The 60,948-nt window shown below is 29.5% G+C and overlaps 1 protein-coding gene across 3 annotated transcripts; it reads right to left on the bottom strand.

Annotated features, from left to right (window-relative positions):
* Nucleotides 1–502: 502 nt before the first annotated feature.
* LOC129917944 (zinc finger protein Elbow) lies at nucleotides 503–58,035 on the bottom strand. 3 transcript variants are annotated; one of them, XM_055998192.1, is made up of 4 exons: nucleotides 57,862–58,035; nucleotides 57,018–57,379; nucleotides 38,906–39,010; nucleotides 505–2,153 (listed from the first exon to the last, which is right to left on the bottom strand). In XM_055998192.1, the coding sequence occupies exons 2-4, from the start codon at nucleotides 57,069–57,071 to the stop codon at nucleotides 729–731; spliced, it is 1,584 nt and encodes a 527-aa protein (XP_055854167.1). In that variant the 5' UTR covers nucleotides 57,072–57,379; nucleotides 57,862–58,035; the 3' UTR covers nucleotides 505–728. The 3 variants fall into 3 exon arrangements, with proteins under 3 accessions (XP_055854169.1, XP_055854168.1, XP_055854167.1); XM_055998194.1 differs by lacking the exon at nucleotides 38,906–39,010 and having other exon boundaries at nucleotides 503–2,153; XM_055998193.1 differs by lacking the exons at nucleotides 57,018–57,379; nucleotides 57,862–58,035 and adding an exon at nucleotides 41,380–41,398 and having other exon boundaries at nucleotides 504–2,153.
* Between the last annotated feature and the right edge of the window lie 2,913 nt (nucleotides 58,036–60,948).

Below are 60,948 nucleotides of genomic sequence, written 5' to 3'. Positions count from 1 at the left end.
CATATTGACAGTTTTTTTTTTTTACTGATTCAACATTGTTTTTTAAAATTGCGAATACTTTTCAAAGTCTTGAAGATATTTGGCAATTATGTATGATATTCAATCAACTTTTACAGTTTTACAGAGTTTTTAGGTCTAATAGTTCAAATATACCTGTAATTTATCGATAATTTGTATAGAAAACATTGAAAAATTAAGTAGGTACGGTTAAATTTAACGATATATATTTTAAACTTTTAGAAATATTGGAAGACCTTGACTGTGTCTTATAAAATGTCTACAAAAAAAAAAAGAAGAGACAACACTATATTTTACGTAAATGAATTTTTAAAATTTATTTCATTACAATCGTTATTTTTTTGTTTTTATTTATTTTTATATTATTTTTTTTTTTTTGTTTTTTAAATTTTACTTTAAACTATATTTTTATTTTACAATTTTACAAGTGGGTTTTTTTTATTTTGTTTTTTTATTTATAATTTACTTTAAGGTTTTCTTTTTAATAATTCATTCTTATATCACTTGTTTAAATTTTTTACAACATAAATATTGAAAATAATAAAATAACAAATTTTTTTAAAAAACAATTTATCTTTGTTTTATTAAAAATAAAAAAGTAAATTTACTGCAAACAAAAAACAAATGAATGAAAATTTAATGCAACAAGTATTTTAGAATCGAATTAGACTTTGCACCTTGGCAACCCTGCTTTCGTCCAACTATTCGTACTATGGATGTGATGAACCCAAACGCGGATTGCCATATAGTGAATAGGGTGAGAAATATTGCGCCAATGACGGATGCGGTGGCATAGGCATACCTGCCAGTGACGGTGGTGGACCTAAAGCTGAGGGAGGTAGCATGGACGGTTTGCTGTATGGATGATACCGACCCGTCGCTGATAATGGACTCAATGGTGGCGTTGGGTAGGTTCTTTGAAACAGCGGATGATTTGGTGGAAAACCACCAGCTGCTGCTGCAGCTAACATCGATTCAGGCATTGAGGCGGTATGCGTCCGCAGATGCTGAAATAGCTCGTCAGAGGTTCCGAAACGTTTTCCACAATAGGCAGCATCACCGGCAATCCAACTGCAGACGTATGGGAGCTGGGAGGCTGCTGCCAAGGCGGCAAGTTGCGCATGAGCATAGGCAGCTGCCGCTGCTGACTTCGGGGCGGACGGAGATTCACAGTGCGGGCAACCAGCCGGACAGGGCTGTCCAGCTGCTTTGTTTAGAAAATGTGGACTCGATGGACAGCCGGTACAATATGGATCCCGACAAACTGGGGGCATCATTGATGACGGATCAATCCCTTTAAGCCGGGCATAATTCAAGTAGGGACTCATTGCAGCAGCCTTGAACATCGGATGATGTGGAGACATCAGAGCACTGGCTGTCATCAGGTCCATGGGGTACCCTAGACCCGGCGGATATCCCGAGTAATAGGCCTGTCCACCTGCTGTTGAAACCTGCGGTTGCATCGAAGCCGCATGCAAGGCCTTCATATACTGAGCTTCCGACACTGATTTCGACACAGGGCTACTCTGAGCTGGGGAGACACTGGTATTATTGTTTCCACCACCTCCAAATGATTCCTTGGATGAGGCACGATGTGGACTAGGATTTGGCTGATCAGCATTCTGATGTATGCTTGCCACCGACGAGCCCGTCGACGAGGCCGACGACAATGTCGATGGAGTTTTACGCGCTGCCGTATTCGCAGACGTCGCTTGCGTTGTCGTCGTTCCAGGTGTTGCATTCATCATTGCAGGTGAGTCTCTTTGTGAAGTGGCACTTTGGTTTGAATCGCATCGTTGTGTTGCTGTGTTGCTTTTTGGCGTCTTAACTCTTATACTAGATTGATTAACAATGGATCCGGCGCTGCCGCCATTATCCAACAAGTCATAACGATTGTTGTTCGACTCGTAAGGCTTAAAGCTAGATTTGACTTGTTGGTGCTCCGTAGAGCCTGTCGATACTGACGACGACTGACTGCCGACGGGTGACGATTTATCCCGACAATCTGTGGATGATTTGTGTGAGGATTTGGTTGACTTTTCGATGTTTGCCAAAAGTTTGGGATTTGGTGTATCGGCACCGATGGCGCTGCATGTTTGAGCCAGCAAGGCCAAGGGGCTGTTTTTTGTGTCCAGCTGGAAAGAAAAAGAAAAAAAAAAGATAGATTTTAATGACTTGTCAAGTAAAATAGAAAGCTTTGAAGTTAATGTTCGGTAAAGACAAATTAATGGTAACCGGAAGTGGGTATCTCTTTCTCAAGGCTTTTTATTTACAAAGAAGAATCACCTTCACACAAAGCACAAAAAAGAAGTATGTTTGTTGATGGCGCAAGTGTCGGACGGAGTGTTATTGGGCAAACAAACATCTGTTCTGTGCTTCGTCATCAAAAACCAACCAAAAAAAAAAAACAATAAAAAAAAAGTACCGACATGGGCCTTTTGAAGTACCACAGAGAGAACTCAACAACGGTGGTGAAGAATTCAGTTTAGTGGCAAGACAAGCTGTCATCAAGCGGTCGCTATTAAGACACTTTGGCAGCAGGATCAAAGCAGCCGTAACGTTCTAGATGTTGCAGCTGTCGGTTAAGCGGCACGTTAACGTTCTGGGCTATTTCCTATAAAATTAAGTATTCCATAGATCCGCACATTTTTAATGTGAGTGTGCAAGTAAGTACACACAGAACAGAAAGTAAAAGTGGTTGAGGAGGTTGCGAATGAAAATGCGAGAGAGAGAAAGAGATTCTTTTGGCGGCATTTTAATGGACGCATGACGAAGTAGTCTAAACGATCTTATTCGACCCAGTACAGATCGATGATGATACGGGTTAAGAGTACAAAAATTTTGTTTATACATTTTGCTCCCGTGTAAAGCATGTGGATGAACATGAATGGGCTACAAATTGGGGTGGTGCTAGCTAAGTAAATGCGATAGCTTTTTTCTTTTTAGCCAATAATAAACATTTATTATTTGAAATAAGACATTTTCAAAAATTGATGGAAAACGTTTTTGGAATGAGTTTTGGCCAATGAGAGGTGGTTGCTCACGCCTATTTTGAGTTTGTTTAATCAAGTTTTCACAATTTCTCCAGCACAATTTCTGTGTTGACTTGGCGTGGAATTTGTTTTTGTATATTTCGAGTACAAACCCATTGCGCAATATTCGTGTGACAATAAATAACATTTAAAGACATTTAAATTCAATAGGTTTTAAGTTGCAAACGATTACGTTCCACAAAATATTTAATTTTCAAAATAAAACAGGTAAAATGAGCGATTCATGCCAACTAACCATAACAATGGATGAAACAAACAGTTTTGTTTTTTTGCCTAAAACAAAGTTAAAAAAAAATATTATGTCCCACAAACCAAAAAAAGTTAATTTAGAAAATTCAGCGTCAATCTGAAACTGAAGTTTGGTTAAAAAATTTAAGTTCCACAATCCAATCGTTTTTTATCTCCCAACAAAAACCCATGAATCTGTAGATAAGTTCCACAACTATGGAGAAAGCTTTAGGGTCCCAAGCCTTTTTTTTAATATCTTACAAGCTGAAAGACTTTTGTTTAAGTTGCAAAATTCACTTCTTACTTTGTCAGATATGAGAATTTAAGGAAGAACAAATAGTTTGACCTTCGGAATTCAAAGAACTTAGTTTCAAATTAAATTACTATTCACTGCTTGTGATATAGAAGTGAATATGTTCTAAATTGGGTGTGGTCAATCAAATTTACAGAAATAAGTTATTTGAAAGCTTTAGCTTGCTTAAACATGTATTCGAATTCCAAACATTATCATTAATTTAAAGAAATTTCCACAACCAAAACCAATCTTAATTGATAAAAAAAACATTTTCATTTAATAAAAGTTTAAGTTCCACACAAAATTTTTGATTTCTCAATCAATCTAATTTATAACGAAATACGTTCCACATATATGTAAAAAGAATTGGATTGTATGTTATTCTAAGCTTCTTATTTTCTTAAAGTCTTAAACCTTCTTCATGTTGTTACAAATTGATTTTATTGACTTTGGTATGTTGTGGAACGTATTCAATTTCGTTTGCAAAAAGTGACAGTAAGTTTTGAATTCAAAATTCAATAAAATTAGTGTTTATTTTTTATTATGTTCTACAAACAATTCTAAATCATATTTATGGCTTCGTTTCAAGTGAACGATCTAATAAATTGAATGGGTTCCACAACTAAAACTTGGTTATTTTTTCAATAATTTTTTTTTAAGTTTCAGAGTGTAATCTCAATTAATTCAATAAATTTGGTTTAAAATCCTAATTTACTTATTGAAACACGTTCCACAGGCAGAAATATTTTCGATTTAAACAAATTTTGAAGTCTATTTAAAGTTGGAATATTAATTCACCTTTTTAGACAAAACACATGAATAGGTTTTAATTTGAAGCTATGAATTCCAAAATTCTAGGTTCCACAGTGAAAGTCTAATTTTTTTGTACAATTTATTGTAAATTAAAGATGTGGATCCTAAAGTTAAAAAAAAATGCCTATCTTAAGAAACAACACCCTCTACAAAATGATAACTAACAAAAAGACAACATTAATCCCCACTTTGATCTAGGATTTCCCGCTGGCCCATAAACTGTCTACGAAATGGTTTTTATTTATGGGTCTTACCTTTCATTTATATACCAATTTTTACAACCAAATAAAATGAAATTCCAATTGAATTGTCTGTCACTGCATTAAATCCAAAAACAGAAATAAATAAAACTTAAAATGAGAAATTCATTAATTTTAATGTCTTGTAGTTCGACGTCTTGGACAAGTTTGCAAAATAGCGACAACAACCGACATGGACTACGTCGACAGCTATGACAGCGACGCCACCGCTGCCGCCGAAGTCAACTCATTAAAAATAGAAAAAAAAAAAAATATATTGACAGACCGCAATTCGTAGAGTGCCAATAAATTTTCATTGCCCCCAACGACATTATCCACAGAGCAAAAAGCTTGACGACGGACAACGAGTTGGTCGTATCGTATGTACTGTCATCATCAACATCGTCGTAAGTTTTTTTACCGCTATTAATGGTATTGAATACAATTTACACACAACAACAACAACAAGCAATCAAATCGCAATAAAGATTCAAGAATTCGCCATAAATAATCCCAATTATGACACTCAATTACTCATCGGAATAGCTCGTTGTCGTAGTCGGCTTGGTAGACCATCCTATTTAAAGAGAGACCTAACCTACCTACATTCAATTGGACACAAACAAAATGGAGGTGAATACCAGTTAACTTCATCACCACCATCAAAGCGGAATTTATTTATGGCCGCGCGCAGTCAATGGCGCGGAGTAATAATTTATTTAACATGAGTTTCTTAGGACAAACAAACGACACATAAATGCCCTCTCAAGCCCCTTCCTCCCCTATTCATCAACCAACCAACAACAACAACTTGTCGTAATGATGTCTTTTTCTCCTCGTTAAAGAAATGGCGATCATAAATTGCATATTGAATTAAGTCATAATAGAAAAACTGTTATTGCTTGCACAAGTAAAACTGTTTATTTGCCGACATTTCACAGAGAGAGAAGGAGGAGAGGGAAAAGGAGAGGGAAAAGGAGAGGAGGGGTATCTCCTATCTTTCTCAGCTAGAAAGGAGGCATTTATCATAAATGCGCAAAAATCCTTTAGAAGAAACGACAAAGTTCCGGTGCACTTGCAGCACCTTACCGGAAATGGCCATTATACACAAGTCACAAGTAGACGGGTACCAACTCTCTTCTACATGTTGGTTTGATTGTATATTGATATGCAGTGCATTTTCTGTTTGCCAACATGTCAGGCTAGGAGAGAGAATTGCAACTTGAAAGTTTTGCCCTTTCTGCCCGTTTGTTTGATGTTATTGTGATGAGAGAGAGAGAGAGAGAGAAGAAGGTCTAATATGGAGGACGAGGACGAAATAGAAATAGTGGAAAATTAATGTCGAACAATTTTCATTTTCCAAGTGTTTCCGCACCGACAATGCGGCGATCGTTTATCACTAAACTTAATAGACTTCCTTTCTATAAAGTTGTTTGCTTGTTGGGTTAGTTTTTTTTTTAGCTTTTTGTTTTTTTTTTTTTTTTTATTTATTTTCTGTTCAACGAACAACGAACAGTGGGGTTAATAGAGGGTTTCAGAAAGGTGTGTAAAAGTGAGATTTAAAATCTCAGATCTAGAATTTTTTCTAAGCTAGGTTAATCAGTTGCAAGATTTGGTTTAAAAAACGACTATTTCAGCCACTGTATCTAGCCCCGGAGATAATGCCCGGTTTAAATCCCACCACCTTAAAACAACACGATTTCCGCTTGAAATAAGAGGAATCCGCTAAATATACATATCGTCGGTGAAACCAGAAAAGTGTGTAACTCCATTTTAGCAAATTTTATAGGAGAGCAAAAAAACAAAATCGTTTTGAAGGCATTTGTATGAGTTTTCATTTTCTAATTTGCTAATAAAATAAAAACTATGAACTTTAAGGGGATTATGAGTTTAAGGAACGGTAGATATTAGGTTTGTCTAACAGATGGCATTCAAATCTCATTTTCAGAAAATTTGGAGTTACACACTTTTCTGGTTTCACCGACGATATGTGGAATCCGATTAAATTATTTTGAATTTAAGGTGAACTTTTTTTCATTTTAATATGAATTTTCATCTTGAAAAACTAACTAAAAATAAAATTTTTATTTTTAGTCGGTTTTTCAAGATGAAAAAAAAAAAAAATAATAATAACTGTACATAAATAATAAAATAAAATTAGTTTTGAGCGTCACAAATTTCTAAAAATTTTCACCGGTCATAATCATGTGGCCACATACTGTAGTTTTTGTCTTTTATTTAAAATGTTTCCAGAAAAAAAAACAAGATGATTTTCCGCTTAAATTAAGTGGATTTCTTTTAAATTAGCCCAGAAGATTTTTCCTTTCAATTTATGACACAGAATTCCGCAACATTCGGTTGAATATCGGTGACCGAATATTCGCCTGAAAAATGTGCAAAAACATACAGTAGAAGCCGAAAAACTAGTTTCTGAGATGAAAATGGAACAAACATGTTACGAATTAAATCCAGTTGGAAAATAAAACTGATTGAGTTAAAGAAATTATTAATGTCTTAACAACGTTAATAACTGAATTTTTGTCACATCAGTTAGAAAATAATAAAAAAAAAATAGTATAGCTTTCAAATGGCGACCAATTGATGGGGCTAAAAAAGCTTATTTCCAGCAAGAAACTATATTATATGTATTATATGAAAACGCAGCAAAAATTTGTTTTTTTTTTAATATTTGCAGTAAGATTGGTATTTATTTTACAAAATAGATTTCAAAAAGCACAGCCTTCTCAAATAATACAAAATTTATCCAAATATTTAATATAAGAAAATTAAATCCTTAAAAATTACTGTTTTTACTTAAAAAACTTAAAAAATCGCCAATTTTCAAAACTTACAACCCATATTCCACAATTGCGAAAAATCATACAAAATTAAATGAAATCGGCGGACTTCTTACTTTTACATTAAAATAAGTATTTTCATTTTGTTTAGCCAAAAAAAAAAAAAATTGTTACACATACGCCAGAGTGACAGTATGAGTTTAAATGCTGAAATTTAATATACAAATTGTAATTGCTGCTCAAAACAACGAATTTTCGTTTAAAGAAGAAATAAACTGAAGTTCTTAAGCAGATGACCCATTTTTCTATGGAGCCTGGGCCCGGGGCGTACACCGACGAGATTAGTATCAAATGAAAGCTTATATTAAGCTCTATTAGTGAGCCAAATATTTTCAAAATTGGTTTAATGGATTTCGAGATATTTGAGTCTAAAGTTGGGGACGAAAAAATCAGAAAAATCGGATTTTTTCGAAACAATTCTTCATAGCATCCGAAATATAGAACCTGGAAAAACAATTTTGATACCAAATGAAAGGTTAGAGCAATACCTTTCGACTGGTACTAATATATTTTTCCTATACTCAGTATTTTTTTCATATATGACTTTTTTTGAAAAAAATTCCTTCACACTGATATCTTGAAAAATAAGTTATGACATACATTTTACACCAATGCAATCTTCAGTTTATAACCTTTTATTTCATATACAAAAAAGTAACATTAGGTACTCAAAAAAAACATTTTTGGCTCACTAATAGAGCTCAATATAAGCTTTCATTTGATACTAGTCTCGTCAGTGTACGCCCTGGGCCCAAAAATCGGTCATGTCCTTTAATATTTAAAAAAAAATTCGATACAATTGAAAAAATTGAAATCTAGAAAACCATTAAGTACTCATTTTTAAGGTGTCTATGTCTTTTTTATAAGGTTTCTATGAAGCTTTTTAACACCTGAACACGTCTGTACTAAACGTCTTATCTTTTATGTGAATCATTTTTATAGATTCATTTGAACTTGTATAAATTTAAAACTATTTGTCACAATGACCTCAAATTTGAAGGACTTATTCCTCATAATATAACCTATCGATTGACACCAAATATGTCCTTTTACATTTATGTTTACTCATATTTTAAAATACTGATTGACAAAAAAAGCAGAAATATCGAAATCCTTCACTTTTTAGTAAATCCTACATGAACAAAAACACCTAAATTAAGGAAAATGTAAAATATCAACGCCCATTTTATTTAAAAAGTCAAATATGTAAAGAAAACCATTAAAAATACATTAAACAAAATAATTTTTACGTGTTTTGTAATTGTATATACAATTTTTCTAGTTAGAAATATCTTATTTGTAATAAACCATTCGATTAACTGCCTTGTAAAGCTTTAGATTTGTTTCTTCTAGAAACAAAAGTATACTTTTCTTATAGTTTTTGATGTGTTGAGTTAGAATCCGAAGTCAAAAATATTCTATCACCTCAGGATTTTGAGATATTCGCATTAAAGTATCACAAAATCAAGTTTTTTTTTTTTAGAAAATCTCAAAAAAAAACTACTATATCTCAAAAACCAGAGCTGACCGAAATTTTTTGAGTTCGGATTCAAAATCAGCACACTTTAGTCCATTAGAAAAACATACTTTTGTTCTAGGGAGAAAGATATATTAATTTTTAGAGATCATGTTTCTTTATGGTAAGATATGCCAAACCTACTAAACTTACTTACATAAATTAAGATATCTCGGAGAAGAAAAGAGATATTGAGAAGATTGAAACTGAATTTGAAAGAAAAAAAAATAAGTTCTTTCATAAACCGTAACAGTTTTAATTGAAAAAGACTACATTATGCCAAAATGTTTCTTCAAAAACAGCAAAAAATGGGTTTTTGAGATTTTCTAACGGTAATATCTAAAAAAAAGTGACGTGGTAGGTCAATTCTGACTTAGGAATCAGCATACAAAAATACTTAAGAAAAGTATAGTTTTATTTAAAGGAGGATTTCCTTGCAGACCAGTGTTATTTATAGTAAATTCATACATTGAAGTCTATCTAATATAAAAATTACAAAAAAAAAATGAATGGTCCACATAAAATATTCATTTGTTGTTTAACTTTTAAATTCACCTGACCCAAATATCTATTTGTCGTTCCAATGTCATCTTAAAAAAATCTTTTTTTCTAAAACAAAACGTCAACACATGTATAAAGCCCTGTTCTTAAAATGCTAACATTATTCGAATATAATCCCAAAACATTGTATTCTTCAAAAATACCTCAAACAGTTGTTAAATCAATTAATTTATTATTGTTTTGTATTTTTCTTTTTTTTTTTATTTATTCTCGTTGACACGGAAAAATGTGCATCAATTAGCAAACTCTCAAGATTTGTGTTATTTTTATTTTCCCATCAGACATTAATTGCAAAAAAAAATTAAAAATGATACAAAGAAAACAAAGCAACTCTAACACTAATGCAAAACACAAAATTGAATGAAATACGTTTGACAGTTTTTTTTTTCTTCTTTTCTTTTCATTTTTCTTCATCTTTTTTCATTTTAAGATTTTGCAAAATGAACACATATCCAAGTTGTCAACATTTTCATAATGAAATGTAATTAACGCAAATGCAGATTTTTTTCTCATAAAATACTAATTTGACGTTCGTCGTCGTCGGTTGTCGCATTCGTTGTCTTAATGCAATGAGTTTTTTTTTTTTTTGTTGCTATACAGTAGCGGATTTGTTAGTTAATTGTGTAAAAAGATACTTTTTTTAGTACTAAATGGAACCATTAATAAAATAGTTCAAACATTAAAGAAATTTGAGATCTACAAAACGATAAGGAAATCCACTTTCTAACTAACTAACAAGCTAAATCCAGATACTTTTCATAAAACTGTTTGAGGCCCCATATAAATGAAATCTGACACTGCAATGCATTTCCATTTGAGAAGATTAAACGAGCCCCCCATATACACAATTATACGAGCAAACGAAAAATGTCATCACTCGAACATGCAAAAGTCGAGTGAGTATTCAAAAGAAAAAGTACATGTATCTTTGAAATTATGTATCTTTTATCTATACTATACTTCTGCAACTGTGCCTACTCTCATCTTGTATTGTATATAAATGCACCGCCGCTGAACCGAGTTGAGGAGCAAGGAAGAAACGTGTGTATAAGATGATTTGTTTAATGAAAAGCTTAAGACATTAGCATTCATGAGATACATTTAATGATGGTGCTTGTCTACTTGCTGTGGTAAATTGTGACAAAAAACATAAATAAATAAAAATAAAAAAAAATACCAGAAAGATATAGAAAGAAAAGTAGAGGTGTAAAGATGTTAACATATGAACGACAGGTGTTGAAAGGGTTTTTTTTTTTTTTGTTTTTGTTGAAAATAATGTAAATGAATAAGATTACAATTTCTTTTGATGGGGATTTGAGTAGGTACATTGTGCTACTACATTTTATGGGGTTGGTAAATATTTAATTTTATTTCACTTTTGAAAAAAAAAAAGATATAAAAAAGCAAATAAGACAGTTACAGTTTGTTGAATCTTTTGTTGAAATAATAATGATGAATATGGAATACAACCGGCTTTTTTTTCACTAAAAAATAAAAACGTTCACAACTTTTTTTAATTAATTTTTCGGGACATCAGTATTTTGAGTTTTCCGGGTTTTTGAGATTTTTGTTTTTCGGAACTTAATTCCAACCACAATCTAAACTTAAAAGGGTTTTTACTTTTTATAATTTTTGTAACGTGTTTTAAGTTTTCAAGATTCTGGGTTTTCGGGACTCTAAATTTTCGAGATTTTTACTTTCGGGATTCTGACCCTTTATAATTTATTCTCGAGATTTCGGGGTTTTCGGGATTCTTAATTTTTGGGATTTCGGAATTTTGGGTTTTCAAGGATTTTGGATTTTCAGGATTTTTAATTTTCCGGATTCTGGGTTTTCACCGTGCAGAATTTGGGGATTTTATTCGTCTTCCATTCACTTATTTTAATTTTTATAATTTATTTTCGAGTTTTTTGCTATTCTGGATTTGAAGTTTTCGTGATTTTGGATATTCAGGGCCCCGGTTTTTCGAAAGTTTTTGTCTTTTGGGTTAAGAATTAGGGGATTGTGTTCGTCTCCCGTTCATTTTTTTTTAACTTTTTATAATTTATTTTCGGGATTTGTTTCTATGCATTTTGGGTTTTCGAGAGTTTGGAAATTCGGGATTTTGTTGTAAAAAAATTTTCCAATCGATTTGGATTTTCCCATAAATACCCTCAAATTTTTCGTACCCTGGCAACATTTTAACTCCACAAACATAGTAGAGTAACTAAAGCAAATTGTTAGGGAACCCGGCCGAACAGCTCTGATTTTGACGATTTTTTTTTTTCAAACGTAGGTAATTAAAAATACTTTAAAGTCTATAGACTAAAAATTGCCGGTATTGCCGTATTGTTTTTTTTTTAAATTAAAATTAATTTTTTTTTAACAAAACCATTTTTTTTGCTTAAATTTCATAAAACAAATGATAGCAAAAGATTCTCTAGGTAATTTAAGGAAAATATATAAAAGGCAGTAAGGGACAATCTTCCATCGTTTAAGCGATAAATGCAATTTTCTAACATTCTGACCTCAAACACAAAAAAAATATTTTGAAAACAACGGCAACACCTACAATATTTTAAAATACATTTTTAAAAAGCCAGAAGCTCATTCTTATGTCTTAAATTTAAATCCACTAAATTTAATCAAGACTTTTTGAAAAAATGGTCCTCAAACTCAGAATTAAAAAAAAAAATGTTATTTAGAAAAATTTAAAATGACTTTTTTTCAAACTTTTTCTAATAAAATATGAATTTATTTAAAAAAAAATTTTGGCCATAAATATTATCAGTTGAATTTCGAAGCAAAAAAGATAAAATATATCACACTTTTGAAAAAAAAAAAAAAATTAAAAATTACTTATTAATTTTCTAATTAATTTTCTCAAAGTGGTAAAGGAACTTTAAATTTTTGCTATTTAACTTTCAACAGTAAGGGTTACTAAATGAATAAAAAATAATTTTATGTTTAGATGTTGAACTTTAAAAAAAAAATAAGTTACATTTTTTTCAAAACTTTTATTAAAAAAAGTTCTTCGAAAATGAAATACTTTTTAATTTTTTTCATAAACCGTAATACATATTGACATTTCCTTTTATAATTTGAAATCATAATAAATGCGGCCAAAAAAATTTGAAAATAAATGCATTTTATATTACGACCAAGTTTAAAAAACGACATGTTAAAATTTTTTCAATAATTTTTTTTTTTTCAAAAATCTGAGTTCAATTACCATTCTTTCAAAAGCCGTTCATTCAATTAACTTTATTTTAATTTTACATATATGACTAAGCTTCTAGCTTTTAATAAATGTATATTTGAATATTGTAGGTGTTGCCGTTGTGTTCAAATATTTTTTTTTTGTGTTTGAAGTCAATTAATAAGAAAATTGCATCTATCGCTTGAACTATGGAAGATTGTCCCTCACTCCCATATATTTTTTTTCCTTGAATTTCCTAGACAATCTTTTTGCATCAATTAATTTATGAAATTTAAGAAAAATTGTTGAAAAAAATTGTTTTTTGTTCACAAAAATCTTCAATTAAATTTAAAAAATCAAAACGGCAACACCGGCAATTTTTAATCTATAGACTTTAAAGTATTTTTAATTACCGACGTTTGAAAAAAAAAGATCATCAAAATCTAAGCTGTTCGGCCGGGTTCCCTAATATTGCCAATTTTTGATCTTTAGTTACTCCACTAACAAAAGAAGAACTAATTAGAAATCTCCTTACACAGAAGGAGAAAAGTAAAAAAAAAAAAAAACAAAATAATTTTTGTCTGCTAAATAAATATGAAAGAAATGATAAACGTCGTTAAATTAACATAAATGAGGTGAAATCATCGTTTTCTTGCTACATTTTTTCTTCCCTCCCACATATTTGTCGACCCTTAACTTGCAAGTTTAACTTTTTTTCTTTATCCTGAAATTTATTCATTTTTAAATTTCTTTTTTGTTTGCTTTCTTTTTTTTTCTTGTGTTGTATTTCTCGTCGTCATATCTGCATCATCCTTTTGCACTTAATTCGCTTAAAAGATAAATTTTATTACATTTCCATGAAATGCTGTGTTAATAATACAGAAATGTGCACACAAAGCGTTTTTTGTCTTCTTGTTTTTACTGTGTACACTGAGAAAAAAGAAATAAGTCAAGTAAAGTTATTCAGTCTCATAACTGAACAGTGGCGTAACTGTTGTTTTTGAGGTGCGAATCTGAAGTTGTCTTAAAATTTTAGACACAAGACTTTTCCTTTATGACTCCATAATAAAGAATTTAACATAACCTATAACCATCAGACAAGCAAGACGCTTCTAACGATACCTTATTCGTCAAATTATGATAAGTACTTTCGAAGCTATGAGGGAACATTGGTCGATGGTGGACTTTCCAGGTCTAAAACCACACTGATGAAGACCTATCTCTCGCTCTCTCTTTTTCTCTCTTCCCATTTTAGCTCTGTTCAATAAATTTCCTAAATTTGTGTTCAGTGTATTTTTTTCGTTACGTGTGCCGTTCAGTTTTTCCTTGAACTCAAGATAAAAGATGTTTATGAAGGTTTTAAAAAAAACTTTTTAAATCTTCTATTCTCTCTAGAGGGTGGACATTCTTATCACACAATTCCCAAAGAGAACATCAAATTGTGTCCCTTAAAATCAGTTTTCCTTTAGGCCTTAAAAACTGTTAAAAAACACAGGACATTAGATAAAAGGGTAAGCTTTTTTTTTTTACTTAAAATTAACTTGAAGGCATATTTTTATGTGAAAATAAAAAAAAAAAATAATAATAATCTAGATAAATATCCTATGGTTGCCCTTATACTTTATTATAGTTTAAGAGCCTTTTATTTTTTATTGCACCCAGATAGCAATTTATGATTTTGCTAATGTATTTATTTTTTTTTTTTTTATGTGAACCTAGGTGAATGCAGTAATAATGTTTTCATCGTTATAACTTTTCTGCCTCGTCGCCGCCGCATACTCTTGCCTTGCACCCTTTTGTGAGTCACTTAAATAATAATAATCCTCAAATGTTATGGTAGTTTATTTTATCGTGCGGCGAACGTTTTTTTTTTTTTCAAAAAGGTTGTAATTTATGAAGCTATAATTTTTGTTGCTAAATAAATTTTTTGTGTGCTTGCTTCATTTTTATTATATGACTTTATTTTGTTTAGGGTTGGTTCTTCTTGTTAAATTCGTTGAACTTTGGATAAATAACAAAAGAAAGGCCTGTTAACGATTTGATAAATTTGTTGAGATAGGTGTTTAACTATCAATTTGTCAAAGTGACACATACAAAAAAAGATGGATGACAACTTTCAAATATCTAATTCTTATCAGTTTGCAGAAAAAAAATTTGACAACTTAGTCAATTTTGTCCTTGAACTTATACAGTTTCATTAAAAATGACTTTAAATAATTTTTTTGATTGACAGAAGCTCTTTCAAATGTCATTTCTCCTTTGACATTTAACATTGAACACGTTCAGTGAAATTAAAATTTTAAAATTTCCTAACTATAAATGAGCTGTCACTTATTATTGAAAATATCTCTCTCTCTGGAAAGTTCTCTTACCCTCCGAGAGACATGATTCTTTACATACATTTCTTATGTGTGTTGGCTGTCATTTATTTTATTTTCAATCTGCCAGCTGTCACATTTTGTACCGTTGTTTTCCGCCGCGCGCTAAACTCTGAACATCATGTCAAAGTCAAATATGTACAAGACGTAAAACTTCAACACACCAAATGACACACACACACACGCAAGATGACATTACGAGACATGAATAGAAGTAAAATTGTGCAGAAAGAAAGAAAGAAACAAACAAAAAAATTAGATAACAGAAACCCTGACACTTGTCTGTCTGTCGGAAGTGTTGCATTCAAAGCTCTAAAGGTGCAATTTTACACACAAAGAAAAGAGAAACGTGACATGGCAGCCATCTCTGGTTGTGTTTTTTTTTTTTTTTTTCTGTTCAAATGAAAAGTTTTGTAAATACAAAACGTCATCAGTTGGGGAGAGAAATGGCGTAGATGTAGAATGTTTTATTGAAAGAAAAAAAAAAAAAATGGAAGAAAAAAAGACTGTACACTTTTCACGACGAACGACACTTTCCTCCTTCAACCGGTCGGAATCATTCGAAAGGTGTGAGAGGAAAAAGTCGAAGTCGAAACATTCGCGCACAAAATAAATGAAAAACGCAAATGTGATGAGACATTAATGAATAGATTACTGTCACGCGATTTATTACCCCATCGTTTTCAGCAAAAGTGATTATAGTACTCTCGTCGTTCGTTTCGTACTAGGTACACTGAACACTGATGGGGAAGAAAAACGAACAAGAAAAAAAAAAACAGTTATACACCCTATGAGTTTGAAATAACAGCACTTCATCATCTTACGAAAAACGCATTAGAGTCGGAATACTCGGTAGCGAAAAAATGCAAAAGAGGTTTTTTTTTATACTTTTTCTTTCTTTTCTTTTTTTTGTACAATTTTTTTTCTTGATTACATTTTCCCGCCTCAGACACTACTGGTACGGGAATAAAAACTTTTTTCTTGATTCATCCTCATCTGCATTTTCAATGGAGAAACACAAAGTGGTGTCAGTTCAGTAGCATGGTGTTTTGTTTGAACGCCTCTTAGTTTAAATTATGTTTGCAAAAAAAATTACTTTTATTTTAGTCCAACGAACTAAATTGTGGAGGAGAGAAAAAGTACATACATAATTCATGAGAAATGAAAAAGGATCTAACTAAATTTGTGAGTTTATCAATAATTTCTGCTAATTGGTATAAACTGGTCTAAAAATCACAAAATAGTAAAAAATGTTCAAAAATTGTCAGTCTTTAAAAAAACTTTTTCTTCTGAAATGGTATGAACTGGTGTAATGACTATTGGATGATGTAAGATCTGTTTAAACATAGAGCTTTTAATACAGGGAATAAAAGACCTCCTAGAAACTAGCAGATTCCGTTTTAAATTAAGCGGAATTCTGCGTGGTTTTTTGTCAAGATGACTTCCGTTTAAATTAAGCGGAATGTGAGAATTAAAAAATCCTTTTAATTTGAGCGGAAAATCATTTTATTTGTATGTAAAAAAAAATATTCAAATTAAATGTTAAATCTAACAATTTTTAAGCAGATTCCACTTATTTTAAGCGGAATGTTTGTAAAGGAGGGGTGCGACAATGTTAATCATATGTTTTTTGGGTCGCTAAAACCAAATTCGGAGTCTATTTCACCTTATCTCGTCAGGTTTTCGAGATAACCTCAAAAAAGATGTTCGTTTCGGGGTGTCTGTGAACACTTTTTGAGGTTATCTCGGAAACCTGACGTGATTGAGTGAAACGGACTTCGGATTCGGTTCAATCTTACAAGGTGAAGAAGTATGTAAATTTCGAAACTTATTTTAAGTTTAATGGTTTTTATAGTTTCAATTTTTATTACGTTACTCTAACTTGATCTCCATTTCATAACAATCTTTTAAGGTTTAATGCTTCGAGTAATGCAGGTATAATTACTTCATGTTTCCAATTCAATCTTAAGCTTGTCCATAAAACTATTAGTAATCTTGTACATTTTCGACTCAATTATATACTTAATTTGTTCATTAATAGTTTTATTTTTTTTTTTTACTTAATCGATGATTTATTTTTATTAGATTTTCCTGCTAAAGGAATAAAGTCATTAAAAAGAAAAAATTACAAACCATCAAAGTAATTTACACACAATTAAGCCCCTTACATACTCTTATATGGGGGAAAAAACGACTCTAATATCATTATACCACAACAAGCAGTTATAAACTACTTCTAACATAAAACAAACAACTGCACAACATGTCGTTAAAAAAACGTGCATATAGTCTCGTTTTTATTTATGCATTCAATCGTAGATATATATGACATAAACACACCTATTTATATATCTCTAACATGTAACCTACCTTTCGCTCATCATAAATGGTCAATTAACTAAGTGATGATGGCTTTTAAAAGAATTTTCACGACATCAAACTTAAAAGTTATGTTAATTTTACAAAAACATAGAGAAGATTATTGTTCGACTGTGCACAAAGTTTAAACATTTTTCTTTTTTTTCATACCTTTTGCCTCTACACCTCGCTATGACAACAAAAGCCTTCGTGCAAACAAAAATGGTCTTGTTGAAGTCTCTTTATATGAAGGTAAGACGCGACACACGGCCGATGGCGGCTTGTCAGTCAGTTTGGGCAAAGATAAAAACGTTGTTTATCCAAAGTTAATTCACCAATATTTCCCATAAAAAGAAGCTCAAATACCATAAAAATAAATAAAAGAATGACCGCGCAGCAGGTCCGTAGTCAAAGGGGGAATTGGTAGGGTTGAGTTGTACTCTTTATCCGTTGAATTTATTTAGAATTTTAATTGAAAACAAACACTGTTGATAAACTTCGATTTTTGATGAAATTAATTTTTAGTCCCTCGAAATCATGAGAATCAACAAGAACGAACATTTTTTTTCAGCCGCAGTTCATATTTCTTAAATAAATAGCCGAATTAGTACACTGGAAATACCTATTTAAATGACTTGGATGAACAAAGGGAACAAAGGCTTTGGAAAAAAGAAAATCGATAACGGATTTGGAGCATCGTTGTTATACCGCAAACGACAACTTTTAATTTGTGAGATAAGCTAATGGTAAGGCACTCGCCTAGTGACCCAGCAGTTGTAGGTTCGATCCCCAGTTGCCTATCAGTTTTTTTTTAAATCAAAATGCTTCCACATAAGAATAAGATGATTTTCCGCTTAAATTAAGTGGATTCCTTTAACTTAGCACATTAAAAACAAAATAAGAGACGGAGGTCATCTTACCAAAAAAAGCATGACAAAATCCGATTAATTTAATGTGGAATCCGCTTGCTTCCACATCAAAAATAAGATAATTTTCCGCAAAAGTAAAACGGATTTCTTTTAAATAAGCACATTCATGAGATTAAGAAGATTTGTCCACTTATTTTAAGACGGTGTCTTCTTAACAAAAACCATGCAAAAATTCGCCTAATTTAATGTGGAATACCCTTGCTTCCACATAAGAATAAGATGATTTTCCGCTTAAATTAAGTGGAATTCTTTTAACTTAGCACAGACAAAAAGTAAAGAAAATTTGTCCGCTTAATTTAAGACGAAGGTTATCTTAGCAAAAAACCATGCAACAATCCGCTAAATTTAATGTGGAATCCGCTTGTTTCCACATAAAAACAAGATGATTTTCGGCTTAAATTAAGTGGAATTCTTTTGACTTTTGAATAAATTCAATTGAATTGAATTAAACTTCGCACAGTCAAGAAATCAAGAAGATTTGTCTGCTTAATTTAAGACGAAGGTCATCACAGCAAAGAACCATGCAAAAATCCGCTTAATTTGATGTGGAATCCTCTCCTTCACAGTTTCTCGTAATTGCACCCAAACCTCTTGCACCGCAATCTAATAAATAAAGCGATAAACAAGAACATCCAGATTTTAACTGAACTATGATTTACTGAAATACTCGCTTGATATTGATATCAGTTGGTAAGTTTCAGCACAAATTCGCGGTTGTCCACGGTAACACTTTCAAGAACTATCCTCTCGACAATCAGCTCGGGGTTCTTCCGAGAAGTGATTTCACCCACTAACCGTTTTTTATATACGGGAGCATGTTTGTTCAACAATTTCAAAATTACTTATCATAATTTGACAAATAAGGTATCGCTAGAAGCATCTTGCTTATCCGCGGATTATAGGTTAGAAAGTATTCTTCTTTCTTTTTAGTTTACATTACTGCAGACTTTTAGTCTAACAAAGTATTTGCAAAGCTATTATACCTAAACAAAAAATTTTTTTAATTAAGACTTTTACCTCTAGATGGCGCCACACAGTCTATAAGCAGGGGGTACAAAATACGCTTTTAACGATAACTTATTTGTCAAATTATGATAAATGGTTTAGAAGTTATAAGAGAACAAAGTCTTATGTGCAAAAATTGGTAAAACACATACCTTTTGAATTTTTTTTTTTTTGACTACGGCCCTTCCTATCGTCAAAAAAAAAAGCTGCCCACTTCCTAACTTAACACGATCAATATGCCCAATACTTGATGCTAATTGAAGTGAAATTATTCACTCACCTTCGCCTCCTCGTCGTCGTCACTACCCTGCCCTGCAGGTCTCTTCCCAATATGTTGCTGTTTTGACCAAATAAAAAAAAAAAAAAAAAAAAAAGAACGCCAAACACTTAAGTTGTGTTACCAATAATAATTAACAGCAATTTCGAAATCCCATTAAAGCTAATTTACAATGCGCACCTCGTCGTCGTCGTCGTGTCGTATAGAGACTTCTCAGCTCAGCTCAAATAGCCAGCTCATTGTGGTGGAATATAACTCAAGATTCCATTTAACATTTACGGCCTACGTGTGTATTAGTTAAAGGTATAATTAAATGCATATTATAACCTACGTGTTAGAAATGTTGTTATTCGGATGGATTGAGGTATTTTTTTTTTTTTTTTTTTAATTTTTTTTTCTTTCAACGGCCACAAAGTGATGATGATAATAACAGCCATGGACACGATAATTTTCTATTTGAGTCTTTTCAACTTCTATCTTGGACGAACGGAAAGATCATTAGCACCCATTTTATTATGACCACGCTAATCATAAAGTCTTTTTTTTTTCTATTATTATTATCTTTTTCCATTTGCAATGGTCTTTTCGTTTCGGGTTTTAGTCTTGGTTAAGAAAAGTCTTGGTCTATTGGCGACGCACGTATTATGCTTCATCTTCAAATCAAATTGTTGACAGGTTTGGAAAGAAGCGTTTAAATAACACCTTGAAGACAGCTTTACAAACTATCATCATGATAATGATTGGTATGAAGAAGACCAAAGTTGATAGTCATGTCGTCTGGAGTCTCAAAGACAATTACGGTCTTGAGAACAGAAAAAGGATTGAAACAAATTGATTTTATATATGGCGCGAAGAAGTAGACATAGCTTGGGTGTAAACGTGTGTTTATTGTGACAATTTTAGAATTCTACCGAAGAAGCCAAGAATCTTGGACTTAACTCTTCTTTATTGTAACAAAGTCATTCGTGGAATTAAATGAGATACTTTAAGGAAATGATTGTAATTATTTTGATTTCTATGAGTTTTTTTTTAACAAAATGATGGACTTTACCAGTTTTTTTTTTTTTGCTATTAAAAACTTGTTTATGTCTGTTAGAAGTTTAACCTTTCTTTTTTTTTATATCGGCTATTAAAAGTTAACTTTTTTTTGCAGAACGATTTTATTGGGGGTTTTATTATTATTTTGTTTGACATTTTGCTTTAATATTGTGCTAGTTAAATATTTTATTGCTTCACTTTGTTGTTTCTTTTGAGTAAAACGTTGTTGTTTTGTCACCCTTCTTGTTATGGTCAATGGTGATATCCTTGTGTCGTTAAAACTGTCACATTAATGTGTCATTATCAGTTATTTATGTGGAAGGATAAATAAAATACTTAAATTATACCTTAACGTCATTTGAATTTTTTATAGGGTGCTGTTTCTTATCTTTTTTAAATAAATTGTTTTTTTGAAATAATTCAAAACACATGCCAAAGGCAAAAAGGAATTATATGATTTTTTTTTTTTTTTTATTTCATAGAACTTTTGTGTCAAAATGCAACAGAACAAAGCCTATTCCGAACAACTTATCTTTTCTGTTGCGGAAATTCTTGAAAATTCTTTTTTTAGAATTTGAAATGCACAATTTTTATGGGATTTTGTGTTTACTAAAAGCGATCAAAATGCCAGAAAACCAAAGTCCAGAAATTCTTAACCCTTAACTATAGTGGTGGGTCCAGGGGACAAACGTCTACTTTTAAAAAGTTAATAAAAACCGTTGAAAATGAATTTTCTCTTTTTTTTTTTTTTTTACTTCTTCTAAAATTGTTATCTTTTAATGCTTAAAAAAAAAATTTATAAAAAAATTCAATTTTGTATTTTATTTTATCATTTCAAAACACCACAAATTTTCACCACTATAGTTAAGGGTTAAAAGCCCAAATTTCAAAAAGCTGAAAATCCCTATGATCCAAAATTTATAATAGCGAAAATTCTTAATATTGAACAAATTCCGAATAGAAATCCTGAAAAAAAAAAATAAAATGCACGACTGGGTCGCACGAACTTGCTCTTAGAGTTAAAGTTGCTTAAATTTTTAAGACTTTTTATATAGAAATTTGGAAAAAAAAAAAAATAAAATTCGTTTTTAAAAAAAAATAAAATAAAATCTAAAATTAAATTGCCCTCCAAAACAAGTATGCAGTTTTGATTGATATATTAACATGCATTTTTAGAAAAAAAAATTTTCAAAATCGTTAGAGCCGTTTTTAAAAAAAACTAATTTTTTATAAATAATTTTTTGGAAAAAAAGTTTTAAAATAAAAATTGATATGCCATTTTGTAGAAATCATTAATTAACATCCAAAAACAAAATTTCAAAAAAATTCAATGTCCCGTTTTCGAAAATTTGATTTTTCAAAAAAAAAAAAATTTCAAAATTTTTTTAAAAATCCAAAAATTATTTTTTTGGAAATTTTATTTTTGGTTTATATTTAAATTATATAAATACTTCTTCACAAAAAGTTTCGTTGAAATCGAATAAGCAGTTTCGGAGATAATCGGATTTGAAAAAAAAAACCGTTCTATGGCAGGTACCGTTAATAATGATTTTCAAAAAAAAATTTTTTCATTGAAAGATAGACCTTAGCTTAAAACTAACATTCGAATTTTTTAAACAAAATCGTTAGAGCCGTTTTCAAGATATTTCAATTTTACTTAAATCGGTATATGACAAGTACCGTTATTTTTGGTCCAAAAAAATTAATTCCAAAAACCCCTCTGGAGAGTCGCCAAATAACGCTACATACCAAGTTTGACATTAATCTGTCCATCCGTTTAGGCTGTAGCTCCTTATACAGACAGACAGACAGACAGACAGACAGACAGACAGACAGACAGACAGACAGACAGACAGACAGACAGACAGACTGACAGACTGACAGACTGACAGACTGACAGACTGACAGACTGACAGACTGACAGACTGACAGACTGACAGACTGACAGACTGACAGACTGACAGACTGACAGACTGACAGACTGACAGACTGACAGACTGACAGACTGACAGACTGACAGACTGACAGACTGACAGACTGACAGACTGACAGACAGACAGACAGACAGACGGACTTCCGGGACCCACTTTTTTGGCATTGTCTACCATCCATCGTAATGTCATGGAAAAATGTTATCTCAACTTTTTTTTTTTACGAATGCATAACTTGATATATAGTAGGTACCTATATCGCAAGTATATCCAAGATCCAAAAAGCCTAAAAATTCACAAAACTTTAAACTCCGGACCGAAATCTTAAAATTATTCAATCTACACTTAAATTTTTTTGGAGTTTTGGTTTCTGTGATATTTCCAACCAAACATTTTTGTTTTATGTCTTTTCCTTACATTCCGAAGCCGATATCTTTTGACAAATGTCTCGAAATAAGTTTTGGTTTATAGATATGAGGCCTGTGCATTTCGGTACAAAAATTACAAATTTATTTTTTTTACAGATTTTTGCCAAAAAACAAATTAATTTTTAAATATTTTCTTCAAATCCATCGAGTGAGACAACAAAAGAAGGTCTCTTTAATGTGACTCCACCCCTCGATTTTCCATTTCAGAATTTGGGTTTTCGGATTTAAAGCTGTCGATTTTGGATTTTTAAGATTTTGGGGTTATCGAATATTGTTATTTAATTTTTGAACACGATTTTAAATTTATGCAGATTCTCAAATATTTTATTTACACAATTTGGGGATGTATACATTTTGTGTTTCCGAAATTTGGAGTTACTGTAATTTGATTTCTCAAATCAACTTCAATTTTTCAAAATATTTGGTTTTCAAAATTCGGACTTTTTAAATTACCACAAACTTTGTTTTCATTTTCTAAAATGTATCTTAGTTTATTTATCGAAGATTTCTGGGATTTATTTTTGAATTATTATATTAATAGATTCTTCGGACTTTTGTTTCCATGTTTTAATTTTCGTGAACCTTTCAAATTTTATATTTTGGCTTTTCACGATTTCGGGGTTTTGGCATCTTTAATAAATATTGTGGGGTTTTCAATTTTATTATTTTTGGATTTTTTTTTTCAGAATTTAGGATTTCTTAATTTTTTAGTTTATAAAATAAGATATTTCTTGATTTTTACTTTAAGCTTTTAAAGAAATTTCGTAAAATATTTTGTGCAATTATTGTATTTGAAAAATGTATTTTTAATTTTAGTAACTATTACTTTAAAATTTTAAAAATGTAGCCAATTTCTCAATTTAATTTCCACAAAAAAAAATGTTTAAAACAATTATCAAACTAAAATTAAACTTTCAAGGTCAAAATATTAAAAATAAAATCTATCTGACGTAACACAACAAATAAATCATTAATCAATATTAATCATTCAATTTTTATTTATCAATTATAAATTCATTTAGCTTGAAAAATTATTGCACTTCAATTTTGAAAAAGCAACAATTATACATTTTTTTTTTTTTTTTTGTAATTTATTTTTGGACTTGTAACAAAAATACAAAAAATACAAAAAATCCCCAGCTACAATGCAGTTTAGTAATTTATGTCTGTTCTATGAGTAAGTTTTACAGACAGACACATGCCAACGCAATCAATCACTTGAAACTATTTTTTTTTCTATTTTTATTTTTTTTTTTTTGTAAGAAAATTGATTTTTAATTAGCAAACAAAATGTTGCCAAGGAAAGTATAAATCATTCAAATGTCAAAAATTGTAGAAATAAAGTTTGAAATGTGTACAATAGTTTTGTGTAAGTTATAGATTAATATTGAATAATTTAAGATTTAATAAATTAAATTGTTGTAGTTCTGTTGGTCAGGCCTCCTTTATACTTTCTGACAACACTACTTGATTTTTGATTAGTTGATTTGCAATTTTTTTTTTTTTAAATTAATCATATTCAACACGTTGCACAGGAAAGTATTCATTAAGTAATAAAATATAATAACAGAACAAAACAAACAAAAGATATTATCAAATAACACTTATATCATGCGATTGGAGCAATTCAATAATTCCAATGAATCATTGGCAAAAAAAAAAAAAAGTGTTTTGGAATCATTTCCCAGGGATTTAATAATCTTGAAAATCTTGTGTCTTCAATCGCGCGAATCGCACCTGACCATATTTTTCATATATTTTTTACCAAAAGTACTCTCATGCTGTTTGTTAGATTTTACATGTTCATCTGAGTCACTGGTAAAATCTAACAAACAGCATGAGAGTACTTTTGGTAAAAAATATATGAAAAATATGGTCAGGTGCGATTCGCGCGATTGAAGACACAAGATTTTCAAGATTATTAAATCCCTGGAAAATGATTCCAAAACACTTTTGGAGACAAGATTGTCTGAAAAATAGGTCAGACGCGATTCGAGACAAAATATATTTATATTTACACAGCTGCTGGATACGCCTATGAGTTTGAGGAGACGTATTAAACTAAAAATTACGGTTTTTTCTATCATCTACGATTTGAGCGATTCAAAACTGATAAAAAATTTGAGAACTGCTCTGTTACGAGATGCTACTGAAACCAATAAATTGTATCAATAACTTGATATTCAGTCAGATAAATACTGATTCAAATTAAAAACGTGACTGGGAAAATACTTATTGAACAAAAATAAGGCGATTCACTCAACTCACGCGATTCAATAAAAAAAACAAAAGTAAGTGTGTACAATAAAAACAGTTTATCTAAGATTTGTGTTAAAAGTACTGAAATGTTAGAAAATAAAGAAAGCATCATGGAACCATCTCAAAACGCGATTGAAGATTTTTTTTAGACGCGAATCGCGCAGTGAAAAAATTTTTATTCGAAAATGGTTAGAATTTTGAGTTGGATTATGGAAAGAATAAAATTGTTTCGTAAATGTAAACGATGAAATGGAAAATAAAAATTTAATGATTCTGTGAGAAATGTTCATGTTGCGATTCGCGCCATTAGGAAACCTACTTTTATTCAGATTTAGAAGTTTCAATAAAAAAAAAATGGGGAACATTTTTTAATTTTTTTTTAGAAAGATAAATTTTTGTTGCCATTCGTGTGATTGACATTTGGATCGCTTTTCAAAGATTTAATACACTAAAAATATAAGACAAAATATTTTTCTATGAGTGATTCTAGAAAAAAATGAAAATTGTAATAATATAGTTGAAATAATTTGATAATAATAATGAATTGTCTACTTTATTAGTAGAATAATGTGGAACGATACAAAAATATATTTAATTTATGCGATTCACGCGTATCAAGAAAAATAAAATTTGAGATTATTCAACTGGAACAGTTGCACTGTTAGAAAGGTTTTATTTGAGTTTATAGGGAACGAGTAAATATTTTGAAAATGGAAAAAATTGGACAGTATCGAAATCTAATATCTCAAGGAAAGAAGGAAAATTACTATAAAGAAGAACAAGTTCCTGAGAATATTCAGTGTTTTGCACCACTTTAAAATTTTCTATACCTAAGAGCCCTTGGGCAAGGAATAAGAAAAACAAAAAAATAAGTCTGTAGTCACTTAAAAAACTCTAGTTTCTCTCATTTTTTTTATTTTTTTTTTTTTTTTTCAATAGAATTCGAAGTTTCACTTTGAAGCCCCCACAATTTAAAACACCTTTAAACATCACATAGGTCACATATTATATAAAAATGTTGGATACACTCTCTATAATGACACTACTTCAGCACGTTTAATTTATATTTCGTTTGAAATTTATTGCCAATAAATTAAGTGTATAAATTTGTGTGTTGTTGTTAAGTCTGACAGTCGATGTCGATAAATTATGTTCATGTGGTTTTAATATGCTGCTGTTGCTATTGCATTCCTACGCAGTGTCACGCTTCTGGCTTAAATAGTGGCAAAAAAAATATGTAGATATATACATATACAAATGTACAAAAACCACCTTCGCACGTTCATGCAATTGAATCTTTACTAACGACTCAAGTTGTAAGTTGTTTTTTTTTTTTTGTAATGAAAACTAAATTTGGAATAGCAGCTTGTCCGGGACTGGCAACGATCTGGATCTATAAAAGCTACATTTCAATTCGAGATCTCTAAACCAATGCGAGGGAGCTACATTATAGAAATTATACACTCTTGATCTGCTGAATAGATACAGATTTTTTAAAAAGCAGAATGACAAGAATATTTTACTCGTAAAAGTTTCGATTGCATAGTATTAATAGTTTTACGAAAATTTCATGCTTCTGTACTTTAGACCAGATTTATACCAATCAGAGAATCAATCGAACAAGAGCCAGAGTTGCTCAAAAGCAGAACTCTTACCTACGAGGAACTTAAAGTTTCATGAATTCGATTTGACTGGATGTTCATCTTTCGTAATTGATGGTTTATTTTATTATACCAATCAGCTGAAATGCAAAAAATGTAACAAACCAAATAAATAATCAGTAACTACTTAAATTACTGTTGATTTGGGAATTGAAACAAGAAAATCACTTATTTTCAAAAAGATTCATGAATAACACCGGTTTATACCAATCAGCAGATAGAGAAACAACTGAGTTGGAAATGGAATAAAACAGTGGTCCATGGCTAAGGGAGTTTATTGTTTTGCTATCAGAGCACAAATTGGCCATATATTTTAGAGAAATTTGAAATTCTGCGTTGTAGAGTTTTATACCAATCAGCAGAAAAAAATACTAAAAGTGGCAAATACGAGGAAATTTTACTTTTGGACTGTTAACATTTTTTTTGTATCAATTTTTCTATGAGATATTTTTATATATTCATGATTTGAATTCCATTTTATACCAATAAGCTTATAAGGCATAACGGCCGAACAAATAGGAGAACGACACACATACGACACAACTGTGAAGAAGTTTATACCAATCAGTAAACAAGGAATAAAATAATTAGAAAAATAGAAGCATCACATCAGAAAAATTCAATATTTCACTAAACCGTATAGAGAAGAATTTGTGTTTTTTTTTTTACAGCAAAGTGTACTATGCCCACAGATTTATACCAATCAGTACATTACTTAAAGAAAGTTTGATTTCATACAAACAAGGATATTAAGAGTATTTGTGGAAAAATTCTCAGAAATTCAAGATTTTGGAGTCAATATGAGCATTCGACCAGTTTATACCAATCGTTTTTTTTTCTTGCTTCTCCTGGGTGGTATCTTTAAACATTTAAGTGTGCAAGTATTTATAAGTAAAACGTTATGAAAGCAGAGTATAAGAAATTTATACCAATCAGGAAAACATAGAAATTAATTATGAATACATAAAACAAGTTAAAAAAATATTGACAAATTTATTTTCTTTGACATTCAAGGTTATCACAAATCAACAAATCAAGTTCAAATCAAGATCAATTGACTAAAAAAGCAAAAGGTTAACTAGAATATTGTACCTATTCAATTGACCAAAAGTGTACAACAAACGAACGCCAACCCAACAACTACTACGTTACAAAGTACCTACATACATACTATATCGACTTCTTCATAAAAAAGAGCGTGGTGCGCACATTAGACATTTGACAAAGATTTATAGCCAAGCGGCTTCTCCGAGAATAAAAATCATTGAAAAATCACTTAAGAATGTCAAACGATTGCGATAAGTGTCAGTTCTCAGTTAATATGACCGATTTTTGTTGAGGTTTGCGTTTTTGCTTATTTATTTTTTTTTTTTTTGCTTGATATGGCTTTCAAAGCGCTTTATATGCATGCATATTGCATGAGACTACTGCAAAACTAGTTTTGTTTTGATGGTGGCGTGCAAACTACTTCTACTATAGATGTGCAGCAGGAATTGCTTAAGGAGGAGGAGACAAACAAGAGACGAGACGTGATAGAGAATATAGAAAAAAAAAAGATGTTAAGTTAATGAAATATTTTATTTTAATCGATAAATCAGTTTATGGTGATGTTGTTTTAATTAAGCCAGTTAATATAAATATAAAAATGTATTGCAGTCTAAACAGAATGATGTTGGAGAAATCGAAGACAATGAATCTTGACAGATTGCATTAATAAATATAAAGAACACGATCTTTTAACGATTTCACTTCTACGGAAGTGACTTGTCGTTATAGCATTAAAGTGGGCAAAATATGGTAGCTAGATTTATGTAAATTGAAAAAAAAAAGAAAATAATACAAAGAAGTTTAGTAAATTGTAATGTTTTTTGTGATACGTTACGTAGTTACGTTGTGACAAGAAACATGGACCTTAAACTAACTACTACCAATTGAATCCTAATTAAACCATCATTCAATCAATTTAATAAATTGTCTGTTTTTGAATCATTAGAGAAATAAGTTCTACGTTACGTTACGTGAACGTAGCTTGAAATTAAATTACCCAACTAGTTATTTTCTTAATTTTAAATTGAACAGACGGACTAGCGACGATTAATTCAGGATAATTCAGATTTTCTTATAGGTTTGAGAAAATAAATATTGTTGCGTTACATTACGTTACGTTTTGATAGGAATCACTAAGATATGAATATCACATTTTATGGAGAAGATATATTCTGAACAAATAACACGTTTTTCAAACTGCTTTTGCTTTATTAAAAGGGCCAAGTGGCAAATTAAGTTCCAATAACGTTACGTTATGACATCGATGAATCCACAAAATGAATTAGCCCTTTTGAAAGTATGTTGAGAAACATATCCCATCAAAAAATATTTTCTGCTACAATTTGACTGAATTTTATACATTTTACATTGCGTTACGTGTTTTAATTTTATGTCCAACTTCACCGTTTTCGAATGTTTTGTTAATCTGGTACATCTTTTTAGTAACAAGTTGTTATGTAATGGACTTGACATTACGTTTCGAAGGGAAAAAAATTTTGGCATTGTATTCTAACAATTATTTCATTTTGCCAAATCTTACAATTTCGGGAATCGGATGTTACAAACTTGTTTGCATTACGTTACGTAATATAAAGCTTAATGAACGTAGATATTACCTTAGGCCAGAAATTGAACTTGCTTGTTCTTTTTAGTTCAAATTTAACTACACAGTTTCCAAACTTACTGCTTAATGTTATACTTCATGGAATTAAGATGTGGTAAACGTAACCCATTGCGTTACAATTTGACAAGTACAGCTAGCAATCCTCAGTACTGAACCTTAAAACCTTATCGAAATCAGGAGTCCTTAAGTCCAAGTCAAACATAAAATATAAGAACTGGCTAAATTTATTCCTCTCGGAATTTTTAGAAATTCAACACAAGTTTAAGTTACGTAACGTATTGATTTTTTGATCAGATAAATGCCCACATAGTTGTTCATTTCATTTGAATTCAAGGCCATGTGTACACATAATATTAGAGCGCATGTGCGAATATTTGACATTACGTTACGTTATTATATATTACGTTACGTTATGCATCATAAAAATGTAACTGCAAAAAAATTAAAGTGATTATATTATATTCAAATTTAAATAAGTTAACCGTTCGTTTCTACACTTTGTGAAATAATTTTAATGTCTTACGTTACGTTTTAACAATAAAAGTCGGTACCTGTAAACTTGGCTAGTAAAATAAATTACTGAGTCCCTTTAATTCTTGGTTGACTCAGAAATTAAGAACTTTATTAGCAAATTTGTTTTTTCAAAATTCATTACGTTACGTTTTGACAGATAGTGCTTCTAATCAAAGAAATTTAAAACTTTGAAGTGACTTAATATATAGCTTGTTTGTATTTTTGGCAAAGAAATTACTTTTTTTCAGTAAAAAGTAAAAAAAAAGATGGTCTGCAGCACCTGCAGTTATTCTGTTCCTGCCTTAAAGAAAAAATCTGATCCTGTTATCAATATGAATGAAATATGGGTTTTCTTCACATAAAACGGACTTTTTTTTCAGTTTCCACACATATTGTTGTTATTCACATGTCAACTTTTACAATCAACTAAATTAAAACAAAAAAATAGAAGGAGGAGGAACAAAAATTGAAAATTGTTTGATCTGTCAATCAAACTGACAATTTCTTTTCGACACAAAAAATAGAAAAAAAAAGAAGAAAAAGAGTAAAAAAAACTGGCAACTACACCGCATGTTGGTGTTATTTCATTTTTCTGTATTTTTTTTTTTTGTTATGTTATGTTCTTATTATGTATATTTCCATTTTCATTGTCATATGATGTGCCTCTGTTTCCATTTCCATTACCATCAATCCATCCATTTCATTCATCCACTGTCTTTCTAACTCATTCGTCAAAACATTTTTGCAACCTTGACGCTGTCCAAACTGCTTTTGACTGATGAGCGAAATAATAGGACATGGCAAAACATGAAATGACAGCGAAATATGAGAAAACTGTCATGACATGGGAGTATAAAATGAATTTTTCGTTCGTTCCAAGTTTTGTGAGTCTTCGTTGTTTTTTCGTTTTTGTTGTTGTTGCAGTGTATATCACGTCTGAATATGTTTTATGTATGTTTCAATGAAGGTATGTATGGGGAAGTTAACAAGGGACGGATTTATGAATATTCTTAAAGATAAAATGCAGTTTATAGCTAGAAAAGTGGATGTGAAATAAAAAGAAACTAACTTAACGAAGAATTGAAATTCTGATGTGATAAATTACCAAGTCAGAGGTTTTTTTTTTTAACTTTCATATTCAAGAAAAAGTCAATTCTTCTCACTAAAACTGCTTTTAGAATCAAGAAAAATAAACTTAACGAAAAATGGACGAAAAAGTTGCTGTAGTAGAAAATAAGTAGGTACAAGTTTCAGGGAATAAATGTATACTCAATCATCATTACTGCAGGTAACGATGCCACTATTTCTCAATAGAATTGCAGTTTTCAATTATTTTTATATAAGAAAACAAAACTGAACGAAACATCTCAATTTCTCGTATTTCCAACTCTCATGGCATAATTTGCATTCCGATTATTCTAACTACTTGTAGTTCGTGGTTGGTAGAGTGGTTGGTAGAGCAATCAAGAATGCCGGTTAATAATACTGAACGAAAACTGGACGAAACATCGAGATAATGGTAATGAAGAATTCCTTGAAATATATGTTATTGTGATTGTAATTAATTGTATCTTCTCAATGGCAAAATAATATCAAAAATTGACTAACTAAGGCCAAAGTCAACGAAAACTTGACGAAACACTAGATTTACACGTAGTTATAAGCCTCAGTGGGCATTTTTTCCAAATTTCAAACATCCTAAACAGAAAGTGTTCTAATTTAAAGTTTTTTCTTAACAAGGCCCCACTTAAATTCTTGGGCCCTGAACCTATTGACTTTATTCAGCTTCATGAACAATTAATCCACCCCTGTTCAACCAAACACAATGTATCTGAATTTTTTTCTGTGGAATGAACAAAAAATCATTGTTTCTTGTTATTTTTTTTTTTGTTATTAAAGAATCGCACCAGAATGACTACGATGAAGGAAGCACAAAGTGGAGCAGCACCCAGCCAGCAGCAGACAGAAACAGAATACTTCACGTACAATATATCCAAACAGCTCACGAAACGAGAACAACACTTTGCACATTCATCATCAATTCATCATCATCATCATCTGGGCAAGCAAAAAAAAGAACACACAAAAAAAAGCAAGATACAAAAAATTGTTATATACAGAGACACAAAAAAGATATTTTGATAGATGGCTATCATCAATTATGGTACGAAATGACATTTTGTTATGTGTGTGCTGTCGCAATTAATATTGGGTTTGGCGCCCATCATACATACAACCGCAACCAAACTTACCAATGTTTTCTGCTGCTGCCCTCTAGGCTAAGGGGATTAATTGTTGTATATATTGAAGAGACAGACAGACAGACAAGACACATATCGTACACACGTTGAAATCTGGGCATTTGGAAAATATGTATCAAATATTTCATAGCTCTCATTTTTTTTTTGATTGATATGTTAAATGATAATATTATTTGACCCCAAATTAAGCAAGAAAAAATAACTAACAAAACGAGTGTGTTTTCAGTTTATGCCTAATCAATTTGTTCTTAGATTTTTATTTGAGGTTTTTTCTGTCGGTCGGGTTAATTATGAGTCAAGGATTTTTTTTTCCAAATTGATTTTAAAATAAGGTTCCTTTAAGTAAGGTCACACATTTGTCAAAACTGAAATGACAGCCAAATAATAAATATAAGAAGGAAATATTTGTTTGAAAGACTTTTTTGTGATTAAGAATTAATGACAATTGACAGGTTTTTGAAAATAAGTCAACATTTTATAGTGCTTTGACTAAAAAAATACTTTAAGAGAATACTGTTAAGTGTAAAACATTGAGGAGTTATTTTTAAACACCAAATATTTTTTATTTCAATTTTTCATACCAATTTCATCTAAGAAAAAAAAAAGAAGAGGACCTGAGTGGCTTTCCTGAGTACAACCAAAAATTTCTAGAAAAGGCTTCGTAGAACTGATACATTTGAGGTATATTTTAAAAACTTTTCACTGCAAACACGTATTTCTTGGAAAGTAATCTTTTCTTACATACATAAATAGTTTGTTTAATATAAAAGAATGGAAAATTGTCAACAATTGATGCCTAATGGATTGCGCTCAAAAAAACCCTTAAAATCCGTAAAAGCAGAACAAAAAATCATACAAATTACCACTTGTTGAATATCAAAAAATTTTCTTTTTGCTCATTTTTTTAAATAATTTTTTATGGATATTTTGAGCAGAAACGATAGATCGTAAAAAAAAAATGGATAGATTTGGCTTTTTTTCCAATAGACTGTTTTTCTAAAAAAGTCACTTTTCAAGTAATACCTACGTAAATAGCATGAAGAAAAAAAAAACTTTTTTTTTTGGGACTTTTTCAAAAATTCTCATAATTGTCGTGAGAACAATTTTTCACTTTTATATGAGCTTGGCTACAATTTGACTGGAGTAATGATAAAAAATGTTAATTTAAATAGAATGTTTGAAATTGAAGCATGTAATAAAAAAAAGACATAAAAAATGACATTAAAAGATAATTTTTACAAGAATTTTTTGATGGGCTTATTTTCAAATATTTAATTTCAAGGAATTTCGAAATTTTTTTTTTTTTTTTGGAAAAAAGAGGAAAAAGAAAATGATAATTAATTTTTCCTCAAATTTAAGGGGTCCAAAAAGTTTTAGGCATAACATTTGTGACGTCAAATTCATGACAATTTTTGACGAAACAAATATAAAAAAAAATCAGTAGGTAGTATCATTTTATACATATGACAAAAATAAAAACAGTTAAAAAACTGCAACTAATAAATTCGAAATAGAAGAGTTCTCAAACCCAATTAAAAAAAGTATTCTACAAAAACCACATTTTTTAAGGACTAATTTTGAAAAACTGCAATTAAAAAAAAAAAACATTGAATCAAAAAACGAAGAAAAAGTAGTGATCAATTTTGTAAAGCCACAAAATGTTAATAAAACAGCAACATGCTTTACTTCGATATTTTACAATTTTAAAATCGAAATATTTTTTTACCAATTACCAAAATTACAATATTTATATTATCAATTAAATTTCTAGATAATCACGTCACGTACACACCTTATGTAGCTTTCAAAACACTGAAATTTTAACATTTAATTTTGATGATAAATGAATACGTTTTTTATCATAAATTCATTTTTTATCGTTTTAAGCTCTTTGTTTGACAATTTCGACCTTTATGAAAAAAAAATATGAAACGTTTTCGAACATGTTATTCAGTTTATATGGCAATTAATTGAGGAAATTTGTTTTTAGCGCAAATGAATCGTTTATTTCAGAAACGACATAAGTCGATGAGCATAAACTTTTCAGGAGCAACAAAAAACTGTTTTTTACTTAAAATTCCACAACACTTCAAATTTAGAGTGTGCCGAGTTATAATCTAGCCTAAGATGCATTTAGAAACCTTTAAAATATAAACTTTTTTTTAGGTCTTTGCGGGTTTTTAAGCCTTTAAAGTCGGTGGACTTGTGTCGTTTCTGAAATAAACGACATTTTTTTGGTAAAACTTTTGTTTTTATTTAGCTATAGTTTTCGAACCCTGAGTAACATGAAATCTGGCTATAACTTTTGAACCCTCAGTACAATTTTAATGAATTTAATAGATATAGATAAAGTAATTCCTTACCTTTTTATAGATATATAACAAAAGGGCGTGCGTGTCAAGATTGCTGCCAAAATAATTTAAAACTGGTAAAAAGTCATGTATTTAACAGTCAAAAATGTTGTCACCGGGTGAAATCCTTCCATATATTTTGAACCCTTTTCTTTCAGTTTTCGTATTTTGGGGGTTCTGACATACTTATTTTTTTTTTTTTCAGAAGATGAATAACTATACATAAATGAGAAATTTCCAAAAAAAAACTTTTGGAAAAAGTGGACTTATGCTGTTTCTGAAATAAACGATTCAAATAGAAAACAAACAAAAAAAAAACAAATACCTTTCGTATTAAGTTCTTAAAATTCCAGATTTAACGCAAAATTAAAATTCGAGATTTTATGAAAATTAGACCATTTTTAACCCTCTGTAGGCACACCTCTTTTTTGTGACGTGATAGGCACACGGGTGCGATTTTTTTTTATACTTTTTCATGTCGCTAGAACTTTTTTCGGTCACAATATTTTATAGAGAATCAAGTATGAAATTGATGTAGAATATTCCGAGGAATTCGAATATTGTATTCACAATTCCGAAAAAAAATATTTTCATCCTTATAAAGAGACTTTTTTGTGACCACTTTTTTGAAAAATCGTAATTTTTTTACTATTGTCCTGCCAAATTCGCACCCTAGTGCCGACAGAGGGTTAACAAAGATATTACTTTTGAAATATGTATCTCTAGAAAAATCGGAATTTTATTTTTTTTCCACACCAGTGTAATATTGTCGAAAGTAGGCCATTAAGAAATAAAAATTTTAAACTTGTACTTGGATTTTGTTTTTAATTGCACCTGAATCACCAGTAAAAAGGGAGTAAATGCAAAATTTAACAATAATGACTTTTTAATGGAGTAGGCTTCTGTAGACATAGACACATCTTTTAACTCGAAAAAAGTACAAAATATTTTCATTGTCAAATTAACAGGGGGTTGAAAGTTCTCTATGTTTCAAGAACGGAGAAAATCCAAAAGGTTTCAAACATCTTTTTTGGATATACAAAAATTAGAATTTTTGAAAAACGGGTCGTAGAAATTTTTCTATAAACTTGACCTAGATCATATAAATTAGAAATGATATTCGATTTTGAACCTTGATTCGAACATGAAAAATCATCAATGAAGAACTGTTTTAACCCTCAAAAAATTTGCACCATGACATTCCTTTTTATTTATTCAATTTGTTCAAAGAATCTGCAAGTTGATTTTTCCCATGTTACTCTTCTTTTTACTTGCGATATAGGTACTATAGGGCAAGTTTAGGATTCGTAAAAAAAAATCGAACTCGAGATAACAATTTTACATGACATTACGATGGTAGAGAATGACAAAAAAGTGGGTCCGGCAATTCTGTCTGTCTGTATGTACCTCGAGCTACAGCCTAAACTATTCGAGTGATTTTGTTCAAACTTGGTAGTTAAGAGTTTTGGGTGATTCCCTAGAGGACAAATTGAAATTTTTTTTTTAGGACCAAAACTAACGGTACCTGTCATATAACGGAAATAGAAAAGTTAATTTTTTTTCAAAAACGGCTCTAACGATTTTCATTAAAATTTTTAAGTGTAGTAGCACATATAAGAGCCAACTTTCTAAATAAAAAAATATTTTTTTTACCGTTATTAACGGTACCTGTCATATAACGGTTTTTTTTTTATTTATGAATATCTCGTTCAAGAATACCCCGATTTCAACGAAAATTTTTATACAAAATCGTTTAGCTAAATGTAACGTTAAAAATTTAGAAAATTTTCAAAAAACTCATTTTTGGATTTTAAAAAAATATTTAAAATTTTTTTTTTGAAAAATCAATTTTTTGAAAATGTGTTTATGAAAAATTTTGAAATTTCGTTTTTATGCGTAAATAAATTATTACTTCAAAATGGCATACCTACTTTTTTTTATACAGGGTGTCCCAAAAGTAATGGATCAAACGAAGTATGCTGATATAGGGGATCTTAAGGGCTCTCAGAATTTGGTAACTTGTTCATCCCAAATCCTTACGGTTTTCGATTTAATGCAATTCTTGTGAAATTTCGAAAAATCCGTACTTTGCAACAGTATTCTGCTTCCTACGCCCATTATTGATTATTGTTTTTTTAAATTCTTGTACAAAAACATTGACAACTAATTAGGAACAATTAATTAATTAAAATATTTTTTATTCCATACGCCATTTTACTGCAAATTAACTAACAGTTTCAAGTTTTATAAAAAATCAGTTTCTTACTTTTTTATTTAGAGCAACACCGTTAAAAAAAATTTGTACGGTGTGAGAATGGTTTATTATTTTAAAAAGTTGCCCTGTTATTGTAGTTTTCAAAAAAGTATAAAAATTCCCAAAGTTGCAGTTAGATCGCAAAATATTACAATTTGAATTCAACAAAACAGGGTTTATCAGAACAAAAATACAAACAAAAATAGAGGCTTTTGTTCAAAGAAAAATAAACAAATAACAGTTCGAGAAAATGTGTTTATTTTTTTATTGCATTAAATCGAAAACCGTAAGGATTTGGGATGAACAAGTTACCAAATTCTGAGAGCTCTTAAGATCCCCTATCAGCATACTTCGTTTGATCCATTACTTTTGGGACACCCTGTATATAAAAAAAATTTTTTATATATAAAAAATTATTTTTTTAAAAAACGGCTCTTACGATTTTCGAAAATTTTTTTCTAAAAATTCCCTTTTATACAAGAAGTAAACTGGCATACTTTTTTTTTTGTGAAAGATCATTTAAAACGATATTTAATTAATTATAAAAAACAGATTTATTTTTTTTTTTTCATTTCTTGAAAATATAAAATTTTAAATTTTCTTAATTTTCTTGAATAAAAAGCTTGAACATTAGAGTAACTTAAAGCATAAGAGCAAGCACGTGCGACCCCAGTCGTGCATTTTATTTGTGTAAACACTTTACCAACATAATTTAAGTCAATGCCTCAATATTGCATTCTCAATTTAAAAATAACAAGAAACCTCTTAAATATTTTATTTATTATTAAATCAATGAAAAAATGTTTGACATCTAGCAAATTTAATATTTTATAATTCTTCCCTCCTACCACTAAACAAAAATTTTATTAATGTTCATCATTCAATGCAAACATGTCCCAATACAACTTTTTAATATACAAATTTATTAATTGGAATTTATTTTGTCTCGTATCTCAAAAAAAAAAAAAAAAAAAAAAAAAAAAAAAAAAATATATTTGTGTGTTGCGACTGACTTAATTTTAATTTATGATCATTTTCTATGAATGCCTAGTCAAAACGCAAAGAATTGTCAGCTCAATAATTTATTAACCCAAAATAAACAAGAAAGCAAAATAAGAAAAAAAAAAAAAAAAAAAAGTCATCACTTCTTTATGAATATTGAATGGAATATAAAGTGAAATTTTTTATTATGTCAAATGAAAAAAAAAACAAAAAAAATTTAAGTCATCACATAAAATACAAAGTAAATAATATAATAAACAAAACGAATAAATTAATTATGTTTTTTGTTTATTTTTTTTTATTTGAAGATGATAAATAATTTTTTTTTTTTTAAATGTCAAACTTAATTGAATATGGGTTGAAATTTTTTTTTTCTTTAAGAAAAACGAAAATATCTAAACACTTTGTTTTGTTTAAATTTATCAACAATTGTATAAAATAATAGCTGATCTCATTTATTTCAACATAATTTCCCATAAAAATAATTTATTTTATTCCTAAAATTTGTTTCGTATATTTTCTTTTTTTTTTTTTTAATTTTTTTTTTCTTTTAATTTGAATAATCAAAGAATTTTAACAAATTAATTTTATTAATACTGACAAGGCGTTAAACGAAATATTGTTGTTTGAAAGCAATTTACTATTTTTTTTTTGTCGACCAAAGGTTGTTAGTTCAGCAATAAAAATATTTAAGAAAAATTTATTTATGATTATTATTATATTTTTTATATATTTTTGTTATTGAGAACTATTAATTTTAATGTTTTGAGGAATGATTTGAGGAGAAAAAAAGATGATGAGGTAAATATTATAGGTATAATTTAACTCACCACAGAATTTGTTCCCACATCATCAAGTGGAAACGATCCAGAAACGCAATGCCCTGATGACATCATGTAGTTATTATTCATGGGCATTATATGATTGTTGTTTCGCTGAAATTAGTTTTTTAATTTTTTTTTTTTATAGGTTTCAAACAAAAAAAATTTAATAGAAGATTTTTTTTTATAAAAAATGAAAGTTTGATAAAATGTTGCAAATGTTTTGGAGGACTGATCAGCGGATTGAAGTAAACTCTTTGAGTTCTAAATAATATTTAATAAGTGTAGGCATAAAAGTAAATAAAATAAGTTTTTAGAAAATTACCATTAATATTTTTGTAAAAAAAAAAAAATATATTAAGCCATTTACAATACTTCTCAAAAAAAAAAAAAAAACATACTGGGCATGTTCACACCTCGAGAACTATCTAATTAAATTCTTCAGTATCTTTTAGGTTAGTAATAAAAATGTAGGTACTTTATTTTATTTTTTTTTTTGGAAAAGTTATAAAATTGTAGCATATTTTTAGGCGCTTAATTTCCAATAGAAGACAGTCCTAAAAGGAGTGAAAAACAAAAAGATCAAACCAGCATACTACAACATATTATCACTGTAGAACAACTCATCATGGACAGCCCATCACGAGACAATTCATCACAAAGTTCGATTGGAAATGAATGAAGAGTTCAAAAACCTTGAAAAATAATGATTTTTTTTTATACAATCCAATAAAAATAAAAAATAAAATGCAAGTTGCTTGTAATTTAAAATATTTTATATAAAAAGTATGGTGAAAAAAGAAGCTGCGAAAAACGTTGCAACGTTATTTCTTTTATTGTATCTTGAGGAAAAAAGATTGAAAAACGTTAAAGCCGTTTTCAAAAAAAATTATGAAAAGTTTTTTGAAATAAAAGTTTAAGCCATTGTTTCGAAATTATTAAAAAAAAAGCTTACAAAATTAAAGAAAAATTATTTCTGTTTAAAAAAAATATTTTTTTTTTTTTTAATCCAAAAGTAAATTTATAGACCAGTGCCAATCCGGTTTTCAGAAGGCAAAAGTTGAACAAATTAATTATTAGCAGCATAAGGGTGGTGGGAAAATTTAGGATAAATGGTATATGAAAGGGGAAAAATAAATTGCCCACAAAAAAATTGGGGGAAAGGGGGTGGGTGGGCGAAAAAGTGGGGTTGGTGTCAAAAATCATGGTTTTTTACGATTTCTGTCAAAATAAGACGTCCTATCGAAAAAAGTCAAATGCAAAAGTTGTAGGTAGTATAAATATCTACAACTTTATCTATAACCTCAAAAATATTGAAAAAAGTGCAAAAATACGATTTTTTTGTTTTTATCTTTTACAAAAATAGTTTTATTTTAACAAATTTTGGTTAAAAATTACTTTGTTATGTTTTCTATCTATTAAAAATGTTTTTTGAGCAAAAAGTTAATTTTTGGATTTTTGACGAATTTAATTTGAAAAAAATAGCCTATTTTTCAATCAAAAAAGTTACCGACAAAATTTTTAATTTTTGAAAAGTTTCGAATGCAATTATTTAGCTTAAAACCGTTTTTTAAAGATTGTGTGTTTTGTTTTAGTAAATATTGAAAACAATTGAAAACAAAAACAAAAAAACGATTTTTAAGATTGATTTTTCCGTAAATGACAATAATATTGGCGAGAAATAATTTCCATAGAAACCAAATTATACTTTTCTAATGGTCATTGACCTTTTTAATTTGAATCAAGCACTAGAACAGCTCTAACGTGCAAAGTTTTTGAGATATTGAATTTTGAACGTCCCAAACACAATTTTTCTGATTTTTGGCATGGTAATATGTCAAAAACGTGATGTGATAGAATTTTTCTGACTTCAGATTCGAGTGCACAAGAAACCATTAGAAAAATATACTTTGATTTCTATAAAAAAAAACTTTTTGACTAGTGAAATCGAACAAGGCATTCGATTTTTTCTGCCCTTGGCGACTTGGAACCAATAAAAGAAAGTGAAATTTTAATTTCCAATAATATTTATGATTTTATGACAGATTAAAAAAAAATACTAAAAATGATCTTTTGTTGCTATTCAAATTTAAAACTAAAAAAGAATAATCAGTTTTTTTTTCGACTGTAAGACTGCATTATTCTGTTAAAAAATTTGTTTCATAGTCGTAAAAAGCCAATATAAATCATTAAAAGTTGAATATTTTTAACAAAACAGACAAAGAGTCATAAATTTTCTAACATTTCTGTCATAACTCTTGTTTAATGACGATTTATGACTGGAAAATTTGTAAAAAAAAAAATACATATTTAAATTTGTTAATTACCTATTTTACAAGATTTAAAAAAGATAATTTATGTAATTTTTTTTTTAGATTTATGACGACTTTGAAAAGCTACCATTTTCCAATCGTGTGAGAATCTAACATAAAGCGGCTACTAGACAAAGAAATAATAATTAATCCAAAGAAAACAAGACTCACTTTTTTTTCTTATATGTGATTAAAACTATTCACGCTTTTATGTCGTTCACACACATCATTTTGAGAAAATGTGATATCCGACAACTTATTTCACTTAAGTACTCAAAATCACGACAAACATATAAAAAAAAAACAACCAACCCTCACGAACACTAAGCATTTCATACAAACAACTAAAGTCCTCAATACATATACAGTGTGTTAATTTCATTTTAAATAATAAAAACATTTTTTTATTTTTTTTATTATTATTCTGTTTTAATATTATGACAATGACAAACGAAACGACAACGTTGACGACAATATACGCTACCTTAATAGACACTTCGTGCCTTAATTGTCAGTGAACCTGTCATTTAGTTAATTATAGTCAACCAATCATAAGTGGGCATTGCATTAAATTATTATCTTTTGATCTAGAAAATTAAATTGTTGTTGATATTAGTAGTTTTTTTTTTTGTACATAGTTCGTTTTGTATCTTAACACTCTATCGGATCTATCGTTTGTTGGAAATGATAGGCTGTCACAAGAGAAACGACATATATAATATATTTTTATATTCAATTAAAAAAAAAAAAAAAAAAAAACTTGAAAGAAATGACATGTCAACGGAGAGTTTAACATTTTTTTCCTTTTTATTTTTTTTTGATTAGTAGTTGACATTTTTAATACAAAAGGTCGATTGTATGGAATAGACAGACAATTGTTTGTTGTGTCATTTTGTTAGAGATGTCTTAACAGAATATCCTTGATTATAATCAATTAGCATTTTATAAGGTTTGTACTTGCAAGTTGAATAGATTTATCTCAAACTAGTTTTAAATCAGTTTATATCGTAGGCTGTTTGCTAATTGAGAAGCTAAGTGGACATTTTCTTCGACCTTATTTTGCACAAACTTTTAGTGTGAAATGTTTACAACTTGCTTTTATTTACGAATTAAAAAAATTTTCTGACATCACGTTTCGAAGTTAAAAACTCATTTACGAAAAAACAATCAATACAAAAAAAAGAGGTTGTCTGTAAAACCGGTTTACGGACGATGATTTTACGTGATAACGTCGTAAGAAAACAGGTTGTGAAGCAAAAAAAAAAAACATATAATTTTATGTTCTCACGCTATTGAATCAATTTTTTTTTTAGACGTCCTATAAAAAATTTTATATTATGTAAAAGCTTATAATTTCACCTTTCATATGACGTTTCAATCTTATTTCTGCGATGCCTAGAAAAAAAGTTAGAATTTTGTAAAGCCAACCAGATCTCCACAGGTATTTTGAGGTATTTCGCAAGTTTTTTAATTTAACATTGTGTAGCTTGTAGTGAATGTACAGCTATGTGTGATATACCAAATGAAAGGTAACATCATAAGGATGCTTAATAAAGTTAAATCAAATTTGTATTTGCTTTAGATCAAAAGATAGAACCTGTTGAATAATAAAAATTTATTTTACCGTTATCTCAAAATTGTGACTACAAAATTGATTGAAATTTTGTACAGATAAATTTCATTTATCTATCTGTTGAAGAAAAAAAGATAAAAATAAAAAAACGGTTAAAAAAGGTCAAAAAACTTAGGAAAAAAAAACTTGTTTTTCCCGTTATTCGGTCAAAAACCATTTTGAAATACCAATTTTTTGCACATGTATCTGCCCACTCATAGGCTACATGTTCTATAAGCTTGAGATTTTTTGAATGCTACAAAAAATTAAAAAAAAAAAATAAAAACTCACCCAAAAATACCCCAAAATAAGTAGGTGTTTTTCAAAAATTCATATTTCGAAATGCAGAAATTAAAAAAAAATAATCCGTATCAGACACCTAATTTTTTTTTTATTACCTTTCGAATGATGTTTTTAAAATTGTCAAAAAAACCTATAATCACTACTTTGTCAAAGGTCTAACTTATGTTTTAGTTTTAGAAAATCAATAATAGCTTGGTTTTGAAATTTTTTAGAAATAAATTTATCTATTGATTAAAAAAAAAATTCAACTCGTTCCATTGTCGCGTTTAGAAAATAGCCAATTTTTTGAAATTTTGTTTTACCCCTATGAAAAGATGGAATTTTTTAAAATCCTTCAAATGTATTTAACTTTAGGTTATTATCTTTCAAATAATAGTTTATTTTTAATTTTGAACTGAAATTTTTGCCGCACTGCGAAAGTGCGAGAGTGGAACGGCAGAAAATGGCGCCATTTCTTTTTATTGGCTGCCATGGTTCATCGATTTATAAGACGTTATCACGTCAAAATTGTTATCCTTATGAAATTTAGCAAAAATTTCACTCAAAGTCTATAAAAAAAATTGGGTAAAAGGGTGTTTTTATTTTTTGAAGAGACAGTAAAATATTTAATTGGTCCCAAAAAAATGTATAGACTCATTTTATTCGTAATTTCCATAGCAAAAACAACATTTTTATTAATTTTCGGAAGATTAGATTTTATACCATTTATTTTATCGGACTTATCGCGGATGTTCCTTATTTCCCCCCCAAAAAAAAAAAACACCCTTTTACATAATTTTTTTTTTATATACTGCTTAGATTCCTGTAATAAATGTAATATTTTTACCAATTTTCATTGGGGTACCTAAAATTTTTCTACTTTGGTAGGTACTAGTTCTGAATTTTATAATTTCATTAAAAAAAAAAACACCCTTTTACTTAAGATTATTTTGTAGACTCTTTAAATTTTTAGTGCTTATAAGAAAATAAAAAAACGTTTTCACTACACTTGAAAAATTAACAAAATGTATGTCAGCTGTTATGATACTCTCACACATAAGCCATGATATGATATTCTTACCCATAACTCAAGCCATACCTAAAAAAACACCCTTTAACCAAATATTTGTAAGTTTCATGAGGGTAACAATTTTTTTTTTTGAATGCCTTTTTTACCTCACTAAGTTCTTATATTAAAAAAAAAAATGACGTGGATAAGCAAAAAGGAAGTTGTTTGTTTATTTAACTGTTTTTTTTTTTTTTTTTTTTTTTTTGTATGTGAGTATGTATATTCTCTCAAAACTTCTAAATTACATATCATAATGTCACAAACAAGGTGTCGTTAGAAGTGTCTAGTTTGCACGCTGGTTATAAGCTACATAAGTAAAGTAATATCTAGAGGCAAAAGTCATGGTCTAATAAAATGTACATACAAATTTATCACATTATTTGTTAAAATACAAGGAATATGGAAAATCAAACAAACTAGCTTACTTTTTCTATAGTTCGTAGGTCACAGTTCACTTTGCTTTACACTCCATATTTTTTGCATTTTACCGTCACGTACAGACAAATCTCACAAATTAATTATCATATTTTCAGGCTGTCACTTTTAGAGTTATTGGTAAAGGTTTTTTTTTTTGTTGTTTGTCGAACACGAGTACAAAAAAATTGAGCTCTTAACTTTCTTTAATACAAAATACAGAAACGTCACGTACAGACAAACAATGTGAACAAAGAAATTGTTTGGCAGTGAAAGAGTTAGTAAATCAGCAAGTTTATAAAATTTTGTGTTCATACAAGCTCACAAGAAGTTTAAAAAAAATTAAATATTAGTTTTTTATATCAATGACAGTTATGTAAATATTGACAACATAATTATGACATTCAAAATTTCAAAGTGCTGTCAGATTTATTGATACTTTGTAAAACCTAATTTCAATTTAAGTATTCCATTAATACATTAATTTTTCTGTTTCTTCCCTCTTTTGACTGTTGAAAAACTTAAAAGAAAACCTCCATCTTTCTTATTGATGTTAAAACAAATTAAATTTGTCATCCCGTCAGCGTAACCCAACTCTTATGTCAAAATAAAACCATTTTGTTATATTTATTTTCCTGTCATCATTTTTAATGTGTTTTATTATTAATATTCACCAAAACTCTTAATCTCCTTCAACCATAAACTAAAAAAAAAAAAAAAAAAACAAAACAAATACACTACATAAAAGTTCGCGACACAGTTCTCCCACAGCAAAATAGACACACAAACATTTCTTTCTATTTTTATAAATATGTCACTCAAACCGATTGAGGATGTGCCAACACACTCGTTACAATTTCGTTTGTCATTAAAATCTGACATCTGCACTTAAAATTCTGTCAAGGAAATGCATTTGCAACAATCTCATCATCTTCATCGCATCTTTTTTCAAAAAAGGCATCACAGATCCACATTCATTCACATGTAAACATGTTCGCATATGTAGATACAAATCAGATCGTATCGTATCGGATCTTCCCGGACGAAACGAAGAACGATGTTAGTTTGTTGTTGTTGTTGTTGGCAAAGAAATAAATAAGACGAGCGCACAGGAAAGATTTTGACGTAAATTTGACAGTGGGCGATAAGTAACGGTCTTGCTGTCAAATAAATTTGCACGCCATTAACACAATATTGCTGCAAAGTAATTGCAATGTAGAGTCAAACATACACACACACAATGTGTGTGCAGCAGAAAAGCAGAAGCCGTGCATCATGTTGTTGTTGATGATAATGTGCTTTTTTTTTCTCTCTCTTTTTCTTTCTCTTTATACTCATTTTGGCATTGCAGCAGCAGCGTGAAGGAATTTACAAACAAAACGCGCCAAGTCGAATGCCTTGCATTTCCACATTTATTATTATGATGTTCGCGCAAAGTCTTAATTCAGTTAATTTATGGATATTGTAATCTCCCGCAAAACTAACTGAAAAACGGGGCTGTTTCGGTGTTAAATGGCGCCCAACGCTCAGAGTGAAATGTAATGATGGACTGAGTGAACAATTTGTTCAGATTTGATGAAAGTTTAAAATGTTATAGCTTGAAACATGCTGTCTTTGAATAGGTGAGTATGTATGTTTCCTCATAACTTCTAAACTGCTTGTGATAATTTGATAAATGAGGTATTGCTAGAACCGTTTTAATCGTCTGCTAGTTATAGGCTATAAAACGTTCTCTGATGATGCCTTTTAGAGTCAAAAAATCATAAACTATTGGTTTTTAAATTATTTTTTAATTTAAATTTAATTTGATGTTATAGTAAGTATTTGTAGAGCCATTGAACAATATAGATAACATTTTTAGTTCATAATTTGTATGCCTAGAGGGCGCCATATAAGAGAACACTAGATATCCTATAACCAGCGGACCAGTCAGACGCTTTTAAACATACCTTATTCATCAAATTGTGATAGAAAATTTAGAACTTATGAGGGAATATACATACGCCCAGTTTCCTTAATTTTAGTTATTTGAACGAGATATTCTTTCAACCAAAGTCTTCAAGGTTACTTCAGTAAAATTTTCAAATGTAGCTTTGTTTTCAAATTATTTTGCTTGGCCAGTGTCACCATTCTCTAAAAAAATATATGAAATAATGAATTTTTAAAAAGCTATTGTTCTTAAAAGGGTAAATGCATCAGGCTGCTGATAGATCTTCTACCCGAGTGAATATTTTTTTTCTTCAAATAATAACTAAAAGTACAATGACTGCCCCTTTGCCCTGGGTGCGAACAATAATAATTAAAAATTGAGTAAGTGGTATTTTTTTTATGTTTTTTGTTTTATGGTCAATTAGTTCAAAGATGCCGCCATATCTTCATTGTAAATTAGTCTACTTAACCATCGTGCGTGTTTGAGTTAAGTTCAGGTTAATTTATTACAGTTGTACAGTGGGGCAACATACATAATAAAGTTGGAAAAAATTGAAAAAAAGATAATTCGTGGAAAAAAAATTATGTTTCTAAAAGAAAAACTAATTATTATCAAACTTGTGTAACTTTTTTGTGAAGAATAGTAGAAAAAATATTAAATTCCCGTACGTCCGTTATATGAATTTAAATGTTACAAAAACTTTAGCTTAAGTAACATCAGGTTTAGAATTTCTGTTGTATATTCTACAAAACTGTACCTAAATAATTTTATATAAAATTGTATCCAGTTTAGAAATTACAGCAATTCAAACTTTCGTACATATCCTAAAAGTATGCAATTTTTTTTAATGAAAATTTCAATGTTGGTAATTTATATACGGTGAGTGATGCAAGAAAAATTTAAAAGACAATTTTATGTAAAATTAGCTCAGCAACAAGGTTGAAGAACTTTTTTAAAACCTACTAATTTAACAAAACTTCACGACTTGTCACAGATTTCAACATACCTTGCCTAAAAAAATGTTAAATACTATTTTGCCAAGAACTCAATAATTCTCTAAAATTTGATACATGTACAAAATATATTTTTTTTTCTAAGAGGAAAAAAAAAAAACACCCTGCATAAGATATAATTTCTTAAAATTTGTCTGAAATAATTGGAAACAAATATTTTAGAAGCAAGCTGTAGTTTAAAGAAATGACAGAAAAAAATCTTTTAACAAAAAATTAAAATTGATTTATATTGAACCAGTTCGAGAGATGCTTTCTCATTATTCAAAGGGTGTCTTATTTTATTAATTCCAAAAAGTAAATAGTTTTTTTTTTTTTTCTAAATCCAATATCGAAAAAATTTGTCCCACTGTGCAACCCATCAACATTGCGTCAGTCAGTCACTCAGTCATCATCATAATAACAATACAAAAAAAAAAAAAAAAACTGACTTTGATAGAAAGCCCACAAAGCTATTGTGTTATCTGCGGAAGTCATAAGACATAATTTATGAACAAGTTTTATGTGTTTTTCTGAGAGAAGCCGTTGTTAATACATTTTTTTTAAGAGTGATTCATTAGCTTATCAATCATATTGATGATTTGATGGGGTTAAAAAAAAATAATTGTTTAACATTATGAATGATTTAGAGCAAAATTACTCGTAAATTGTTTATAGTTTTATGGCTTAAGTAGGTTTTGAAAATTATGAACTTAAAAGGACAAGATTAATTATTTCGAATTAAGAGCAAATGTACTTGAGTTTTTTTGGCAAAAAATATTAAGCTTTTATCTTTATTTTGTTTAGAATTATGTGCGAAAGACGATCAATAAATAGCTGAACCCATTGAGCAGCAAAAATTATGCAACGGTATTTTTTGCGAATTCATTCATTACGCTAAACCTTGTCTTGATGCAAAAAAATAGTTTTAATACTCTTGTCAAGTTAAATTCTTCGACGAAAGAAACAAAAATGCTAATGAAACACAAGAAAAAGTGAACGTTGGGCGCCATTTATAAGCTTCGTTTCACAAAGAGTGTTTTTAACCAAAAGTTAAAACTCTACAAAATGGTGAATCGTTTACAATTTCATAACTTTTGTCTATAGTAAACCTGATTAAGCATTTTTGCGTCAAAAATTTCACTTTTGGGTAGTAAATCATTACACGTTAACTAATTTAGGGTTTTTTTTTTCGTTTATTAATTTATAATTTACATCCTCTTTCAATTCAGTCTAGGCATTATAAAATCAAATCTAACAAAAAAAAAAAAAATCATAAATAATTTTAATTTTATAGCACACACAAAAAGTTTAGCCACATTCATAAATAAAGCAAAAATGACTTTGTTTATGGGCAATAAAAATCAATAAATAATTAACTTATAAAGATAACCTTTTTAATAATTACATACAAACTCAACTCATAGCTCTAAACAATAATAATATAATCTATAGCTTGCCTTTCTATTGAAAGCAAATTAGCTCGTAAATTAAATACCTAATCGTTTAATTAATACTGGATCTATTTTTATTAAACAAAAAAAAAAAATAAAAAAAAAAATTATATTCATCAGATAAAAATCCACTTGTGGTGGCTGGTTTTTGTGAAAGTAAAAATGATATTCTCTTTCAAGATCATTAAAAACGCGCATATTGATTTTTTTTTTAAAGTTTGTTAAAATTTTTTATGTCAACATTTATATTATGGTGATTTTGTGTGACACATGAGTTTTTAAAAGTTTGTTTTTTCTTTAATTTATTAGTCATAAATTTTAAAAATATATTAAATTTTTTTTTTAAATATTTGAATGTTAAATTTTTAAATAAAAATGCAAAAATACTGAAACATAATCGGATCTCAATTAAATATTTTTAAACGAAACAAAGAGAAATCGACACATTAACTAATAAAATAAACATAAACAACATGGCAATTCAATTAAGAAAAGGGGGCGATTTTATGCGAATACACAATGTTGTCTAGAGTTTCAATATGCATATTGTATCATATAATCTTTATAATTTATATGAAAAAAAAAATGCTTAATATATGAAATAGGATTTGATTAAATTTTAATAGTTTTTTATCCTAAAAAAAAAAAAAAAAATTGGATTTTATTCCACCCACAGTGAAATCGATATAGACGCCATTAGACTATGGTTTAAAATTTCGAAAATGAGCTCTAATCGAGAAGAGAGATATGATAAAAAGCGCCAAGCCTAAAAGAAAAACAAGAATCTAGAAAGTGACTAACTTCATTGCTTAGAAGGCAAAGAAATGCGTCATCTAGTATTTTTGAAAACTTGCTTAGAATTTCGTGGATACAACAAGTAGAAAAATCGTTACAACTATCCCAAAACCAAAATTTTTTTTTTGTTCTTATTTTTCTCTTAAGGAAGTAGGTTGGTCAAACGACGTATACGTAAAGAACTCGAGGTAGACAAACGACAGAAATTTGAATTTTTGAAAAAAAGGTAATTTTTGGGGATTTTAGGGGACTTTGAATTTTTCAGTACAAAATTTGTTTTTTGAATATCTCATAAACGCAGGGTGGAAAAACAACGATTTTTGGTTTACGTAAAGAACTCGAGGTGGACAAACGACAGCAGTTTGAATTTTTGAAAGAATTGATTTTTGGGTATTTTAGGAGAATTTCAATTTTTCAGTGCAATAGTCCAGTGCATTTATGATGTTCATATATGGGCGACCCAGCAGTTTGTACCACCCCCAAATTTTTTTTGCTCATTCGATACAACGTTGGCTGAATATCATTACCCTGATTTTTCGAACTCACGAAATTCACATTTCGGCCGCCATCTTGGATTTTAGTTTTTGTTGAATATCTCGAGTTCTATTTATCTTACATAAAAGTTGTATAAACAAAAAACGTAGGCAATAAAATTTCGCGTCTTTTTAGCTAGGAACACATTTTCGATATTCCGAATATTAAAAAAGTTACAAGCCAAAAAAGTAAAAAAAAACGAACAAAATGACAATTTTAAAGTTTTGAGCACTTTTTATCAAAATTATGAAAAAACCTTCCGAGAAAAGATTGTTCACCTTAAAATTTTCTTATTAGTTATTAAACTTATTTGTTAAAAAAGGCTCTTTTTTGTTTGTTTATTTTTTTCTTAATTTTTTTTTTTTTACAAAAATTTTGAATTTTAAATTATAAGTGAGTATTTTATAGATTTATGTTACAAGAGAAAATTCATTACTTGCAATTTTTTTATATTTAAGTCTCTTCATTTCGTAAATAAGGGGTCTTTTTTAATAAAAAAGTATTAATAACTTTATTAGTTATAGAGATACAAAAAAAAAGTTGCATATCAGAGTTGTAGAGAATTTTCAGGTGAATAATCTTTTCTGGGAAGGTTTTTTCATAATCTTGATAAAAAGGGCTCAAAACTTTAAAATTGCCTTTTTTTTCTTTTTTTTTTACTTTTTTGGCTTGTAACTTTTTTAATATTCGGAATATCGGAAATGTGTGCCTAACTAAAAAGACGCGAAATTTTATTGCCTACCTTTTTTTGCACAATACAACTTTTATGTAGGATCAATAGAACTCGAGATATTCAACAAAAACTAAATTCCAAGATGGCGGCCGAAAGGTGAACTTCGTGAGTTCGAAAAATCAGGGTAATGATATTCAGCCAACGTTGTATCGAATGAGGAAAAAAAAATTTGGGGGTGGTACAAACTGCTGGGTCAAATTATAAATGCACTGGACTACAAAAATAGTTTTTTGAATATTTCTTAAACGTAGGTTGGAAAAGCGATAGTATTTGGTATGTATATAGAACTCGAGGTGGACAAACGATTGCAGTACGTCTATCTCAAAATTTGAGCGTTTTAGACGATTTTTTTCATTTTTCAGACTTCCTATAAAAAAAAAAAATTATGTATGCAATTCACAAGTGGTAGAAGTGAAACCTTAAAAAATCATTTTTCTTGCAAAAAAAAAAAAAAAATAGAAAAAATGTACCTATTTTTATTCTATCACCTTCAAATCCATGTTTTTTATATGACAACCTATATAAATTTTATATCATCTTAAAGCTTATTGTCTAAGCTCAAAACATATACAGTGCTGCTAAAAACATTCCGGATTTTTTTGTGATTTTCATCAATTGAAATGTTATAATACAAAACTGGTACAAAATATTGTTTTAATATTTTTTCTAGGTCGTTAATACATTAGTTAAGCAATTTCAACAGAAAAAAATGATCTTTAATACATACAAAAATTTTAGAAATTTTAAAATGAAGTAAAGTCAGAATTTCAGCTGTGAAAAACTAACCGGATTTTTTAAAGTTAATTTTCAAAGTTAATATTTTGCTCAGTAACCTTTCTTTTTGAAGACTGCTTGGCACCAACGAGACTTGGACTAGGCCAAATAAAATAAAATAGAACTAGAAATATGCTCCCAGTCATTTTTCAAAGCTACAAGTACGTTAGTTGCTGAAATGGGCTTTTTCTTTTCTACCCGTCACTTAAAGATGGCCCACAAATTTTTAATCGGGTTCAAGTCGGCTAATTTTTACGGCTATTCTAAGCAAGGAGTATTGTCTGCCCCAAACTTCTGTTTAATGGGCTTTTAAGAATTTTTGGCATCATAACTTGCAGAAAAAGGCGACGTAAAGGCATTTATTTCTCCTTTAATGGAGCCATTATCGACTCCAACATCTCTCTATTTTGGAAATGATCCATAATTCCGTTGATTTTGTGAAACGGGCTAGAGCCTGCAGCTGAAAAAACCCAAACCATCACTGATCCTCTGCTGTGCTTCACGATAGGGAGCATATTTTTTTGGTTTCAAACATGTCCATGTTTGAACCATTTCACAATCGGAATAAAACAAGCTAAAATTGCTTTTATCACTGAAAAGCATATTTTTGCGTTTTGTTATCGAGCAACTCAGATGTTTTTTTTGGAAATACAACCATAATGAAGTATTTTTATTTTCAAATTTAAAGTGTTCCTTAAGATTCTTTCATTGTCTACCTTTTTAGACAATGCTTAGTATAAAGAAATGGTCTTTTTCCGAGCCGAAAGACATAAAGACCAAATCTCTCAAATCCTTTCTAACTGTACTTGATGTTGAAAGCAGATAAAGCTCCTCACAAATCGTTTTAGAAGCCGCAAAAGGATTTTTTATCAAAAAACTCTTTATTCGCCTATCAGTTTTTAGGGATATTTTGTGATGGCATCCACCCAATTGATCTACTTCAACTAATTTTTCGCTTTTTTACTTTTTGACGATATCAAACTCACTTGACGTTGCAATTTTCAACATCCCAAAGGGATAATATTTTGTTTTATTTCGGCTTGAAAATGTTCTACAACTCAATAACGAATTTGATGACTATAATGCGTTTTTTTCCGTTATTCCATTAAATAATTTATACAATTCACAAAGCTAACAACTTTGTTTGTCACTGCAAACAAAAATTGTATTGAAGTGACGCTTAAAACCGTTACCTCAACAACGGGAATCGAAATCCTTGAAAAATCCGGTTAGTTTTTCACAGCTGAAATTCTGACTCTACTTCATTTTTCAATTTTTAAATTTTTTGTATGTATTAAAGATCATTTTTTTATGTTGAAATTGCTTAACTGATATATTAACGACCTAGAAAAATTATTAAAACAATATTTTGTACCAGTTTTGTGTTATAACATTTCTTCTTCTTCTTCTTCCTTTTTCTCGGCGCTGTTATGATCTCGATGTCGAGGGGATCATAACTATCCCACGTTACTGCTTCACACTAGTGATCCGCTTGTGGGGTTCGCCGGGTTGACCTCAGAAATCGGCGGCAAGCCTCCCGGTTTTGTATTGTTCCATTTCTAAGGCCAACTGAATGCTGGTGTTTTTGCATTTGCTTGTACCAGGAGTTTTTAGGCCTACCTTTCTTATTATTTCGTGTTATAACATTTCAATTAATGAAAATCACAAAAAAATCCGGAATGTTTTTAGCAGCACTGTATATCGATCAGGTCTATTAGACATCTACAAAAAGAGCTAGAATTTTTTGAACTCGATCAATTTCCATCAAAAAAAGCGAAAAACACGTATTTTTGTCTTCTCACGCTATTAAATGCATTTTTTCCCTAACAACCTATAACAACCTACACCATCTGAAAGCTTATTGTCTTAGCTCGAAACATATATATCGATCAAGTCTATGAGATATCTACAAAAAGAGCTAGAATTTTTTAAACTCGATGAAATTTCATCCAAAAAGCAAAAAAAACATTTATTTTTATGTTCTCATGCTATTAAATCAATTTTTTAGTTTGACAACCTATACAAAATTTTATACCATGTTAAAGCTTATTGTTTTATCTTGTATATTGATGTATAAATCTTATTTCAAAGATGTCTACAAGAGAAAAGTTAGAATTTTTTAAAGTCAACCATGTCGAATTTCCAGACTGAGATTACGGTACTTCCTACACTGGTAGCTGGTCATCGCCAACAGATCTCCACAGGTGTTTTGAGGTATTTTTAAATTTTTTTTCAATTTAAGATTGTGTAATTTGTAGAGCACGTAACGTTATGTGTAATATATCAAATAAAAGGTTACGGTATCAGCATGCGTATTAAAGTTAAATCAAATTTGTATGTGCACTAGACCAAAAGATATAACGAGTGTTGGAAAAGAACATCTTTTTACCGTTATCTCCGAATTTTGAAATTTTATACAATTATAACTTATTTAATTACCTATCTACAGTACAAACTTCATTCATCTATCTATTAAAACAAAAAAGTTATAACAAGTTGAAGTCGTGTCGCGTTTTCGTTTCATCTTGTTTCAAATCACTACGATACTAAAGAAGTTTTCACTTCAAAAAGTATTTGCCCTAAAATTTTTTTTAAGGGTGGACAAACGAAAATTTTGGGTAGACAAACATGGACAAACGAATTAGACAAGTTTGTTTTAAAAATTTTGATGTAGGAAAACTAAGGCAACACCAACATTATTTTTTTAGTAAAATTAAGTAAGGATTAGAAAATTGTGGTGAAAGAATGAAAATATGTCTTCAGGGACAAAAATCGGGCTTTTGTTGGAGAATATTAAAAAAATTGATTCTTTTTTTTTTGTGGACTTTAAGGCCTATTTCACATGAAGCCGGGAACTGTACAAACGACCCGTTTAGCATTTTTTTTTTTAAATTCAGTTTGTTCATTTGAAGCCGCCTATAAGAATGTGTTCTTAGCAACCGGCTAACCGAGCTATTTGGATGGTTTTCGGCCTCGTGTTAAATGAGCCTAAATCGTCTTTTGGAACCATTGAACAAAATGCATATTTTTTTAAGCTGTTTCGATCAGGAACATACCTCAAGTTCGAACGATTACTGCAAAATTAGTTCAGTAGTTTGGAATTGTTAAAACAAATCCAATAAGTTTCAAACATATTCAGGAGTAAGACAGGGCTATGGAATTAGTCCAAGTTTATTTGCACGTCTAATCGAGAATAATTTGATGGATGCATTATGTATGTAGGAGTTATACATATCAGAAAACTGCAGCTTTTTGCAAAATGCATTGTGTCACTTGCAAACAATTGCTATACATTCACTTTAGTTAGACAAGTACGGTCAAATAAAAATTTTGAAGAAAGCGACTTGATTCTTTTATTCCAAAAAACTTATTTTGATGTACGAAATTCACTATTGTCACGATTTCCTCAGCAATAAACTGTAGTGGAACGTATTTTTGCCAAGTGTTGTGGGGTGTCCAGAAGAAGTTGTATAATATTTCCTGTTTCTTAAAATATTGCAAGGTTTAAAAGTCTTTTTAAGCATACGTTGAGAACTTCTGTAGAACTATATTACTAGTAGCGTATCATTTTTCGCTAGGAGTTATACTTTCAAAGTAAGAGAACCGCAAAGTATCTCATTTTCAGTAATTTCGCACTTAACTCTAAGGGTTGTTTAAAACATTTAAAATATCAAAAAACACACAATTTCCGGTACTGTAACTCTGAAATTATTACTCCTAGAAAAAAATGATGTACTAGAAAAAGAAAGATTAATATATTTTCAATCTAAAAAGTACTTCCAAGTTTTCGGTCCGACCAGTCGTTCTCGAGATATTGAGACCAATGCGTTTTTCAAAATGGCGGACGCCCAACAGGACCAAACAATACGCAAACAGAGATTTGTACTTGGGATAAACCCCTCTTCAATACTGCATTCAAACTTAGCTGACGTCATAACTTTTTTCGGATTTTTCCCCATTGACTGAACTATAGCTTCTATTCTTATTATTTAATAGGCATATTTCAGCGCGTTTTTGTGTATTTGGCTTATTATAAGGTTTGTGTATGATTTATAGAACTGTTTCATATATAGAATTAAAGGTAACACATTAAGCTATGTTAAAATTGCAAAAAAAAGTACATGTCACCACAGAATATTTTGATATTTCCATGTGCCAAATGCCTCGCTTAAAAAAATCACGTTTTTGAGAAGTAAATACCTAATATGTTTTATTTTTTTTTAACATAGAAAAAGATTTTTGATACAGATTTATAGACAAGAGAAATACCTTTCATTTGATACCAATATTAATTTTGTACATCCGTTATTACGCATTCTACGATTAATTGTTCAAAAAAATAGCTGAAATCTTGATTGTGAAGAAATCCGAAACTTCAAACTCAAATATCTCCAAAATCCCACTAACGAATTTGAAAATATTTTACCCATGTAATGTGCTTATCGTCACCTTTCATTTGACACCAATTTCGTTAGTGAACACACTGGGCGCAAGCTCCATAGAAAAATGTGCCATCTCCTTTAGTCAATTTCGATTTACAACGTAATTATTTGCTCGCTCAAATCAACTAACATGTCTTTTAAATATTTTTCAATAAATTTTCTTGAGTTGAAAATAAATTAATTTATTCTTAATGAACTCTTTCATACAGACGTCAGATGCTCTGTATCTCCAGAGACCCCTATATCTCGATGGCCCTCTTCTTCTTAATTTCTTGAATGCGCAAATTTAAAAGAAATCCACTTAATTTAAGCGGAAAATCATCTTATTTTCACTAGGGAACGAACCTACAACTGTTGGGTCACTAGACGAGTGCTTTACCATCAGTCTATATGAAATGAAGTTCACCTTAAAATTAACAGAATTTAAACGGATTCCACTTATTTCAAGCGGAAATCGTATTGTTTTTAAAGGGTGGGATTTAAGTTGGGCATTATCTTATTTTTAGGTGCGCTTCTTTTTCTCCGAGTGGCAACTTCCTTAAATTGGGCACTGGTAAATAACTATTGTAGCTAAAAGGGGTAACTTATGGACATTTTTTTACGAGCAGAAGAAATGGTTTAAAGTACTTAAAATGAATGAGAAACGTTTTGAAAAGTTTGACCACCAAAATCGGGTCTTCAAACCTTAACCCAAGATCAATAAACAACAATTTTAAAAATTAACATCTAATACAATTAATTTTGTGATATGAATGAGGTTCAATTTATCTTGTGAACTTACAGTTGTCGGTGTAAGATAATCCGGCCGCAGGTACTGATTGCTGGATGTCAGCATTTTATTATAATTTGTTAAATCCACTTTGGCTTTTGTATTGAGGAGATATATCCTCTTTTTTTTTGTATTTGTTGTTGTTTATAATTTGTGATGACAGCTTTTGATGTGTGTAGTTATGAAAATAAATACACGTAATCCTCAAGATTGCGTCGAATAATCCAATAGATACAATTTGTAACTAGCATTTGTTACAGGTTTTTTTCGTTATTTTTGAAGCCAATAAGTCTTCAATTCGAATTTATTATTAACATCAAACACGAAACAGCACTTAATGTTAGACTATAAATAGTAATAAAGTTTCACTCAAACTTTTTTGTTGTTGTTTGGATGGATAAAGAAGAAAACAAAAAAAATCAATTATTATGTATTTTCTTTTGATTAAGATTGAAATATTAATTAAAACAAAATAACCCAATAAATCATTTCTAAGCTCACGAGGGGCACAGAGAAAGAAATTAAATAAAAAAGAATATAAATAAACAGATCTGACGATGACACGAAAAAGTTGTAAAGAAGATACAATTATTTTCTTGCTAAATTCTTGAAGATACTTTATTTTTTCTATTCTTATAATTCACATGCAATATCGCAATAAATCATAATTAATTTTTTTTAAATTATTTTTTGATAAATTACAAAAACATCATCCACCGACGAAATGATGTTATATTTCTTGAGACTGTTTCAGGGGATACTCAAGAGGTCTCAAAACCCTTTAAGAAAATAAATCCTTTTTGTTTTTTTTATTATTGTTTGATTCAAATAACCGGCCTTTTTGGTGTGTAATTACCTTTTTGATGGTATTTTTGATATAAATTCAGATCGAAATAAAGACGCGAGGGTGGTTATTATTATTTTTTTTTGGCTGAGAGAGAGAAGAGGAGGAGGCACTCGCTTTACAGTGCATACGGACGACACGAGCTCTATCGACAAAGAGTATCTGAATGCGACTAAAAAGTAGCGAACAAAAGTTCGAATTCAGCTTTTCTTCGTGGTGGTGCATTTTGCTGCCTATGTTGTTGTTCGTTTTATAAACTATCTGTGTGTAATGTGGTTTCTCTTGTGCTCTTTTCGGATGTTTTTTTTTTTTTTTGATTTGTTTGTGTATTTGTGGTTTTAGAAGAACGATTTATTTGTTCTCTTATTTAGTTTAATTTTTTTTTGGATCTTTTGTTTTTTTTTTATTATTTTTTGATTACATCAAATCAACATGGCGAGGCGAGAATGACGATGTTTTCATGTTTATTGAGAGAAGTTTTTTTGGATTAAAAAAATATATAAATACAAATGATTTAGTGTTGCCACTGTGTAAGGAATTGAAGTTGAGTATCTGGGTATTGAATTTATCAATTTGGTGAGACTTGTTTATAGAAAAGTAATATAAGGTGAATTTGAATTGATAGGGTCTATGATTGTAAACAAATAGAAACTAAAACTCAATTTCTTATGATTGATAGATAAATGGATATCCAACATAAAATTTAAAGACACAACGTCACATTTAACGTAATGATAATTCATGAAATTAACTTTGAAAAGAGGAGTTACATTTCAATATCTTTAAAGTTTAGATACGGCTTTACAGCATGTTATTGTTTCTATAATGCGTTCTCTTTAAAAAAAAATGACTATTTAAATTCATAAACTATTAAATTGTTTCTATTAGGTTATTTGACTAGCAATTTCGACATTTTGGGATTTAAAATAGATTAATTTTAATTTTCTAAATACATGGGATCGAATAATTATTTCTTTTATAATTTGGAAATAATAACAAGAAGGTAAATCTTGAGATCTGTTTTTCATAAAACTTAAAAAAAAAAAATATATTATGGGACTTCTATAAAGCTTCGTTAAGAATTTGATAAAGCTTCCTTATCACTTTATATTTATATTACTATGTATTTGCTACGGCATAAAAAACCTGTTCGAATTTCGATATTTAAAAAAACGTAACAGAAGTTGAAATTAAAGCTTAAATAAAACTTACAATTGAGTTTTTTTACTGAAATAAAACTACATTTTAATTTTGGTAGGTAATTTTAAAAGTAGACATAAAAAAAAGATATTTGGAAAGTTTTTTTTTTTAATTTGTAGTTTCCCTAATGCTTCCGTAATAATGCTTCTAAAAGTTAGTTTTGTTTAAATATTGTTTTTTTTTGTCCAAGACTTGTTTGAGTTCGAATAAAAAATGAGAGTTTAAATATACTTAAACCAAAAAAGCTTAACAGAATTATTATAGAAGCTTTAAAGAAACTGTGAATATGACGCTTTTGATTATGAATAAAGCAAAAATATTAATTACTTGATATAACTACGAATGAACAAAGATAGGTTTCGTTATTTGCCGGGTTCCCATGAGACTTCTTATTCGAATCTGTAAAAAATAACACAGTCCAACAACAGAAAGTTGCTGGGATTTAGTTTAACTTTTTTCTTTCAGTAAAACTAATTTGGAATTATTTGAGGCAGTGGAAAATCCATACAAAAAGAGTTTTCAAAATAGTAGAGACTTTTTGTGAAAAGTATTTGCTTTACTTTGCATATTTCTCACAAAAAAATAATTAGTGTAAAAAATATATTCGTGCGCTTTCCTTGAAAAAGTTTTCGTGTGTAACAATTTTTTTTTAAAGCCAAAATTAAACTTAGCGACGAAATCTTTTTTTTTTTTTTTTTTTTTAAATTTTCGGTTTTAAAAGTATCTTTTTTTAAAAATTCGGCGATTCCATAAAAGTACACAAATATAAACTAGCTAATATTAAAATTTTAGAACATTTTTGCTGCAAGCTATCGATATCATATTCAATGCTTAGTTTCACTTAAGACAAATTACAAAAAAAAAAAATTACAGAAGCATAAACTGAAAATTTGTAATCTTTTATAAAGTAAACGAAGCTAGCTCAAATGTTAGTTTTGCTAATTTTATTTTTATTATTTTTGACAAAAATTTTGATGGTAACAAAAGTTTTTTATTGCTAAGGAAATTTGTCTATAGTTGATTTCTTTAAACAAGATGAAATAACACAAATTGTTACTATTAAGTTATTGTAACTGAAAAAGTAGCTTTAAACTAAAATAAAAACTGAATTTAACTTATTTTCACAACACGCTGGCAACTCTTGAAGCCACTTGCAATAAAGCAACCCACTTGAAAGAACCACAAATAACCACATTATAAGGACAGATTAGTTTAAATCCCGGTAATAAGAACTGCATTGAAAGAAAAATGAGTACACTGTGGCGTATACGTACTTTTTGAAAAAAAAATGAAGTGTTTTGTTGCTATTTTCGGTATTTTTCGTGCCTTTATTAATTTTTCTATATCAATAGATAAAATTGTGGTTAATTGCAACATTGCAAATCGAAATTGGCTTTGAAACGTAAATCAGCTTCTAAAAAGGTTAAAATACATATTCCAAAAAAAAAATCACAAACTTTCAATCATTAATTTCACAAATATTTTTTGATATAAAAAATCTATCTATCTATTTTATCTCTTAAATTTTTTTAGAAGTTTACAAATTACAATGAATTTTGGCGCATTTCACTTTAAGTACATCCCAGTTCCATTAAAGGGTCAAATTTAATATTGTTTAAAATATTAAGTGTAAGTCTGAAAAATATTTCGGGAGTTTAAGGGCGGAATTCATAGTCGACACTCAAGTTGAGAAATATCTTAAGCATTCGAATCCTTATTCATAGTCAACACTTGAGTCGAAATTTTGGTCAAGTGAATGTCTGAGGAGGCTTTTTTACTTGAGGAAACCCTAAAGTTTTTTTTCAGTCAGTTGACATTAAAACGCAAGTGTCATTGCGAGCGTTTCTTTTTATTATTTAACAATTATTAAAAGTTGCACTAATTTTATAATAAAATAAA

Source organism: Episyrphus balteatus, chromosome 4 (assembly GCF_945859705.1).
Source record: "Episyrphus balteatus chromosome 4, idEpiBalt1.1, whole genome shotgun sequence".
Classification (NCBI taxonomy): domain Eukaryota; kingdom Metazoa; phylum Arthropoda; class Insecta; order Diptera; family Syrphidae; genus Episyrphus; species Episyrphus balteatus.
This window is presented reverse-complemented; position numbering and strand designations above follow the sequence as displayed.

Bases quoted from the DNA above. Each gene is read 5' to 3' on its own strand.
- LOC129917944 (XM_055998192.1), bottom strand. From the start codon at position 57,071: ATGCTGACATCCAGCAATCAGTACCTGCGGCCGGATTATCTTACACCG. The intron at 39,011-57,017 runs GTAAGTTCACAA...AACTAATTTCAG, and splicing joins ATTATCTTACACCGACAACT to CGAAACAACAATCATATAAT. The intron at 2,154-38,905 runs GTGAGTTAAATT...TTTTCTTTCCAG, and splicing joins ATGTGGGAACAAATTCTGTG to CTGGACACAAAAAACAGCCC.